The 72,089-nt window shown below is 39.8% G+C and overlaps 1 long non-coding RNA gene across 1 annotated transcript; it reads right to left on the bottom strand.

Annotated features, from left to right (window-relative positions):
* Nucleotides 1-36,117: 36,117 nt before the first annotated feature.
* On the bottom strand, nucleotides 36,118-61,828 carry LOC117355422. The gene is made up of 3 exons (XR_004538354.1): nucleotides 61,521-61,828; nucleotides 43,534-43,746; nucleotides 36,118-38,605 (listed from the first exon to the last, which is right to left on the bottom strand). It is a non-coding gene; the product is annotated as an uncharacterized LOC117355422 (long non-coding RNA).
* Between the last annotated feature and the right edge of the window lie 10,261 nt (nucleotides 61,829-72,089).

The following is a 72,089-nucleotide window of genomic DNA, read 5'->3' as shown; positions in this document are numbered from 1 at the left end:
AATGATTTTACATAACTGGAAATCGACCGATCTCCTCAATATTACCTTTTGGTGGACATGATTCTTTTAATACACCTATATGAATCCAATGTGGCTGCTTTCTCTAATAGGAAAATGACCATAGACAAAATTTGGGCCCTCATTTTTTAACTTTTTAGGTTAATCATTGACATTCCTGTGTTTCCTTTTCTTTTTCACTATGTTAAGTGTCTCCTAATGACATTTTTTCCACTCTTTTTTCTTTAATATGGGTTTTATCCTCTTGTTTGGATTTCTGTTGAGTGCACCATGGGTTATCCCCCCCCCCCTCCCTCATTTCAGGATCCTAGTTTTACTATGTGATACCTCTTACTGCTTCATACATCAACTCTCTCTCTCTCCAGGTTTCCTGTTTGCTATGCGGAGGATTGAACATGTATGTCTCCCTTGCTTCTTGTATCCTCATGATTGCTAACCTTTTTGTATGGTTACGATGTATATGTTGATATCCTCCATTTTCACTGGATATGTTCTATTTTCTTCTGTATTTCAAAATTCAATAAAAATTTTATGAACTAAAAAAGTCACTAATGTAATGTAATAATCTGTTTCTGTTAGACCCATTTCTTCTTTGACTCTTGGAATGTACAGTCTCAGCATTCACTGATTGTTATAAATTATTTCATGGACATGGAGGAGTTTTGTTGTTCATATATCTAGTTTTTTCAACGTGTTTATGAAGCCAATCTATAGTTCCAAACCTGCATGAGTGCTCAGGAGTTGCAAGCTGATTAATAGCTTGTATCTTATTCCATGCTGTTAAAGCACTTTTCAATATCAGTTTTAAATTCCTCGAATATCCCTTACTGATCTTTTCTCTCAGTAATTTATAGTGGATTGTGGCTCCTTCCCCTATGCCAAGATATTTATATGCACATTCTTGTTTGAGTTCCTTTATGTTGCAATCATCAATCAAAGAGATGTTTTCAGTTTTGCTCAATTTTTCTCTAAGTAAGGCTGCCTCAGCACATTAGCCCAGGCCAAAAGTCATCTTGATGTCATCTGAACAACTTTTTATATATAATGACCTATAGGAAACATTATATTTATAGATGACTTCTTGCTCTACAGTTCTAGTGAAATGTTGATCACTATAGAGCATGAAGTCATCTAAAAATGTAATGTTTGCTATAGGTCATTAACATCTTAAAAATATAAAGCTGAATCCATTGTCCAAGGTGTTGATAAGTGTACTCTGTGGATTAAGTGTTGTACGAAACAAAAGTGAGGACAGAGTCTTGTTGAAATATTTCTCAGTGAATTTTCATGTTAGGAATAACATACTATCCATCCTCCTATTTCACATGGTCCCTAGTTCTATATGTAGCACTCAAATTTCTGTGTACAGATTTGGGTGTATACACAAACTGTATGCACAATTTAATTGCTTAATAAAACAATTAGGATCAAATCCTATGAATGGCACTGGAAAATTGGATCCCTCAAAATGAGCACCAAGGCCTGAATTCTCTAAACAGTACCAGTATTGGCAGTCACCTAAAAAGTGGCTGCCAATTGTGTATCAATCACGTGATGGCACCGTATAGATAATCGTACCTCTGGAAAATATAGGCACCAGAAATGTAGGCCAGGGTTTTCCAGGCCTTTATTTGCAGCTCCTATCTTTGCTATGAATTGTGCTTACGGAGGTGTGATTCTGGTGCCAATTTTATAGGCGCTGATAGGTGTCTTGAAACTCAGTTAATAATGTCATTTAAATGACTTATTTCACTGAGCTTGGTTGCCAATTAGAGAATTTGGGTCTTAGTGTTATTCATTAAACAGCAATCTGAGTTAGTCACTATTGAGTTGGACACTTATGCCTAGATTCTGTAAAGTGCACCTAACTTTAGGCGTGTTATAGACATCCTTGTAGCACAAGTGGCAATCAGCATTATTTAGGCACTGTTTAGGCATCCTATAGACGTTTCTAATGCACTAAGCCAGGGGTAGGGAACTCCGGTCCTCGAAAGCCGTATTCCAGTGGGGTTTTCAGGATTTCCCCAAGGAATATGCATGAGATCTATTTGCTTGCACTGCTTTCAATGCATATTCCTTGGGGAAATCCCGAAAACCCCACTGGAATATGGCTCTCGAGGACCGGAGTTCCCTACCCCTGCACTAAGCATATCTTAGGCGTCTATTAGGCAAACATTCCCAAAAACCCCATATAGATGCCAGATAGAAGTATCTACAATGTTATATATAAAAAGGTGGTTTTTACTGATTTGTTATCATTATTTCAGGACTGTAAGCTTTAACATAATTAACCCAAAGTATACCATCATTAAAAGAATAATAAAAACACAATATACCATGTTTAAAATGATATTTATAATATATTAGTTTCGGTAGGAGTTGATCTGGGAACATCAGCATGGAAGGGGGGGGGGGGAAGCTTCACTCCTGTGCTACACAGAAACTTGTATAGCATTGGTATCATTAGCTCATATAAGAAATGTAAAGCATAGGACTTTGAGCTCCATAAATAACACTCTCTTTATCATGAAACATTGCTATAATCAGCTCATTCTTCTAAGCAAACAGAAAACCCATAACTTCAATTGGCCAAGCTTAAAAACAGAATAAAACACAGAACAGACCTGAATGTGGCTTCTAATTCAATGCAAATGGAGGTATGGAGCTGCACAATGATGACCTCATTGTGACGTCATCAAAGTGCACCTGCATAAGTAAAAGACAGGCCAGGAGTTGAACTCACAACTTCTGGAAGATCAGTACAGTCCTTTTACTCATTGAGCTACAGCACCTTCCACTCCAGTTTCTTTGACTCCTCTGTCATATCATAGTTTAGTGATCTGCTAAGGTATCATCTCACAGTTAGCTGAGATGAAAGACTGGTAGCTCGATGGTTTAAAGCGCTGCTTTCATTGTCCCAAAAGCCAGAATCTCAAGTTGGGTTCAATAAATGTGATGTGGATTCAAATACTGCTATTTTGTATCACATGCAAACTCAACTTTTGGAATAGATTGTTTCTAGTATTGCTAATGTGCTGTTTGAGATGAAAATTAGATGTGATTGATCTGTAGCTTGTAATTTTTATTACAATGAGTATTTTGTCAGCTGAAGGACATGAGGGAGTCAAACTCAGACCATGCTCATAGCCCAACCTTCATTCTAACCACTGTGCTAAAGAATCAGCCATAAAATCATAGCAATTCTAAATGGATTATACTGTACTGTTTAGGCATCCTTTTGGCACCCAAAGAATGCAGAATCGGCTGCAGTTCAGCATATCTCAAGCTGTCAAGGTAGGAAACTGACTGAAAGAAGCCACCAAGTTAAGGCACCTGGTTCATCATCTCCACCTCTCATCTAATCTCATGTTCTCAAATATTATGTTAGTTGCAAGCTGTGAAGCAGGAGACATGCCAGCTACCCTGTTTGCCACCACCACCCCTTTTGCAGCCTGGGCCACATGAAACACTAGATAAGACAATGTGACTAAGGAGCTGAAGTGGTGCTTATTAAGGAAACACTAATGCCTGGCTGCTACTCAATAGAAATAAGCACAAGGTGAAAAATGGTATAAGATTTTTATTGCACAGTCCAGGAAAGCAGCAACTGCAGTTCGATGAGATAGATGACAGGTATGTAGAGTAAGGCACTTGTAGGTCCAAGTTGTTACTGAGGTAGAATTGGTAAGGTCTCAGAATCTGCTCCTGATAGGCGAATGCAGGCTGAAGAAAAAGAAGGATGGATTGAGACAAATTAAGAGTTGATTGGTGAGTTTTAAGCTGTTTTTTTTACAAAGGTACACTGAATCCACACATGCACTAACTACTAATGTGTGCATTGGATAAAATGCATGCGTTAACCTTTACCACACACTAACGGCGCCTAAACCGTGCCTAAATGGTGCTACTTCAGCATGCGGTAAAATTTATTTTACCATGTGCTGAAGTGGCACAGTTTAGGTGTTGTTAGTGTGTGGTAAAGGTTAATGCGTGCATGTTATCCTAAGCACACGCTAGTAGTTATCGCATGCATGGATTTAGCGCACCTTTGTAAAACTCACCAATTGACTGTTTTCTCAGAAAATCTTCTATAACTACACCCTTCTAAAGGAAAAAAAAGTGTGAAACACGTTAGAATTGTGAAAATGTAGATAATTCATCACAAGGGCAAACAAAGGTTTCAGTACATCATTTTACCTGTTCTATCTGTTTCAGTATTTGAGCTTTGTCCAGGTGCTGAACCCAGTTTGAACAGACCTGGGAACTGGAAATCAGGAGAAAAGGGGGAAAGGTCAAGACATATATGGAAAAATAAAATGCAGCACAGTCTTAGAATAACAGCTAGAATGAACACTGTTCCTTTTTTTATAATAAGGATACTTAACAATTATGACTCTAAAAAGATTTACCTTTAGCTCTATGAGGAAAAGCACTGCTATAGGTTCCACATATTCATGTAACTTGAGCATCCATTTTGCTGGCACCAAAGTTTCAAACAGCATGGGGTTCTTTTCAGCCAAGATTCCTGGAATCAATTATTATCATCACTAATTCTCAGACTTGCTAATGACCCTGTGGAATGGAGAGAATTGTGGCAGATTTCAGGGGGAGAAAAAGTTAATGGAGAATCACCAAAAGAAGCCCAAAAGGAGTCCAAAAGATGAAATCAGTTCTGCCTGAGCTCTTATCTAATAAAGACAACTAAATAGCTAACAATATATCATTCTCACCTAGATTTGTTCCTGGAAAGATGAAAAAGGTTAGACAAACATCAAAATTGCAAATTATTATATCTGCTAATGGTCCTATGAAATGGAGAGTTGTGGCAGATATAGGAATTAAAAGGTTATAAAATAATCAAGAAAAGTAAAGTCTCAAAAATAAGCATTAACACAGAATATGTGTCCTAAAAGAGAAAACACTGCTCTGATGGACCTTCTTATACTAAGCATGCCTAAGTAGCATCTGATGTCATAGGCAGTTTGGACCTCCCATTAGAAAACTTTCAAATCTGATTGGGTATGGTTTGGGCAAACATACCTGTCCTGACTTTTAATCAATTCCTTCCCTTCTCAAAGCTTTTACTAGAAGCCATTTGTCATCTGCTTAGTCTGTAGAGGCACTGTTACCAAATTCTAAACAAAGTTCCCTCTATAACTCTATGCCTTAAGGGGCTACTTTTATCTTCCATAGGTCAGGTTTTCCAGTCTTGAGTGCGGTTAGCAAATATTTCATATTCATTTTTCTACCAGAAAACCTTCAAACTTTTTGGCCATTCCTTTGCTAAAACATATTTGAGTTGATCTTTAAAATGATCTGTAGCAATTCTCAGATGTCTAAAGCAGCCTGTTCTTTCTTCCTAAACCCCCATCCCCCACCCCAACACACACTCCTCAAGCATGAAAACACAAACAGCCAAGCTGAATATACCAACAGGAATGTCTTTAGGGTACATCTCAAAAACATGTACAGTGGTACCTCGGTTTACGAGTGCACCCGTTTGCGAGTGTTTTGCAAGATGAGCAAAACATTTGCAAACTTGGTGCCTTGTAAACCGAGCTTGCCTCGCTGTATGAGCGCCCCCCCCCCCCGTGATCCGGCTTCCCCCCAGTGATCTGGCATCCCCCCCCCCCCCCGCTCGTGTTTCTCCCCCTTCCACCGCAATCCTACTCCCCCCCCCCGAGCAGTCAATGACACTTCCTTTACCCGACTTGGCACCAGTGCCGGTGCCCGAAGATCCTCCCTCTTCTGGCGTGGCCTGGGCTGGGCGGTGCATCGGAGATCCTCCTTCTTCTGGGCTGGGCTGGGCTGGACTGGCTTTGAGCATTTGCGCATGCTAGTACTCGAGCATGGCTTGACCACTGAAAATTCAGGAATACAACCAGCAGTGGACATAAAACATTGACCGTCGCCAGCTGAATATTGACCAGATTATATTTTAAATTTCTCTGTTTTATATACACATTTGCAGTCAGCCACTGGTCCACCTTAAATTGTGCTTCCCAGTCTACCCAAAACAAGGATACATTAGTTTAAACAAACAAACAAAAAAAATCAAAGCAAAAACAAACAAACAAACCCCAAACAGAACAAATTTATGCATTTTGCACTGGTGCTGACCCTAGAAGTAGTTTGGATTCTATCTGATAGTAATCCCTACGTTTATAAAACCGTACAAGAGGTTTTTTCTAGTGCTGGCAGGCACGCTGAATGTTCTGTGCTGCTCCGATGCTCATAAGAACTCTATGACCATCAGAGCAGCATAGTTTTGTAAAAGGGGGTGAGGAATATTAATCAATATTTACATTTAACTTTCCATAATGTTTTGTTTTGTTTCATTTTTAAAACTTACAATAAGTGCGATATAAGATTAAAACCATTTTACACTTTAACATCACTTAATACATGTGTTTTTGTTTGGAAAGGACATTTAGCTATTGTGGTTAGTTTCAACTTGCATTAGACCATATATAAGAACATAAGAGTTGCCATACTAGGACAAACCAAAGTTCTTTCAAGCCCAGGATCCTGTTTCCAACAGTGGCCAACCCAGGTCACAAGTACCTGGCAAGATCACAAGGAGAAAATCAGATTTTATGCTGCTTATCCCAGAAATGAGCAGTGAATGTCCTCAAGTTCATCTCAATAATGGTATATGGACTTTCAGAAAATTATCCAAACCTTTTTTAACCTCCGCTAAACTAATTGCTTTCACCACATTCTCTGGCATTGAATTCCAGAGTTTAATTACATGTTGAATGAAGAAATATTTTCCCTGGTTTGTTTTAAATCTACTACTTAGTAGCTTCATTGCATGGTAACTAGTCCTAGAATTTTTGGGAAGAGTAAACAAGGACTCACATCTACCCATTCCACTCCACTCAGTATTTTATAGACCTGTATCATATCTCTCCTGAGCAAGGCTGATGACTCCTAGCCTCTTTAGCCTTTCTTCATAGGGAAATTGCCCCATCCCTTTTATCATTTTTTCACCCTTCTCTGTACCTTTTTAATTCCGATATATCTGTTTTTTCAGTTGCAGCAACCAGAATTGTACACAGTATTTGAGGCTTGCATGTTGATAATATATTCACTCTAGTTGGCCTTCAGAGTGACTCATTTATGCTGTAAATTAAGTATGCATTCTACAACATGTGCAGTAGAGGATTGGTAGTCTTTTTTTCCCTTACAAGTTAAGAATTCAAATCGACTTGTACTTGCATTTCAAAGCCAGGCTCTATGCAAAGTAAAAATGGTTAAAACAGACACTGTAATCAGGAATGCACTGTTCTGAAAATGTATCTAGTTTTTATGCTAATATCAGAACACTTTTTTATTTCAAAAGTAAATCAACGCCTTTTGTTCTGTAATATTTATCTTGTAAATTCCTGCCTTTATAAGCACTGTTTGAAATTCTCCTATTTGATTTAAATTATGTTCTTGAAATGCATTCCACAGTACTCAGACTTGAATTACATCCGATGGATTTCAGTAATGTTATTTGAGGTGATTTTTATTAGTTACTAAAACTCATGAAACCATTTCTGACAAAAGCAACTGATCTGTAGCTTACAGCTGCCGAATTTCATGGTATCTGTCTCCCACAATATATCCAGCATATGTGAGGGAAGCACCGAACTAAGCAAGATGTCACCACAGCAACATCTTATTGCAATTTATGGTTAACATTTAAAAAAATCATAAAATGTGCTATGTTATATTTGTAAAACAATCATTTTTATAGTTTCCTTTTTACAAAATATAAGTGTTGTAAAATAAACTTGACTAACCATATATGCACAAAAGTAATACAAATCTCTGAAATTGTGTTCACTGAAATACATCTAAAAAAAACTCCCAAAACACCCAATCTATCTTCTACAGTGAACTAACCAAAATGAGTTGTTATCCCATAATTATCCTCTGCCTACTGATGAGCACCAGATGAACCAAAGCCTACTCTACCCCTCCCAACAGTAAATCAGATAACCCCCAGTACACAATGTCCTATCACAGAGTCACCCTATGACAAACTGGGCCAAACACAATGGTAATCCCAATGCTAGTTGAACCTCCAGATGGTAATCCCAATGCTAGTTGAACCCCCAGATACTGAAAACCATGCCACAATTGCATCACTAAACCAAACCTGAACAACCTAATAAGAATCCCAACCACTTATACCTAATGAAGTCATACTTCAATCCCATGTGGATATGCGCAGCTAACCCAAGATCAGTGGTCAACAAGACTGAAATCATAAAAAAAATCTGAAATCTGCTTGATGAATTACAACTCTGCTTTCTATTCCTAATCGAAAAATGGATACCAGTGCACGATGACCCTAAATTACAACTACTCTGAATGGTAGATTATGAAATCACCCACCTATTGAGAACTGGTCGCAGGGGCGGTGGTCTGCCTATACTGCACAAATCATATTTTCACATCAAAATCATGGAATCTATAACTCTCACCTCACTAAATATAAACAGTGACTTTCCCAGCACTCCATCTTCCGCATACTATACTACTTCCCTCTTGAAAAGTGGCTAGAAGCTGAACCACAGTTCATTTTGACTCCACTTTCATCCTAGGAGACCTCGACCTCCATCTAAACTCAACCTCAAACCCTGAAATTCCTCAATCTCATATGTGAGTTAGACCACAAATCCTTGATTCAACAACCTACACAGGAAAAGGGCCATCAATTAAATCTACTCACCTCCTCCATTTCAGCAAAAAGCACAAGCTACCTAGAATTTAATTCTCTAGTACCTTGGTCAGTCTACCTACTCCTAGAATTTACCATATTCTAGATAGAGATATCAATAACTAAACTGAACTCCTCGAGTAGCCTCTTATTATAGAAATGAAGTATCCCCTGAATTGTACTGGAATGAAATAGATAACTCATTACTATCCCTTCCCCTTTCCTGACCAGCTTCTTGGACCATTAGAAAGCAATCAATGATCAAATCCTAAACAAACTAGCCCCACTCAAATGCAGCAAAATAATCCAAAGATCATAATAGAAGTGGATCTACTCAGCACTTACATCCCTATAAAGAGCTTACCGACAAGCCGGGTGCTACTGGCATTAACACTCCTTCCTAGATAACAAGACAAAATGGCACCAGAAAATCTTAGAATATAGAGCACTACTGCTGCAAAGGAAGAAAGAGTGCACTCTAAACAGATCAGTACAGAAGGTAATCTTAAAATCAATAAACTGTTCTCCGTCAAAAAATTACAAAGACTAGGGGACACTTGAAGTTACAGGAAAATACTTTTAAAACCTATAGGAGGAAATGTTTTTTTCACTCAGAGAATAGTTAAGCTCTGGAACGCATTGCCAGAGATTGTGGTAAGAATGGTTAATGTAGCTGGTTTTAAGAAAGGTTTGGACAATTTCCTGGAGAAAAAAAATCCATAGTCTGTTATTGAGAAAGACATGGGGGCAAGCCACTGCTTGCCCTGGATAGGTAGCATGGAATGTTGGTACTTTTGGGTTTTGGCCATGTACTAGTGACCTGGATTGGCCACCGTGAGGACATCACTTTGAGGACCGTAATTGGCTACTGAGCTTAATGGACCTTTGATCTGACCTAGAAAGGCTATTCTTATGTTCTTATGTAATATTAGAAAACCTAAGACAAACAAGATCACAAATGATGACAACCCTTCTATCCCAACAGCCTCAGAACTAGCTAACTATTGTAATACAAAGATCCAATCCACATGAGACCAGCTACCTCCATCACTCCAGCTAGACCCACTGTAACAAAACCACCTATGGAAATACCAGCAAACAAATATTGGAATGATTTTCAAGAGATTAAATTCAAACACACAAAATGGCATTTCATAAAATACTTCTAAGCATATTGCAGCCTCAACACCTGCCCACTTTACCTGTCCAAAGCAGCCATACTAACAACCATAGGAAAATAACTCAATGGCTCAACTATCACCTAAAAACCAGCATTTTTCTCAAATCAGGAGGAGGAATTGTCTTAATTCCTATTTCCAAGAACCCAAAACTCAGCCCTTCTGATTTAACTAATTATCTGCCAGCTCTTCTGAAGTGACCAATTACACTTCTCCCTCTGTATTCGCGGTGGTTAGGGACGGAACAGACCCACGAATATGGAAAAACCGCAAATAACTTTTTATATGTAATTTGTGGTTTTTTTGTAACAGCCACCATTAATAGTATTGAAATCGCAAATAACAAAAATACAGCTTCTTTCTTCCCGAAGACCAGAGGGTAGGGAGGCAATGGAGAAATCATCGTCTTCTCGCTAGTAAAGCACAAAGAAAAATCCGCTCAGAAGAGAAGCAGGGGGAAGCCCAGCGAAGGAAATTCCCGGGGCGGAGACTGTGTGTGTGTGCTCTTTCGCAATTCTAGGCAGCCCTAGCCTTCCTTCTTCAGAATTGGCATCATTATTACTATTACTGCATTCTATTTTCCTAACGGGACGTAATAGATGACCCTTTGCTCCTCCCGCTTTTTAAGTGCAGCACTGCTTCTGTCTGCGCACTTTATTTTCATTGAAAAGGGCCCGAGGCGGAAGAGCTCACAAGAGTTTGCCACACTTTTTATTTATTTAGTATTTTGGGATGTTTTTTTATTTTATTTGTGGTTTGGAGAGATCACCGCATACATTTGTTTAATCGCATCTGAAGCTGGGATGCAGCGTTTTTCTGTATGAAAGCTGGGAAGCGACAAAATTTTTATCGGTACTGTACTTTACTAAAGGATGATATAATTTGAGGGGAGGAGCCAACATGCCAAAAATCATGAATAAGTGAAACCCGCGAGTGCTTAAACCGCGAATACGGAGGGAGAAGTGTATAGGCCATCCCCCATTTATCAAAATGATGGAAGAATATGTCACAGAATAACATGAATGCTACTTACAATGCTTCAATATTCTCTACGCTTCACAATCGGGATTGAGAAAAATTACAGCAATCAAACAGTGGTCACAGCAATAGTCATATGCAGAAAAGAACTATTAAAAAAGGGTCACAGTACAATCATAAACCAATTCAACCTAAGTAGCACATTTGACCTAGTAATCTTTGATCAAATGTCTGAGATATTCAGTGATTTCAGATTTAGTAACACAGATCTCTCCTGGTTTCAAGGTTTCTTAACCACTAGGCACTATGCTGTATGTAAGGATGGTGAGCTTTCTGACAGTTGGCACCCTCCCAGTGGAGTCCCCCAAGGATCCCCACTTTCATCATCAGTGTAAAACCTTCTAATGTAGCAATCTTCATTGAAAGGCCCACAAGTCCTCTGGAGCAGCCAATGGAGCCTTTGTTAAATATCATCCCTCTCCATTGTCAGGTTTCAGTACTTTGTGGGGAAGAAAGTAGGGAAGGGAAAGGGAAAGGAAGGACAGCGATGCCAGATCACAAGAGGGAGAAGGGAAGGAGAGAGGCAGATCAGGAATGGAAGGGAAGGAGAGGGAAAAGATATGCCAGACTTCCAGGAGAGTAGAGAGATAGAAGACCACAGGGTGAAGGGGTGAAGAGGAGGGACATGGAGGGAAGGAAGGAAGGAGATAGATACTATGAAAGAGAAGGAGAGAAGAGATATGCCAGACCACAATAGGAGGGAAGAGGGAAGGATGAAAAAAAGATAACAGACTATAGTAGGGGGAGCAGCGAAGGGAAGAAGGGAATATACCAGACCATGAGAAAATGAGAAGGGAAGGGCAGAGAGAGGAATGAGATGGTACACATGGATGGAGAGGAGGGGAAGGGAAGAGAGAGGGAGGAGATGATGCAGATGAATGGAGAGGTGGGGGAAGGGAAGAGGGAGGAAATACAATACAATATAGTATCTGATATACCACTATTTTCTGCAAGGAACCTAGGTGGTTTACAGTAAGATTTAAATCAAGTTCTTGAGGTTATATTGTTAGGAGAGTGAAAGATAAGAACGAGGCTATAGAGAGAAGAGATATATTTTTAGCTTCTTCCAGAATTCAAGGTAGGTGGTGGGTTGTCTTAGGTATGTTGGCAGTTTGTTCCACATGAGAGGTTCTTGGTATTTAAATATCAAAGGTATTCAAAGGTAGCCTGAGATATCTTCCACTATACTTGTTGAGGTGATGGGAAGGATAGTTTGTAGCATTGAAATGTGTGTAGATTGAAGAAAGAATGTGGGACTTTAATATCAGAAGTTAGTCCCTCTGAGTTTTCTCCATAGATCATTTTCTGAATCATGTTGGCTATCTTAAACTGGATTCTCTTTTTCATCATCAGCAAGTTCAGTTGTTCTATCAGTGGACTTGCCCTCTCATATCAATTCCTTTTGAAGATAAAACTTGCAGCTGTGTTTTGTAGTAGTTGTAGTCTCTTGCATTCTTTTTCTGCAACGCCACAATATAGTATGTTGCAATAGTCCAGGCATAGTATTATGTGCTACTGTCCTGAAACTAGTCTCATTCAGGATTGGTCTAATTGTTCTCAATTGTTTCATCATAAAGAATAATTTTCTTGCTAGGGAGGTGATATATGGGTTGAAATTGTAATTTGAGACTGGTATAACTCCCAGTACTTTGGGGGAATTTTATATCTTTAGACTCTCACCAGTGGATAGTTCTAGTTCTGTGCTAGGTAGTGAGTTATAGTCTCCAAACCATAACATTTTTGTTTTAGATTTGTTTACTTTGAGGAAGCTTTTCTTCGTCCATGCACTTAGGTCGTCATTAGTGTTTCTTTGGCTATACAGAAAATGAATATATCGTCTTCATAAGAGAAGATGTGATCTCAGGTCAAGGACAGGTTGTTTCCCAGTGCTCTTAAATAGATGTTAAATAGTGCAGGTGATGGTGAGCCTTGTGGAATACCACAGTTGGTCTTCCATTGTTGTGATCTCTTGTCATCTTTCCAAACTTTATATGTTTTATTTGTTAAGAATTGTGAAAACCATTGTAGTACCACACCCTGTACTCCAAGTTCATTTAATTTGAGAAGTAAAAGAGAGTGGTCCACTGCATCAAATGCTGTAGAAATATCAAATTGTAGCAATATGGATTGTGTCTTTGCTGAGTTGATATCATATTTTAGATGTTAGTTCAAGTAACAAAGATTCAGTGCTGTACCTTGGTCTGAAGCCATGTTGCGATTTGTGGAGTCCATTTGTTTGGTCTACGAATTTAGCTAGTTTTGTATTTATTCAGAATTGTTTGTAGTTTGGCAGGTCATGGAATCCTTGCTACAGGCTTGTTTTCTACTTTGGTCAGGTCAAGGTTTTCAGCTTTAGGTATAGGTGCTCAACTTCAAGAGACGATGGGATAAACAGATGGGGTTGCTACAGAGTTATGCTAAAAAGATGGATTCTCAAGGGAGGGAGAGTTCTTGAGTGGGAAGACTTGTTAGGCTGCCGGCCCTTTTCTGCTGTCATACTCTGTGTTTCTATGTTAATGCTATAGCTGATATTATTTTGAGATAGAGTCCATTTTCTAAGCATCTGTTTACTAGGTTTGTCAGCCATAGTAGAAAGTTAAATATGTGTGTGTGGGGGGGGGGCCAGATGAGTTAACAGACTAGCTGAACAGTGTTTTTTGGATATTCTCTTCAACCAATTTAAGATCTCTTGTCTTTTCTTGTTGTTCTACTCCCTAAGTGCATCACTCTACATTTCTTTACATTGAATCTGAACTGCCAATCTAATTTTTGCAGATCACTTTTCATGTTGTCCATTCCCTCTGTAATGTGCACTCTGTTACCTCTGTCCATTCTGGAATTCAGAGTTTTGCCTCTGTCAAACCAATCATCTTTTGTTCTTGATATCTCAAAGTCAAGGCAGAATCAAGACACATGCCCAAAGATTTAATTTTATCATTAATTAGAATTTCAATACCATCAACACAAAAGACAATGGAACATAAGCAAATTAATATAATCAAGTACTTCCCTCACCTTCCAGTCAAAAGTTAATTAATATACCTTTGCTAACTATCTTTAGATTTGGAGAAGAGTGAGGGAATCCTTAAATCATGTTTCCAAATATTAATCAGATGGATTGAGACAGAGTTTAGTGTTGTTTACTCAGAGAATAGCTACATTGGTGGAGCTTGAACGAAGTTCCACTCTTAGGAAAACACTAGCATAAAGAAAGGTGTAAAGGAAGGCAAACACCTAGAAACCAATTTGTAGAGAAGAAGAAAGAAGAAAAGCAGAGGGAAAGCTTCAGTTCCAAGGACTTTTGAACCGCCACTTATTTCTTATATTTTGAATTGTTTTTTCTTGACGTAGAATAATATAGATACCTATTTTGGAGGAATTACCTAATAACTGTTTTACATAAAATTCCATTTAGCCTTTTTTTTTTCACTTATAATTTGATTCAGTTTATGCCTTGAATTTTCCCTACCACTATCCACCAGGACCCTTTATCTTGATTTTGGTGCAATGTGTTTTAGTCTCTTTACTATTTTCCCCCATTTAAAGTCACATGCACCCCTATAAATTACTTTTGTATAGAGCCATCAGGAATTCTTTCATCCCCAGGTGAATCACTGGCTAAATTTAGGATATGAAGAGTTTTTCACCCACACATCCAGGGAGGGTGGGAGCGGGAGGGGGATATATCTTTTGTTTTGGAATTATTCCTGATGGTAATGATGGATGGGGGAGGGAATTTTTATCTTTTGTATAGATAATTATTGATTATTAGTGCTTGGTTATTATATGATTGATTATTAGTGCTTGGTTGATTATCATTACTTGTATATAAATTCTGTTGCATTGCACTTTTTGTGGGCATTAAAAACTAAATAAAGTTAAAAAAAAAAGAGTGGTGTGCTGTTTCACTATCATATTTTCAATAGCAAGGGACAGGCAATCTTTGCAGGACTCCAGGGAACTTGCCTATCATAACTGAGTCTTATGCAAACTCCGCTGAAAGTAACATAGTAGATAACGGCAGAAGTAACATAGTAGATGGCGGCAGATAAAGACTCGAATTGTCCATTTAGTCTGCCCAACCTGATTCAATTTAATTTTAATTTCTGGGCAAGAATCCAAAGCTCTACCCGGTATTGTACTTAGGTTCCAACTACTGAAGTCTCTGTCAAAGCTCACTTTAGCCATTGAAGCCCTCCCCAGCCCATCCTCAACCAAATGGCCATATACAGACACAGACCGTGCAAGTCTGCCCAGTACTGGCCTTAGTTCTTCAATATTTACTATTATTTTCTGATTCTAGATCCTCTGTGTTCATCCCATGCTTTTTTGAACTCTGTCACCGTTTTCTTTTCCACCACCTCTCTCAGGAGCGCATTCCAGGCATCCAGTCCTCACAGTCATAACTTTTGTATTGTTGACACATGCTCCCTGGAGCACCTGAGTTTGACAAGTAACATTGTTCTACATGGGGTGGAGCAACAATAGGGTTGACCCCTGATGCAGGCTTTATGCCAAAATATGGCCAATGTCGGCTCTATGAATAAAGTTCCTCAAGCCCGTTATGTAGGCCTTTCATGCTTTTTCCTTGTTTTTATAACTCGATCTGCCCATGCCTCACCCAGATCCCACCTACTCCCTTGTTAAGCAGCTAACATTAGATTTTTTACAGAAACGGCTGTCTTTTAGCACAAGAAACAGTAGCATGGGCCTGCACTACTGTCTACCAGATGGTAAACCCCACATTAGCTTGTTGCACAGCTTAGTAAAAGGGACTTTTAGATAATGAAGGGCCCTTTAACTAAAAACTGACAGAGTCTTGGCAGCAGTTCAGCACCCTCTTGATCCCCCTGGCTCTTCCCCTCTTCTGATTCCCCCAGCACTCCCTCCAGTCTCCCTGATCGAGACTGCTGTCCCCCCCCCCCCCGACACTGCCCCCCGCCAATCCCTCTGAGTAGAACGCTTTCAGACTCCTCCAATAGCATATCCAAGCTCTTTCTCTACAGCCCCCCTCCTCCCTCCAGGACTCACCTGGGGGGGTCTCCCGGTAGTCTAGTGCAATGTTTCCCAAGTTGGTCCTGGAGTACCCCATTGCCATTCAGGTTTTCAGGATATCCACAATGAATATGAATACAATTGATTTGCATGACTGCCTCCGTTATATGCAAATCAATGTTGTGCATATTCATTCTGGATATCCTGAAACCTGACTGGCAAGGGGGGTAATCCAGGACCAACTTGGGAAACACTGGTCTAGTGGTTCCCATCTTTTCCCACCCTATCTGGCTTGAAGTTTTAGAATGGTGCTGATGAGTCCTAGCAATAGTCTCATAGTACTACCAGTAGGGCCATCCTTGCATATAAAACAGACCTATAAAACAAGTATGTGGTCCTCCCTTCATGCTTTTGGTGCACTTTAATGTTGGAATGGAGTTTCAACCAAGCATTGTGCCCAGTGGCGTAGTGAGGGTGAGAGGTGTCTGGGGCAGTTATGCCCCTCCCCAGCCCTCTTCTCTGCCCCCAAAACCTCCACATGCTCCTTCCTCGCTTCCTCTTGCCGCGCAGAGACTGCTTTCCTTCCCCATAGCTCTATAAAGCTCCTTGCCTAGGAAGTGATGTCAAAGGAAGAGCCAACGCTAGTGCAACAGCAGATCGGAGTTGTTGCTCGTGGCAGGAACATTACAGAGGTATGGGGAAAGGGAAGTGGCATGCACGAGCCGCAGCAGGGGGATCAGGAAAGGAGCGGGAGGGGCGGAAAGGAAGACAGGTGCCTACACCCTCACCAAGATGGCACCCAAGGCAGACTGCCCCCCCCCCACACACTATGCCTTTCATCAAGAAGTGCTAACTCAGGGGTGTCAAAGTCCCTCCTTGAGGGCCGCAATCCAGTCAGGTTTTCAGGATTTCCCCAATGAATATTCATGAGATCTATTAGCATACAATGAAAGCAGTGTATGCAAATAGATCTCATGCATATTCATTGGGGAAATCCTGAAAACCCGACTGGATTGCGGCCCTTGAGAAGGGACTTTGACACCCCTGTGCTAACTAGTCTGTCACTGCAACTGAATAACTCTCATACTTCATTGTGTGGACTGCTTATAAATCTAATTCAATTCAAAACTGACTAGCCCTAAGCTTCAGAATCACCTGCTTGTATGCCTAACTGGATCCTGCTTGTCAGGGAAAAAGCAATGCCATTTTTTTTTCTGTAACAGGTGTTTTCTGTAGATAGCGGAATTAATAAGGCACATAATCCTGCCCACTTCCCCGAGAGCTGTTTTTCCTCTATCTATCTATCTAGGTGTTTGAACTGAGGATCTGAGGAGGTTGCAGTGCACGAGAAGGGCTACACATGCGCAGAAGTCTAAAATGAGCTGTGAAAGAGCTGTTTCATCCAATACACATTTGTTTGTTGTATCAATCCTGCTGCCTATTGACAACGTATTACAGGTGAGCAGCACAGATACTAACACATGCATTCTTTGAAACATTAATCAGAGACATTCAGCATTATTTGAACTTTCAGGTCTAGTTTGCTCATTTGTGTTAATGCCTCATTACTCCTTTAATTCTGATGAGGGAAAAGGGAAGAGATGAGCCTCCAATGTAGCACTTTGCATTCAGAAAAAAAAGCATAATTTCCAAGACGAATAAGGAAAGAAACTATTACCAACTGATCTTGAAAGAGCTAGAACAGGATTTCCAAAAATTTGCCCAATATCTGCAGTGTGCTATGTTTGAAACAAACAGGCTCAAACTAAAAAAAACACATTACTAATTTGGTTATAATATAGCATTCGCCTTCTTGCCTTTTGCTTTCTTGTCTCCTCCTTTACAGATTTTTCAGCCTTTTTTACAATATTATTTTGTAAGACCAAAGATTCATGAACTGCCAAACTTTGATGATTATTTTTAAAGCTCCATTTGCATTTTGGACGTCCAAGAAAACAGCACTTAGACGTTTATCATATTGATTTTGTTGCTTGTGAAACCTGTCCATGAAGTCTTTTGCTGTGCTGGTTTTCTACAAATTCATAATGAATTATCTGTCTTCCTTTTTTTTTTTTTATAAATGCATTTCAGCAGCTCCTTAATTCTGAATTCAAATACTATTTCATGCATTAAGAACTACATGAAAAATTATGCTATTTATCAAGCAGCTGGCAGGTACATTTTTTTTTTTTCGAAGTAGTACAAATAAGGCATTACATGGAAAAAAATACAAACATCTCAAACTTCTTGTCTGGTTTTTTTTTCCTACCCTAATCCTATTGATAAGATAGTATAACAACCTCCGTAAGTCTGAATATGCTGAATTTTATTTTTAAAAAATCATGTTAAATTTACACATGTAAGTTACATGCATCACTTTTACACACAACCACCTGCAAAAAATGTTTCCAGACTGGAGGAAGGGGTTTTAAGTTGTGACCTTGTCCTAAGCTTTAAGTAGTTCTGAGGAGGGCCAGCTTGGTTTACCTGGACAGGTACGGGTGATAAAATGAGTAAACATGAAATAATAAAAAATTCAGTCATTACACTTTCTCACATTGCACCAGGATTTACTAGTTAGAAAAATCTGTTGATAGATAGGGCCTAATCCAAGAGCAGGTGAGAATGTGGTATTAGTAGCTAAATATATGAAAATTGGATAAGCTAGAATATAATAATCAGAAATACAAAAGTAAAAGACAGGAATTTAATCTAACATACTCATTTGACACGTCTCATGTGCTTGAGGGTACAGGAAGGCAGGCTAAGACATTCTGTAATTGATACCCACCATAGCAAATTTACCCCAGATGGCAAAGCTTAAGTTTTATAGGGCTTCTTTGTTCTGAAGAGTGACCAGCCTGAACTAGGCCAATCCTCAGGGAATTATAGGCAGACAGGAGTTGGCTTTTGACCTGGTATCCACATACCAGGGGGCCCTGAAGTTAACTCAATGACTTGGGTTTGCAATTGGAAAGACAGATCGAAACCATATGTGTATCATTGTATGGATAAATCCAAAATTAAGTTTTAGTAAGTCAGTAAGTCAATAAAATTGCATAATAGGAGTTTATATAGCTATAGGTAGCAAGTTAACAAGTATAGATTAGGAATATATTTTATTTTGATCTTCATATATCTGAAATCCTGAAGAGATCCTGAGCAGGCTGCTCTGGTGTTTGACCTCTGACCTTAAGCAACTTTTTTCTACTTTTTAGAATCTTGATGGGAGGGGGAGCTAACTGCTCCTTCCATCTTTTTTCTTTGTTCAATCTTAGTGAGACAGAGATGATATTCTCAGTATAGAGAGGACACGCTGATTTTTACAGGAAAGGATTTAAAAGCTGAATAGTTTTTGTGAGTATATTACAATATCTATCTATGTATTTCTTCTTTTTATAAAATATGTAAGCTTAATGTGAGAATGTAACTTTTTAGGTATAAGAATGTAATTTTAGGAATGTTTTGTGATACGCCTATATGAAGCTAACCTTATATGGAAACAAATATTGTGGACCAATTAGAATGCAGTTGGATAGTAGCGAAGTAATGTCGTCATTTAGGATATATATGGATGTGTAACTGATAAAACATTGGAATTTGTTATGAGCAAGGCCAGTTTTTGGCTTCTGTAATAATTCTCATGATGCAAATGATAACCAATTATTCTTATGATCTAATATTGATAAAAAATAATATTTTGGATTTTATTAAAATCATATTTTGCGTCATTATTTTTCATTATTCATTTTTACAACCCTAGAGTAGCTATAAGTACGCTTGTGTGCAATTATCCTGATCAGTTGGCAGGGTTTTTGAATCCCCACCTTCTTAGGTATTTATATTTTGCATTTGTGCAGAAAACTTTGGTGCCCACACACCAACTTTGGGCCTAGGACCACTGCTCCCTCGGGCCACTGCTCCCTCCCTCCACCCATTAGCTGTCTGATAAACCACTGAATACATTACAAAGATCTGTGATGCACATATCCCAAAGCTAACATAAACCAGTTAATACATTCAAAATAAAACACATTTTTCTACCTTTGTTGTCTGGACATTTTATTTTTCCATATTTTTTCTTCTGGTTTCCTGTGTTTGTAATCCATTTCTCCTGTCTCCTGTCTTCATTCCCTCACTAAACCTGTTTCTGGTATACTGATCTTTCAGTGTTTGCTCTTCCCTCTTTTTTATGTCTTTCCCTCCACTTAAATATCACCCTTCTCATTCTTTTTTTACTTTTCAGCTACCTACCAACTTTCCACCTCCCTTTCTCATGCTCCAGCTCTCCCATTTCCAATCTCACTCCTTTCTCAGCCTCCTATTCCCTTCCATCTTTCATCTACTCCTCACCACCACATTTCTACTTCTGTACTCATTATCCTCCTTTGTACTCCTCATTACTACATTTATCCTTCTGTACTTACTATTCTCCTCTCATTCATCTCTTTGCCTCCTCCTCCATGGTCTCTCCTCTATGAATTCACAATTTCCAGTATATCTTCTCCTTCTATTCTTGGAGTCCAAAATATCCTTTCCCTCTCCACGGCCTGACATCTCCCTAACCTTTTCCTTCTACCTTCATGTCCCATCTATTTTCCCTGCTGTCTCTCCCACTACAGTCCATCATCTCACCTCCTCTCTCCTCCCCCTCATGATCCAACATTACTCCCGTTCTCTTTCCTGTTGTTCTTCTCTCCTCTTACCCCATGATCCAACATCTTCCTGCCCTCCAGCTCATAGTTTCAACATTTTTTCCTTTTCTCCCTCCTTCTCATCCCCTGATCCAACATATTTCTAATTTTTCCAGATTTTCATTCCAGTAATCAACTTCCTCTCCTTAGGCCTGCCTTGCCTGGGTCCAACATCTTTGCCACACAGAATGATTCTGGTGCATGTCAAGTTTTCAAGTTTATTAGGATTTTATACACCACCTATCAAGGTTATCTAGGTGGTTTTTACAATCAGGTATTCGAGCATTTTCTCTATCTATCCTGGTGGGCTCACAATCTATCTAACGTACCTGGGGCTATGGAGGACTGAGTGACTTGCCCAGGGTCACACGGAGCAGTGCAGGGTTTGAACCCACGATCCCAGAGTGCTGAGGCTGTAGATCCAACCACTGCGCCTCATCTTTTTCATACCTTAAGAGGTGCTAAAGGGAAGAAAAACTCCATTGGAATATCTTACCTGCTAGCATTCAGACTTGGGAAAAGGTAAACTTGGGCTTCAGTGGGCTATTCCCTTATCTTATAAGATCAGATGAAGGCACAGATAGGAGTCGAGGAAAATCTCTGTTTAATGTTTAACATGTGTTTAAAGTACACATAGAAAATCTAACATAGAACATTTTTTTTTTTTTTTACAAAGATCTTTCAGTTAGGCAGTTAGAAACTGCTATTTTGCCTTTCAGTAGGTTAAAGGTTAAAAGGGCAGGATTAGTGGAGGGTAACTCATCCAGGAGGTATATCTGACATCACTTTTACTTTAGAAGCGCAACTAACAAAAAGGTAATCCAGACGTCAGCTGCTCCTTATCCTGAAGAGGTGCTGAGTGAGGATCCACTAATAGGGAAAAAACTCCATTGGAATATCTTTCCTACTGTTACTACTTATCACATATATAGTGTGAAAGGCATATGCAGTACTGTACAGTCCCTTCTTGGAAGAGCTTACAATCTAACTTGGACAGACAGACATGACTTACCTGCTAGCATTCAGACATGGGAACACCAAGAGGGGATACCATAGCAAATTCAAGGAAATTTGGGGCCCGTTAACAAAGTATTATAAGATATAAATGTGAATTATTAACATTATTTCCCTTTGATTCATGAAAGATTGTTATACACATCCAGGAGGGGTGGGAGGGGAGGGTTAGGATGGGGGGAGGGGGAGGGGGTAAACAGCTTTATATCAATTGTTGGAATAGAGTGCAATATGTTATATTACTTGATTGATAGGCATATTCATTAGGGCTAGCCTGAAAACCCGATTGGCCTGGTGGTCCTCCAGGACAGGATTGGGAACCACTGATCTAGATTTATCATTTTAACTTCTATGAAAAAGATTTCTTTCTATATCAATACCATTAAATTATTTAAATGTCCATATCATATCTCCCCTTTCCTTCCTCTCCTCTCGAGTATACATATTCAGGTCTGTTGGAAGTCGCTTAGGATATTTTATTGCAGGAAGTGCCCAAAACTGCCGTGTTTCACCCAATAGAGCAGCTTCAGAGGCAATATTTGTACTAACAGACATAAAAATATAAATTAGCAAAAACAAAATAAAAAAACATAATGCATAAGAACATCAATTTACCTTAAAATCATTAAGAAAATAATAAATAAATAATAAATAATAGCTCAGCGTGTCTCTGTTGGGGTTTTTTTTCCCCAGCATGCACGTAGGGGAGTGGCCTAAGGAAGATGGCCACTGGAGTCTGGAGCTAGACGCCACGGATGTTACCTGACTGCTCTTTTTTTTTGCTAAAGTGGAGAAATGGTGAAACGAAAATCCAAGCTTCGGATTTTCCCCGACGAATCCTTACCAGCAGCAACGGGCCCGATGGACGCCTTCCTTCAGCGAGGGACGCCAACACAGCCGGAGGCTTTCTCGGCTGGGAGAGACACGCTGGCTGAAGCGTCGCAGCTCTCCCTCGAGGCAACATCTCTGACCCCGGAAGAGCGGAGTCCTCCGAGTCGCCCGGGGGCGTTTGTCCGATCGATGGAAGATCAAAGTCCTCCAAGTCCTCCGAGTTGCTCGGGGGCGTTTGGCCAGTTGACGGTGGAGGGAATGCACCAGGGTGTTTGCTCTCCAGATATGCTGAGTTCGGAAGTCGGCTCAGTAGGAGGAGGAGTGAAGCCAAAACTACTATCTGTGCATTCGGAGGAGCTGGGACAGAAACTTCCTCAGAATTTCCTGACACTAACTTCATCGCCTGCTGACGTTCCAGGTACTTTTTTACCAGAGGTTCTGGGTGCTGAACTGACACCAATGCAGAGGCCCAAGGTTTTCAATTTGGAGACAATTTGGGAAGCAATATCTAGTTTGCAAATCTCTTTGGGAACTCAAATGCAGCAACTTACCACACGTTATACCTCTGTTGTGTCTGAAAATTTGGAAATGAAAAATAGGATATCCAGCGTTGAAAATAAAGTGGATGGACATGAAACTAGATTAAAAACAGTGGAGTCCCAGGCTTCGGTCTAGGTAAAAGACAGTGGAAACCTTAATTTTAAGGTGGAAATGTTGGAAAATATGACTAGAAGAAGTAATCTTCGGATTATTAACTTCCCAAAATTACCACTTATTTCAGCGCAGGATACATTTAAAAATATTTGAAAGAAGTTTTGAAAGTTTCCGAAACCTCCTATCCGCCTCTCACAAAAATTTATTATTTACCAACCAGAGCATCTGTTCAAAAACCAAACCAGCAGAATTTATCTGCTGATAGTTTGGATTTGACAAATTTCCTGGAGAGGTCAGGTGAAGAGATACCGGCAACTGCTACGCTACTTGTACAATTTGCTATAGATGCTGACAGGGAATGGATGCTTAAATTGTTTTTCAAGTTTAAAGATGTTCCATTTATGACTAAAATAGTGAGAATGTATCCAGACGTGTCACGAATGACCCAAAAGAGAAGAAAACAATTTCTTATTTTGAGACCAAGGGTTCTGCAGTTAGGTGCGACGTTTGTACTCAGATTCCCCTCTAAATGTGTAATGACCTATCAAGGGAACAGATATATTTTCTTTGAACCTCAGCAGTTGACAAAATATATTTCTGCTAAAGAGCAAACTTAAATTCTTGAGAGAAGTTCAGTCTCAACCTGCTCAAGTATAAGGTTTTTGGTTATGTTCTCTCCCGCTACCATTTTTATTTTTCTTTGTATTATTTGATTAAGATTAAGATTTCAGCATTTTTAAAGCTTTCTCCCCCATGGATTGAGGTCTAACGATACAAACCAGTAAAAATTTATTTTGTGTTTAATGTTATGCCTTATGAGAAAGGAGGAAAAATTTTGCCTTGATTCCTTTATTTCAATTGTAAGTGTTTATTATTACCTATTGTCTCATTTTAATCTTTGAACTGACTTGTATTATTTTCTTGTTTTGACTAATATTGTGTCAATACTATAAAATGAAAATAAAGATTAAAAAAAAAAAAAAATAATAATAAATAATAAATAAATAAATAAAGGAAATATCTATATACTGTATATAATATTAATAGGTAAGAGCTACACAAATAATAAATACATAGATACATTAAAAGATGCATGGGAGCCAGTCACAGTATTATTACATACCCTCAAGGTGTATTCTTTCGACTTTCCTCAGGGAAAAAGCCTGAGGTGTACAGTAATTATACCATGAAGAACTGAAACACCTTCCAAAACTGAACACATGTGGCGCCTTACCAGTGACTTTTACAGGGGCATCAACACCCCCTATCTTCTGCTGGTTATGATCCCTCTCTGTACAGCCTAGCATCCTTCCGGCTACAGCCACTGCCTTGTAGTAAGCATAAATTAAATAATAAAATAAAACACCTCTACATATATTAATGGTAAGTCCTTGTTTGGCGTACTGACTTTGGCGTTTTATCACCAAATGGATACAGAGTTGAAGCAGTCCAGATAAGTGCTATTAATATCATGCAATTTACACCATACTCTGTAAAATGATACTTTTGCATTTAAACATATAAATCATTGAATATGGAAGCGAGAGAGAGGGTATACTGTATAAGAGAGACACACATGCCTCAAAGGTATAATTCATCAATATTAGGCAAACATATTTTTCAGTGGAAATTAACTCCCTCTTTTACTAAGGTGTGCTAACCAATTAGTGCGCGCTAAAACGAATTAGCACACGCTAAACGCTAATGCATCCATAGACTAACATGCATGCGTTAGCATTTAGCGTGTGCTAATTGGTTAGCGTACCTTAGTAAAAGAGGTCCTAAGTTTTCTAGGACTAGGTGTCATTCTTTGAATATGCAAGTGACCAATTCAGGAACAATATAAAAACATATTTTGTGCAAGACGAAATGTCCGATACATGGCTAAAACACAGAACTATGAAATCTACGCATACAGTTCTAATTCCTGCACTCAGCTTTAATTCACATGTCTGTTATTCACAATATAAATCATAAGATCCTTGAACAAGCAAGAGGTTACAGTTGGTAACAAATTTGCTATTTGTGTGGTTTAAAATGCCTAATAATTAAGATCTAATTTGAAAGGATATACATTCCATTTAACCACTTCAAGTATTCCTGTGCGGGAGTGGAAGCATAAAAAGCTTCATCATACTTTATCAGCTCCATACTATGCTGGATTTAGAATCAGCCACTCGCTTAGCACACACACACTGAGTGTTCTTTCTTGGGTGAAAGAGAAATGTGTCATATTTTTCCTGGGAACTGACATCCCACTCTTCGAATATAATACAGTGGAACCATGATTTCATCCAAAATTGTGGGTTTTTTAAAATCCATCTGCACAATAATTACCTTCTTGATATTCAGCTCACCACTTATCTTGTATATTTTCTTTATCAAGTTGCTTTCAGAAACTAAAACTTCTCTGTATTTATCTTTGAAGGAGAAGATTAAGAATTTTAAAACCTTCATTATATTAATGCACACTTGATATTTGAATAAGAAGTTAAATTATTTTTATATTAACTAAAGTTACCTTTGGGTTTAGACTTGTTTGAAGTCTTATATGTGTAACTTACAACATGCTGCTCGTGCCAGCATCAGCTTTTCCTCTGATGTTACTTCCTAGGTGCAGGTCCAGGAAGTGACATCAGAGGAAGAGCCGACGCTGGCACAAATAGCAGGATGGGGTTGCTGCTCACATCGTAAACATTAAAGAGGTGTGAGAGGAGAGAAGGGAAGGGAAGGGGCGCATGAATGCGGTAGTGGGTGGTAGGAAAGGAGCAGGAGGGTGGAGAGGAGGAGAGGTGCCAGTGCCCAGGGTAGACCACCCCTTGCCCTCCCCTTAATACACCACTGCTTGTTCCAAATTGGGTGCAGAGACAGACATATGACTAGTGAAACCTGGTGTAAATGCTGGTTTGCAACCAATGGTAGCTGGGCATATAAATATTCTACAGCACAGCCTAAATTTTGGAAATGCCCCTTGACCTACCTCTGACCCTCTTCTGGTCATGTCCCCTTTTGAATTATATACAAGACAATTTGGGTGAACACTGTTGTAGAATAGCTTAGGCAGATCTACAGAGCAGTAATTGATTAACTAATTAGTTTGGGCAACCTTTATAGAATTCAGGGGATATATCCTAGGCTCATTTGATGCAGTTGTACTAATGCCTCCTATTGAGAAGGTATTAAGTGATGGTATGCTAACTGCACACCTGAAAGTTAGAGAGTACGATGGCCCAGATTCACTAAAAAGACAGTGATTCAATCGCTGTTGTCGGATTCCTGGCTAATTTAAAACAGCGATTGATTCACTATCTTGTTTCCATGCAAATGATTTGCATGGAGGTATCATTTGCATGCAAACTCCCCGACTCAATCGCTCAGTTAGTGATTGAGTTGGGGAAAGCTCTGACAGTAGTGACAGGTGAAGCAGCCTCCTGTCACTGCTGTCAGGGAATCTGTCAACCTCTCGCAACTTATGGCAGGAGGGTTGTCCAGTCCCTCTTGCCATTGGCCTCCTCCACAGCCACCGAACACCCACTACTTTCCTCCCCCCAACAAACAAATGGCAGGAGGTATGCCCACTCTCTCCTGTCACTGGACCCATACGATGACCCCCTCCCCTCCCGTACCTTTCAAAAGTTGGGATCAGGAGGGGGGATCAGTCCCTCCTGTTCAGTAGGGCTCCTCCATGTGAATGCAGGTCTTAGACCCCGCCCCGGTGCATCATGTGAAGCACGGGGTAAAGCCTTAGGCCCTGATTGGTTCAGGTCCCTCAGCCCCCTCCCATGGGGGAAGATCCCAAGGCTCCTGAGCCAATCAGGGCCTTAGGCCCCACACCGTGCATCACATGATGCACCAAGGCAGGGCTTAACATCCGAATCACTCACAGGAGCTCTACAGAGCAGGAGGGACTGAGCACCGTGGCAGAGCTGGGCCCATGTCCACCCCGGCCAACCCCCACTCCCACTCCCCTCCTCCCAAATTTTTGAGGTGAGGGGAGGATGGGAGTGGGGGTTGGCCGGGGTGGACCTGGGCCCAGCTCTGCCGTGGGTCCGGCCGATGGCAGTGTGGGTTTGCTATGGTAGGAGGGAGTTGGCATCCCTTCTGTCATATTCATGTGGGATGGGGGGATGATGGGGGCAGCATTGGGAATGTTTTTTTAAGCGCCAATGGCAGGAAGTAGTTGGCATCCCTTCTGCTTTTTCCTTTGAGGGGGGTGCTCATTTTCTTTTGGGGAGGGGCGTGTATGTGTGTGGGGGGGCACATTTTTTGACAGGCCTGCCTTTCTTTTATTAATTTTTTTTTATGAGGCAGATATTTTTCATGTGTAACACGCAAAATATCAGTGCCATTAAAAATAATAATAATAATAAAAAAGACAGGCATGCCTGTCAAGAAACCAGCAGACTTGTCGGTAACACAGTTACCGACAAGTCTGCAGCAGTCAGGTTTGTCAATAGTAGAACCCGCTTCAAAATAGCCAAGCAATTGTTAGTGAATCAATCGCTTGGCTATTTTGAAGCGGGCTTTACTAATTTGCAAGGGAGGATCGGATTGGAGCTGTAAATGATTGGGACAGAGGTTAGTGAATCAAGTCAGAGGGAAATCGGGTCACAAAGGGGTCACACACCGATCGGTACATGATTGGTTTGCTTAGTGAATCTAGCCCTAAGTACTGTGGCACTATGGTGGTCTAGGAGCACTAGGATTCCAAGTTATAATTTTACTGTCCTTTTAAAATATGAACTTCTTTTCTTTCTTTTATGTTTTTATTGTAACCTATTGTATGATTTTTTTTTTCTCCCTTAAGCGGATAAGCAAATGTAATAAACCTGAACCTGAATATGTGTGCTCTCCATATTATGCAATGCATATCCATTCTCTGCCCACAACCCTCCATGTTCTTGTGCCATAACACAATATGCAGTTAATGCACAAATTAGCATGCACAAACTGTCAAGACACTGTGACACTGTGATCTATTGATGGGAAGGGTTTGTTAGTACTATCTTTGAATACTGTGAAGTTATCAGTTGGTCATAAAACAATGTTTTCAGTGCAAACACCAGTGTGTTTGAATGTCCTATCTTTGGGGTTAAGACAGGCCTCCACTTTATTGCAGATTAGGAAGAGTTTGAAAACTGCCTTATTTGAACGTTGTTTTGTCAAGTAGCGTGAGTTGTGAGTTGCTAGAGTACAGGTTTCTATTGAGCTGTTAGTTTTAAGATAATATGTTTATTTGTCATAGTTTGTTATGTTATGAGGATGGTTTATTTATTTATTTTTTACTGAAGAGAGTATGTGAATTTTTTGTATATTTCAATGTTTTTATTATGTATGTAACAATATTGTTACCCAATTAGAATTGTAGATTTGTGGGTTATAAATATTTTAAATAAATAAATAAAATTAAGTCATACACCTTAATTCACATGTAAATAGCTTAATAAACTTTAATAAAAGGGCCTTGAGAGAAGTCTATAGGATGCTATCATTCCCCCTGCTGGATACTCCTTCACAGTGTTAGAGCCACCTTAACATATTTAGCTCTTCCCTAGGGGGAAGTAATACATAGGATTACCAGATTTTCCCAAAGGAAAATCCAGACCCATGGTCACGCTCCCAGGCTCACCCAGTTCCGCCCTGTTCTGCCTGTGTCATGCCCTATTCTGCCCCCAGCCCCGCCCCAGACATCATCCACGCATGCGCAAATACGATGCAATGATGTCACCGCATTGTGTCCACGCATGCACAGATGTCCCTTCCTGACGTGATTTTGATGGGAAGCTTTTCAAAACCCAAACAAAGTGCCGGGTTTTGAAAAGTAGGGAGAGAGGAGACATGATTGAGACGTTTAAGTATATTACCGGCTGTATCGAGATGGAAGAAGAGATTCTCTTTCTCAAAGGACCCTCAGCCACAAGAGGGCATCCGCTCAAACTCAGGGGCGGGAAATTTCATGGCGACACCAGGAAATATTTCTTCACCGAGAGAGTGGTTGATCCTTGGAACGAGCTCCCGGTGCAGGTGATCGAGGCAAACAGCGTGCAAGAATTTAAGAGCAAATGGGATGCCCATGTGGGATCCCTTAGAGGGTTAAGCCAAGGAAACCTGTCACCGGGAGTGGGATCCCTAGGATAGTAGACTTGGGGATGGGTCAGTAGAGTGGGCAGATCTGATGGGCTATGGCCCTTATCTGCCGTCATCTTCTATATTTCTATGTTTCTATGTCCTCAAAAAGGAGGAAATATGTAGGGAAATCCAGATGTCTGGTAACAAGTGACACGGGAAAGGATGGAGTCAGGGAAGCAGCTGCCAGGAAGTATATGGCAGGGCCAGAGATGGGTTAAGGAGGCCCAGGGAGTGAAAGGAAGGAGTATCCCCCAGTATGCACATGCAGAAATTACTGAGCCTGAGCGCACCCCTAAGTAGTGCATTTTAACACAACTACAACAACTAGATTCTGATTGGCTGGGCTAAGCCAATTTCTGAATGCTGGATATATACGAACTTTGCTCTGAGGTCTGGGCACAGACCATGGTACCTGATTAGAGAATGACTGTTGCAACCTGTGTTTTGGACATGGCAACCACTGGCCACAGATGGTGTTTTGAGCCCTGTAGACCCAGGCCATCTCAAGGCTTTGAATTAAAATACTAGTTTCCTTTCCCTGACTCTGTGAAGTAACAGGACTCAGATTTCTTATGTAATAGAGTTTACCGAGTAAACAACTTTACCGAGTTGTTTGTATAGGACGGCTAACGTAAGCGCATGGAGGAAAGTTCACAAACTTAATTGTCAGACCTCCTAGAAACCATTATTGAAATGGATTGGGGAAATCCACGTCTTATTCCTAGGATAAGCAGCATGAAATCTGTTTTACTCTTTTGGGGATCTTGCCAGGTACTCGTGACCTGGTTTGGCCACTGTTGGAAACAGGCTGCTGGGCTTGATGGACCTTCATTCTGTCCCAGTATGGCAATCATGTTAGCATTGGTGCAGCAATGCTGTCTGTGGCAGGTGCTAAGCTTTGGAATGCGTCAACTGGAATTTTGCGATATTCTGCTAGGAGGATGAATTTTAAGAAAATGCTGAAAAATCAATTGTTTGTTAGCGCTTTCCTGTGTTAGTTTTTTTTCTGTTTTTTTTTTATGAGAGCTGTTCTGCAATTGTGTCTGTATGTAGTTTTTAACTTGTTATGATTGGAACTTGTTATGATTGGAATCTTTGTAAACTGTATAAATATACAGCATATATATTTTTAAATAAATAAACTTTTATATTCTTATGGGGATACCTTATGCCATATCAGTGTTCAAAAAATTCAAGGAAGGAGCTGAACTTATCTTAAGCTGAAAAACAGGCTGCAGCTTGACATTCTCCATTTTGAATGTTGTCTTTTTTTTCTGGAGCAGTCCCCAACAATCTGATTTTCAATGTGTCCTGCATATATCTGTCCATAAACATGCCTTCTTATTCATCCCACATAGACAATATACGAGAAATTTACAGAGTCTAAAAATGTGTATTTTCTATCCATTCAAAATACTCATTTTTTTACCCTGCTGTTATAAAATTATTATTTTTGTTTTCTTACTAATCCTCTCTCAATCTATCTTATCATGTTTCATATACCTTGGAGAGGGGGTGGTTGACTCGTATATAAGATTAAGAATGGTATTAGTATATGGGATTCATTTTTAGCATATCTTCAACAGGGCAAGTGACAGACATCCATCCTTTATAATTTTGGTCTGAATTAATTTTGACAGCTCAGGCAGGAATCTGTACTTTAATGAAACATGGTGAGTAGACATATGGCTTGGATGATGGTTACAGCTGGGGCTTAGAGAAAATCACCTTTTAAAACATAATCCATCATAATGTTTGTACAAACCTTTTGGAACCAAAAAAAAAAGGCTAACAAGAGTACAAATTCAAAAGGAAGCGTCTGAAGAGGCTCTCCCTGCCGCACAGGATACAAATGAACCCACAACAAGCAGAGAGTTAAATAAATAACACAGATATTACAGTATACTGTACTGTACACTAAATGAGTTAGAGGATATGTAAAATTGTGTTTTGATTTTATACATAAAAATATCATGTGTCTGTCAAATTGGGTACAATAGATACATAATGGTGAATATTTTACCATTATTGGTACGGGGTAGGGGGAGTACATCTAAGAACAGGGTCAAGAGACAGGATGTTCATTACATTAGTGTTTTCTATCCCGCCAATACTTTTCAGTTCTAGGTGGTATACAAAAAAAGCTGGCCTAGACATTCCCGAGAGCTTACAGAGTTGATAGATAGAGTGAGCTTACACAAACTGAATAATAGCATGAGCGATGGGTTTGGGGGAGAGGGTTTATAAGGTTTTTTTATTAGCTCATTTCACAATTTTTTTAAATTAAATATTTTATTGAGTTTCCAAAATTTTTAACAGTGCAATGTACAGATTTAGAAGCATACAATATAACAGGAAAAGCACATACACCAATACCTATAAACCATTATTTTACCCCACCCACCCTTCCAGTGAATAATCTATGGGCTTCTTTTACTAAGGCGCGCTAGGGCCTTAATGCGTGCAATGGCGCATGTTAAATTCCCAAGCGCGCTAGCCACTACCGCGGTAATTTTGTGCGTGTGCTAAAAATCCTAGTGCACCTTCGTATAAGGAGCCCTATAAGACACAAATAAATATATACTTTCAAAATCCTTCCCTTATTTACATAATAAAGTAATCCCTCCCTCCTCCCACCCACCCTTGATGTGAATAGAATTAAACCAAATTAAAGAGAAAAATCAATTATAATGCAGTCATAAAAGATGTCAACGGGCCCCAAACCAATTTAAATAACTTACTATGCCCCATCAAATCTACATTCATTTTTCATTCCTTTAAGTGGATCATAAATTAGCCCACCAAAAAGGAAAATTTAGACAATCATAATTTTTTCAATTACGTGTTATCATCTGTATAGCTATCCCTGTCATAATTTAAAAAGATAACATTTACAATGATCCATGGGGGGGGGGGGGTCTAATATGTAATAACGTTCTGCATATGACTAACTCATATATTAGTGGAAATGATGACTCAAGTATTGCATTAATCTGTCCCCATATTGACTTCCAATAATTGAGTATTAAAGGACAATAGAACAACAAAATGATCCGGCGTCCCTATATCTAGATGACAGTGCCAGCATCTGTATGATTTAGAACTATCTAACTTTTGTAACTTAACAGGAGTCCAAAAAGATCTATGTAATAAGAAAAACCATGTTTGTCTCATAGATGCTGACGCTGTACATCTCATCCTCCAAGTCAAATTTGTGACCATCGAGACGCAGAAATATACTGCTTGATCTCAATGCTGCAAACGTCTCTAAGACTAGATTTTGGCTTATTATTCAAGAATTAAGATATTAATTTATACCACCTGGAAACCTGATGCCCTAGAAAATCTGTCTGGAAGCAAATGATCTGGAAGCTATAATGACTTTTTAAATTCCGCCATTAAGGGAATCCCTTCTGAATGGCTTGCTTCAACTGCAACCACCTATAATTTTGAGATTTTTAAATACCAAATGCCTGTTGCAGTCTTGAAAAATCAAACATTTTCCCATTTAATAAAACATCATCTAATGTACGTATACCTGCCTTCATCCATTCCTTCCAAAAGATTACAGACTGTCCAATTTGAATCTTGGAGTTCAACCATAAGGACTGATATGTGGATTTCTCTATTGGAATATCTGTTAAATTATTAATGAATTTCAAAGTTTTCCATGTGTCAAATATAATATTACCGTATTATCCTTAGCATATCTAGGTAATTTGATACTCAATACATGAAACAATCGTAATGGGGACATGATTTGCCATTCTAAATATAACCAATTTGGGAAATGTTCCTTGAGCTCTAGAAGGATCCAATACATACCCTGATGCAGAATATAGGCTTGTTGATACCTATAAAAATTTGGAAAATTTACCCCACCCTCCGATTTGACAAATTTTTAAAAAAGTAGTTTTCAGTTCTTTCCTGAATGTTTTTTTTTTTTATTCTTTATTGATTTTTAATCAAAAACAGTGTCATACAAATGAAAGAACAAAAGATATTCCACATATTCCACTATTATCTATGTTTTATAGTTGGTCATCTTGGTCAGTAGCTTGGAGAGGTGGCAGTCTATTTTTGCTGCTCTGGTGACATTACTTTTGAGTATTTTAGATTGTTGTAATATTATTTACTTGACAAGTACTAAGAAAAATTTGACTAGACTGGCCTTGGTCCAAAATACAGCTATAAGTATGATTTATGGCCTGAGGAAGTACGATCATGTCACTCATTATCATGAGTTGCATTGGCTCCCAGTGGAGGCCCAGGTGATTTTCAAGTCGGGATGCTTATATTACGAAGTAGCTCTTGGTGCTGCTCCTTTATATCTTGTTGATAGATTTGTTATTATGATACATGAGAGGAGTAGAAAATCTCATGGCCTATTTATGTTCCCTTCAGCAAAGGGCTGCAAAAGTAAGAAACACCATAGGCAGTGTCTTTCTTATCAGGTTGCTTCTTATGACAAAGATATCGAGTTTCTTTATTTTTGATATACCATTTATCATACAGGTATCCAAATGGTTTATAGTAAAATATAATTTAAAATTTTAAAAAGAAATAAAAACCTATCTAAACTAAAAAAAAAAAAAAGGAGGAAACATTTACGCAAGGACATACACGAAACATTAGGAAAGGATAGGAAGGATAGATTATAAATACATCAAGATAAAAATAAGAGAGGAAAATGGGAAAGGGAGGTACAATTAGGCTGGGGAGGTCGCTTCTAAAAAAAAGCTTTTTGATGTCTTAAAATTTCTGCAGAGAATAATCGGATTTCAAAGGGAATAGAGTTTACAAAGTAAAGACATCTTTAAAGAGGAATGTTTTAAGTTTGGATTTGAATTTGTCTAAAGAGTTTTCTAGATGAAGGTCAGCGGGAAGAGCATTCCACAGTGTGGGAGCTGTGACAGAGAAGATGGATTTGTGTGTAGTATCTTAAAAGAGTTCTCTTATTGGAGGAATGATGAGCAGGTTTTGATTACTAGATCGGAGAGTTCTGCAAGATGCATATGGAGTTAAAAGTTTATCAATGAAAGCTGGTTGATGCGTGTTTTTTGTTTTGAATGCAAGAAGTAGTATTTTATAGGTAAAATGGTGAGTGATGGGCAGCCAATGAGCTTTACGGAGAAGAGCGGTAACGTGATCATATTTTTTTGTGTGATAGAGAAGTACGCCTGAAGAAATCGGACGGTAACTTTGCGGAATCAGATTCTGAGAAGGCAGAACTACTAAACCAATACTTCTGTTCAGTGTTCACCCGCGAAATGCCGGGAGCTGGTCCACAGCTGCAGAAAGGAGATAACCAGAAAGACCCGTTTCAAGATTTCGAATTTACGCCCAGTAGCGTCTACGATGAACTATCAAAACTCAAAGTAAACAAAGCCATGGGACCGGATAACCTACATCCCAGAATGCTCAGAGAGTTAAGGGAAGTCCTGGCTGAACCATTATCTGTTCTTTTCAATCTTTCCCTAAGCACAGGAAGAGTCCCCTTGGACTGGAAAACCGCTAATGTAATCCCACTCCACAAGAAGGGCTGCAGGACAGAGACAGCAAACTACAGACCAGTGAGTCTCACGTCTATAGTGTGTAAACTCATGGAAACACTGATCAAACAGAATATTGACACAATCCTAGACGAAAAAAAACTGCGTGATCCACACCAACACGGGTTCACCCAGGGAAGATCTTGCCAATCTAATCTGATTAGCTTTTTTGATTGGGTTACTAGACAACTGGACGCCGGAGAGTCACTGGACGTGGTATATTTGGACTTCAGTAAAGCATTTGATAGCGTCCCTCATCGAAGATTACTGAACAAGCTGAAATCGATAGGATTAGGAGACACTCTAACTACATGGGTTGGGGATTGGCTAAGCAGTAGACTTCAGAAGGTGGTGGTGAACGGTACCCCATCCGAAGCATCAGAAGTGATCAGTGGAGTGCCGCAGGGCTCGGTCCTGGGCCCAATTCTATTCAACTTATTCATAAGAGATATGACGCGGGGACTTAGAGGAAGGGTATCACTGTTCGCCGACGACGCCAAACTTTGCAACATAGTAGGCAGAAGCTTGTTACCTGATGATATGACACACGACCTACTGCTTCTGGAACAATGGTCGACTACTTGGCAGCTAGGCTTCAATGCTAAAAAATGCAAGATAATGCACCTGGGTAAGAGAAACCCGTGCAGAACTTATGTACTAAATGGTGAGACCTTGGTTAGGACCACGGCGGAACGCGATCTAGGAGTGATCATTAGTGAGGACATGAAGGTTGCCAATCAAGTGGAGAAGGCTACCTCCAGGGCAAGACAAATGATGGGATGTATCCGCAGAGGTTTTGTCAGCAGGAGACCTGAAGTTATGATGCCGTTGTACAGAGCCATGGTGAGGCCTCACTTGGAGTACTGTGTTCAGTTTTGGAGACCACACTACCGAAAGGACGTGCTGAGGATCGAGTCGGTGCAGCGAACGGTCACCAGGATGGTCTTGGGACTCAGGGATCTCACGTATGAAGAAAGACTAAAGAAATTGCGGCTGTACTCACTTGAGGAAAGAAGAGAACGGGGAGATATGATTGAAACGTATAAGTACATCACGGGACGCATCGAGACAGAAGAGGATATCTTCTGGCTCCTGGGACCCTCGACCACCAGAGGGCATCCACTGAAAGTCAGGGGAGGGAAGTTTCATGGCGACTCCAGGAAATACTTCTTCACCGAAAGAGTGGTGGATCATTGGAACAGACTCCCACTCCAGGTGATAGAGGCCAGCAGCGTGACGGATTTTAAGAGAAAATGGGATACTCATGTGGGATCGTTAAGGGAGTAAACTCAGGGGGGAGGGATACTTGGAATGGGCAGACTTGGTGGGCTATAGCCCTTTTCTGCCGCTTTTTTCTATGTTTCTATGTTTCTATGTTTCTATGTTTTGTATTAGTTGGAGGCGAGGGGTTTCCTTCTGGGTTATTCCTTGTTAGAGGGCATTGGTTTCTTCCTGGGCTATTCCTTGGAGAGGGCATTACAATAGTCTAGGGTTGAGATGACAATGTTGATTGAAGGGGGATCGAGAATAGAGGATATAGAATGAATTAGTTGTAATTTATGAAAGCATTTTTGTGTTACAGCACTGATCTGTTGGTGGAATGTAAGATCTTTATCCAGGATAATGCCAAGAAGTTTAACTTTACTGGCCATTTGGATGGGAGAGGAGGCAATACTAATGAGTGTACAGAGATGTTCATCTGTAAAGGTTTGAAAGAGAATGCCTGTAGTTTTTGGAAATGTTAAGTGCAAGTTTGTTTTGTTGAAGCCAAGAGCTGATTTGATCGAGTTTCAGATTTATATCACAAATTTCTTTGGGGGATGTGGAGTTTAGGGAATGAAGTAATTGAATGTCATTGGCATAAGTGAAAACTGTAAAGCCTTTAGATTGAGCTAAAGTAAGTAGAGGTGTTAGGAAAATATTAAAGAGTAAGGGAAAGAGTATCAAGCCCTGGGGAACCCCATAGGTTTGGGCAATTGAGGAGGAAATAGAGTTGTTGAAACTAATACTGTAGTGTCGATCATTCAGATAGGAGCGGAACCATTGTAGAGCAGTACATGATATTCCAAGGGCTTCTAGTCGATTGAGAAGAAGAGAATGATCAATAGTATCAAAAGTGATTTAAGATCTAAAGAAATCAAAATTGAGGATTTACAGTGATCTTTGAAATAGAGAATTGAGCCGATTGAGTAGAATGGTTTTTTCGAAATCCTTTTTGATAGGGATGAGGAGCATTGTTTTTTTCAGTAAAATTAGATAGCTGGTTAAAAAATTAATTTCTCAGTTATTTTTACCAAGGGGGCAGGTTGGCAATAGGGCGATAATTAGTAATTTGATTTTCTGGGATGTTTAGTTTGAGTTTTGGATAGACAAGAGTGGATTTCCGTGGACAGGGTACTAGGCCTGAGGATAGACTGTTCATGATCATGTCTAATAAGAATGGCCCAAAGATTGAAAAGTGTTTTTTAAGGACAGTGAGAGGTAAGCTTTTGAGAGAGTTGTTTGGCATATTAAGACTTTGTGCTACTTTTTTCAATTTGTCAATGGTGGGCGGTTGAAAGTCTGTTAAAGAGAGAGAAAAGTCAGTGGTGTGTGAAATGATAGTTGGGGATGAAGGAGGGGGGGAGTAACTGAATTTTGTATGAACAGATTTAAGTTTGTCTTCAAAGTGTTCAAAGAGCTTGAGTCGAGGGACGATCTTGCTTGATAGAGTATCTTTTGGCATAAGAGGAAAAGGAACGAAAAATGGAGTATAAAGCAGATGAATTCTTGGTAAGTGCAATACGTTTGGTATAATATTCTTTCTTTACTGTCTGTAAAGATTTTTTATAGAAAGTGACTAGTTCTTTATATTTTCTTAGTTTGGAGGATGATCTTTTCTTTCTCCATAGACGTTCTGTTGAGAGTAGTTGAAGACAAATTAAAGATAAGTCATGAATGTACCATTGTTGATTAGATCTATATCTTATAAACATTATAGAAAGTTTTTTAAGACTTTTCTTTTCTCCAAATTCTTGGCCAGCTAAATTTATTTGCATTACATTATTTCTGTATTTTTCCATAGCATAATCTTTTGTTAGCCGCATTGAACCAATGGTTATGTGGTCTAGAAATCTGCTATTATGTTATGTTATGATGTCCATGCCCATATTTTGACAAATTAAGTTGATCAGGTCGAAGAATTTTTCTTACTGGTGAGAGTAATTACTTCCAAACCCTGTACATGTGCTCAACTCTTTATGTGTAATTATGAACAACACAGCTGCACTTTTACAAACATTGTAGCTACCATCTTCATGCAGGATTTAATCTTTAGAAGCCTCAGTGATGACTAGTTTCACATGAGCCACTCTTCCTGTGATTCACCTAGCTCTTCATAGGCTTCAAATATTGTTTAGTTAAATACTCATGAAACACACATTTTTGAAAAAATCTTTCACAATAATCCATATCCCAAAACGTACTTAGCTTGAGAAAGCGTTACTATTATTAGAAACTTGGACCAGGTAGCCCGACATGGGTCACGTTTTGCTCACTCTGTGTAAACAGGTGGTCCCAACATTTTGAAAGACACTTTAAATCTCTCATCTGTATGTTGTATGATAAAGGTCACCCTAATGTTTTTGTTTTGTTTTCATTTACAATGTGTTCAGTAATTACTGTTTGTTCATTTTCAGTATTCTTACAGCAGTATTAATAAAGATCCCAATAGCTGAACCACGACTCGGCTGCTGAAATCTCTTCTTCACAACTCTTGTGTTTGGCTGTTCATTTTCAGTGCCATGATATCTAGAAACATAGAAACATGATAACAGTTAAAGGCAAAATGACCCATCCGGTCTGCCCATCCACAGCATCCACTATCTCCTCTTCTCCCTAAGAGATTACATTACATTAGTGACTTGTATTCTGCCATTACCTTGCAGTTCAAGGCGGATTACATAAGAGGTTATCTCATATTTTCTTGAATTTAGACACAATTTTTGTTTCCACCACCTTTACTGGAAGACTATTCCACTTGTCTACTACCTTTTCTGTAAAAAAAAAAAAAAAACAAAACACCCATTTCCTTAAATTACTACTGAGCTTATCACCTTTTAACTGCAACCTATGCCTTCTCATTCTGGAGCTTCCTTTGAAATGAAATAGACTTGCTTCATGCGCATTTAGGCTACATATCTCCCCTCTCCCACATTTCCTCCAAAGTATACATATTGTAATCTTTAACTCTGTCTCCATAAGCCTTATGACGAAGACCACTGATTATTTGAGTAGCCTTCCTCTGGACCGACTCCATCCTGTTTATATCTTTTTTTGAAGGTGTGGTCTCCAGAATTGTACACAGTATTCTAAATGAGGTCTCTCCAGAATCTTATACAGGGGAATCATTATCTCCTTTTTCCTACTGTCCATATCTATCCTTATGCATCCTAGCACCCTTCTAACTTTCACCACCTTTTTGAACCTGTTTGGCCACCTTAAGATCATCACATATTATCCTCTTAGTTATCCATGGGACTATGCCACACCAGGTCCACCCCGGGTATTGCATAGCCCAGATGATATGTGAGAGTATCTGGCAGGTGAGGCTGAAATGATGGTTCCATCCCCCTGATACAAGCAGGGAGGCAAAGGGTTTTGGTTCGACTAAATGCCCACAACTCCACTACATGGGAGTGATGAAGGGCAGCTGAGAGAATCTTAGCCTGCTGACAGCGAAATGACAGGGGATGGTCAGGAATAGATTCTAAAAGCATTATCTCCTGTAACCAACCCCATTCTGGAAGGGCTACCCCGTCTAGAGGAAGAAAAGGAGCCCAATCTTAAGGAAGAGCTTGATGGGTTAAAGGAAGAAATAAGAACCCTTATGGAGGCTAGGAAAATCATGGATAGAGAAGTAAAACAGGAAATCCTGAGCCAAGCCCAGCAAGATGCCGAAACCTTTAGGAAGGCTCTGGCAGAAGTGTTCAGCCAGTTCTCGTAGATTGGAGAGCAGGTCATTGAAAATAAAGAGCAGCAAAAAGAGCTAAAAAAAGACCATGGAAACCCTGGCAGAGAAATAGAAGGTAAAGGAGGGTGAGACAGGCAAATTGGTAAAGCAAAATCAAGCCCTCGGCACCCAAGTGGAACAATATAAGTCCCAGCAAAGAAAAGTTGAAATTTCCTTGAAGGAGATAGGGAATAATATGAAGGATTTACAGGCCCAATTGGACATATGACATATCTGAGGCCATGGTGGCCCTAGCCCAAAGGATGAAAATCTTGGAGGGAGTAGATTATGTGGAAGATCTAGGAGAGGAAGCGACAAGTAAAGTCCTTGTGTTGCAGTAGCCTGATTACTTCTGGGATCCTAATCCCAGCTCGTATCCTCCTGATAGGAGGAACAGGAATCGGAGGCATCACTGAACATACTGTCTAGAATCAAGTTTCAAGTTTATTAATTCTTTTGATTAATTACTTAATCATAGTTCTAAGCGATGAACAATTTAAAATACATTCAAAGGGGAACAATACAATACAATACAGTACAAACTTAAAACAATACAATAGGTTAAAAATTAACTCATCATATTCATAACGTAAGGTAAAAAAGGGATAATGAAATACAATTTAATATAGGAAAGCAGAACAAAAAAGGAAAGGTACATGAGGGAACAAAAAATAAAAGCATATTAATAGAATAAAATCAATGACCTGGGTATTAAGAAATTAAATATCAAAGGCATCTTTAAAAAGAAAAGTTTTTAAATTACTTTTGAATCTTCCCAGGTCCTGCTCCTTTCGTAAATAAATTGGAAGAGCATTCCAGGTCTGTGGCGCGGTTACTGAAAAAATAAATTGGCGTCTTGTATTTATAATCTTAAGTGAAGGGATAGTTAATAAATTTTGTTCATTTGATCTTAAAGCTCTGACAGGATTATATGGAATTAGGCATTTATATATGAAAGCTGGTGTTTTATTGAGAAGGGATTTGAAGGTAAGCAAACAAAGTTTATATGTTATCCTTTGGATAACCGGAAGCCAATGTGCATTTTTTAAAAGGGGTGTAACATGATCAAACTTTCGAGAATTGGTAATAAATTTAATGGAAATATTCTGAATAATCTGAAGGCGTTTAATTTCATTTAATGATATTCCCTTAAAGAGAGCGTTACAGTAGTCTATTTTAGAGATCACCAAAGAGTGAATTAGAATATTTAATGACGTTGGACATAAGAATTTGGAGATTGAATGAATTTTACGTAATCTATAGAATGTTGTTTTAACGATATTGCTGATGTGATTGTGAAAATTTAGTTTGTTATCGAAAATCACCCCTAAAATTTTTATATTATTGACTGATTGTAGGGGGGTGTTTTTTATAGAAATTGAAGCGGGAAGAACGGAACTTTCTTTCCATGGAAATAACATAATATTTGTTTTTTTAATATTAAGTGCCAATTTATTCGTGTTCAGCCAGTGATAAACTAGATCCAGTTTCTCATTAATATCTTGGATATCAGATGTTTTATTAGTATCTATTGGATGCAGGAGCTGGATATAGTCTGCATATGCATAAATCTGAAATCCCACGGATTGACATAAAGTGATTAAAGGAGCCAGGAAAATATTAAATAGTAAAGGAGAGAGAATAGACCCTTGAGGCACCCCGTGAGTGGAAAATGAAGATTTTGATGTTGCATCTTTGAAGAAAACAGTAGATGTACGGTCTGTTAGATACGATTCGAACCAAGAAAGAACTTGGTCTGTGATACCAATGGATTTAAGTCTGTTAAGAAGAAGTTGATGGTCAATTGTGTCAAAAGCCGCAGAAAGATCAATAGAGATTAGCAAAGTTGATTGGTGATGATCTAGAAAGTATTGAATGGAGGTAGTCATTCCAATTAATGAAAGTTCGGTGCTATGATGATGTCTAAAACCAGTTTGGTTAGGATGCAATACATTAGTCTTTTCCACAAAATCAGAAATTTGATTGCAAACTACCTTTTCTGTCAGTTTTGCCAAAAAGGGAATATTAGCAATTGGTCTATAATTGGAAAGGTCATCGGAACTAACGTTTTTATCCTTAATGATAGGACGAATAATGGATTTTTTTCCACAGCAATGGTACTGTATTTTGAATCAGACTTTCAGTAACTAACGTATGGATGAATGGTCCAAAAATATCAAAATAATGTTTTAGAATGAATGGTGGAATTAAATCAGCTTTAGATCCTTTAATATTAATAGATTTAATAATAGACTCAATTTCTTTTAGGCTAGGTAATTTAAATTTAGAGCATCTAGAAGTTAACGATTCAGTAACAGATTGTTTGTGATCATTTACTAAAGATTGGTTTATTGTAAATGTTTTCCTAATTTTATCAATTTTTTCAATAAAATGATTGGCAAGTTCCTGAGCAGTGAGAATAGTGTCAACCACTTCAGGTTGTTGTTGGGAATGCGAGGTTGTTATTGTGTTTAGTATAGTGTATAGAACCGACGGGTTATTGGCTTTAAATATTTTATCTGAGTAGTATTTCTCTTTTGCTTGATTTATTTTTGTTTTGTAAAGTTTAGATAGTTCATTGAACATTTGTAAATTATTTTGGGTTTTATTTTTTCTCCATTTGCGTTCTAAAGATCTTACTTGTTTTTTGATAAGGAAAAGTTCAGCTGTAAACCAAGGATTCTGAATTTTACGGGCGGGGATAATCTTAGTTTGTACAGGTGCAAATTTATCCAAAAGTGATTTTATGGCTATATTCCAAAGGTTGAGTAGCTCATCTAGAGAATTAGTATTAGAGTTAGTGAAGTCCAGATTAAATGAAGAATGAATTAAATCTAAAGAAAGATGATTATAATTTCTAAAGTTGATTGTTTGTTGTTTTATATGATTTGGGTTATGAAAAGTAGTATATGTTAATGAAATTAAAAAATGATCAGACCAGGGGACAGGTAAACAATCGTTTAATAGCAAATTTTTCCTTGCAACTGTTGATGTTAAAGCCATATCAATTGTATGGCCAGCCTGGTGAGTTGGAAGAGTTATTAATGGGTATAGATCTAATTGGTTTATATATGAGAATCCCTGAAAACAAGGGGGGGTTTCCAAGGCACACAGAATAGTCAGCTCTTAAGTGTGTGTGTGTGGGGGGGGGGGGGGGAGATTGTGACAAACCCATCGCTAAACCTGATTTTGACCCAAAGTTAGGAAAAACACCAGGTACCTGATCAGAAGAGCTGACCAGAGTAGTGCCAAAGACCCAGACACAGCTGCATACATCTCAGATAGGGTTTTTTTTAGCAAGGTACGCTAGCAGATTTAGTGCATGCTAATATTTAGCATGCACTCAATCGGCTAGTGCACCTTAGTAAAAGACCCCCCCTAGTGAGATGGAGCAGGATAGGGACTGGCACAGTAGTAACAGCTATGAACCTATTTCTCAGAATAAAGCTGCTGTAAAGCCCAGCATATTTTCTGTTTGTAAAAGGAATCCTGTCCCTTTAAGGCAACCTCAGTGCAGGGAGTATAGAAGCCACTCACTACTCCCCAGAGAACTCAGTCCCATCCCCAACTTGGAGTTCAGGTGAGCTCACAACCACCTGCAGTGCAGATTGCACTTGAAACGTGCTCAAATCAGGAAGAGTTTTGTCTTTACGGGTTTATTTTATTAATAGTTTTTGTTCATGGACTAAATGACACATGAGACTGAGCCCCGGTGAAGAGGACTTACCTTATTGAGCCTCTTCAGCAGGAAACCTTGCCCTCCTCTTCCCCGGAGCCAGCCTGCTTCTCTTCAGCCCTTTAAAGGGTTCTGGCTTCCAATGGTTGACTCAGATCTTCAGCACAGTAAGGGGAAGGGAGGACAGTCGTCCCCCTAACTGCACCGAGTCTACACCCCTGCAAACTTTTCTCTTTGGAGGAAGCTCCACCTCCTTCTGCTGGCCTGTTAAACGCATATGAGATTAGGGTCCTGAAAGTTAATTCACTCAACATAATCATTACTATCTGGAATTGGCTACATTTTAAGAATTGAATAATCTGATTAGTGTTAATTAACTAACCCAGAAATTGTGAGTGATAGGGAAACCAATATAGCTATTGCGACAGGAAGGAGACATAATCTGCAAACATTAATTTCCTATTGATTTTATTTATTTATTTAATAAGCGGTAGTATTAAGGATGTCAATTCACTCTATCCATAATTACACTCAGTCCATTATCCCGATCTATCTATTAGGCACATAATTAACCATCAGGAAGATAGAGTAAATCATATTAATGTAATCTCAAGTAATGGAAGACATCAACATACCCTTAAAAAAGGATAAGGGAAGTAAAACCTATCAGAACCACTACAATTACCAAACCAACCACATCCACTTCTATTTCCTGTGCTTATCTTAATACTAGATTTGTTAGGAATAAAGCTTTCTTAATTAAATATTGGATCATCAGCAAGCAAATAGCCTCTCTTTTTCTAACAGAAACATGGCTATTGTCTGAAGAAGATCCAATAATAAATGATCTTCTACCAGATAACTTTAAATTCATATGTTAAATCATGATGGAAGAAAAAGGAGAGGGTTAGCAATTGTTTTGAAGGAAGGATTTGAACTTGAACTATTGAATTCCAAAATGACCAATCAGTTAGAAATATTAGCCTGTAAAATTAGCAATAAAGAACTAGAAGAATCCTTTCTTGCATATTATTTTATGTCCCGCTGAAAAGTTGGCCAAAAGCTAGAGAGGACTTTTGCGAATTTGTTCTACATAATTCAATTACTCCTTCATATAATATTATTGCAGGAGACATAAACTTACATTTAGATGAAGAGGACAATCCAGATGCGAAAGACTTTAAAAACATTATATCTTTGCTTAAATATAATCTCCCTTCACCCTCACAAACACATGAAAAAGACCATCATTTAGATGTGGTAGCTATGTCCACAAAGGAGATTTCAGATCCTTCCATCTCTCTACCTGATGGTACTTGGTGTCACAATATCTGGTCTGATCACTTTACTTATTATTTCAATTTAATCTGGATTTATTTAATCTGAAGCACATCCAAGGATTAAAAGAGAACATCTCACAAGGGGTCATATTAATCCAGAGGAATATTGGTCACAATATAAACTACTAGCGGAGATAGGAGAAGGGATTGATTTCTGGGACCACTGGTTGAAAACTAGCACATCCATTTTAGATAAAATTGTCCCTAAACGAAATAGTAAAAGCTGTTCAAATAAATACAACAAATGGTTTGACACCGAACTTCTAAAAATGAAACAATTAGTAAGACGATTGGAAAGAATTTGGAAAAAAAACAGGAAAACTGTCAGACCGGAACAACTGGAGATCCAACATAAAAATCTACAAACAACTGATTAAAGAAAAATGTAAAGTATTTTACTCATCCAAAATCTAATACTAGCTCAAAAGGAATTAATACAAAAGAGCTGTTCAACTTGGTTAAGAATTTATTTGACACCACACACTACACTCAACACACGCATAGTATTAAGCTACCTTCAATAAATGAATTAGCACAGCATTTCGACTCTAAAATTACAAAAATAAGAAATAATTGTCTGACAAATGACATACATGAATATCAAATAGCTAACATACAAGGAACTTAAATATCAGCGGACATGATTTGGAGTTCCTTTCAAGATTTAAAATGGAATAATTATATCAAATTATATAACAAGTACTCTAAATCATACTGTGTTTTGGACTCATGAAAGCAGCTCCATTAGACTTTAAACTATCTTTGCTGATTTAACCGATAACTTAAAAAATGGAAAACTTCTCACTAATAATGGACATATTATAATAACCCCAATTCCAAAAAATCATAAAGAATCAGCAGCATTAGTAACCAACTATAGACCAGTAGCATCCATTCTATTTATTGTAAAAATCATGGAAGGATTGGTACATACCCAATTGATGGAATATCTTGATCAGTTCTTTCTTTTACATGAAACTCAATCTGGCTTTAGACCTTTTCTAGCACTGAGAAAGTAATTGCAGCTATCTTGGATAATTTGCGTTTCTTGTTTAGTAAGGGCCTTAATGCCCTGGTCATGCAATTTGATATGAGCTCTGCTTTTGACTTAGTGGACCATGGGAAACTGTTACAATGCTTAGATGCAATTGGTATCAGAGGAGAGGTGTTAGACTGGTTTTGAGATTTCCTGATGTCCTGCACCTATCAAGTACGTTTTAATTAAGATCTCTCTAATACCTGGAGCAATCCATCTGGCGTGCCACAGGGGTCACCATTATGCCCGTTGCTTTTCAATGTTTACATGTCTTCTTTAGGTGCGCAATTGACCCAGCTAGGGATAAAGTTATTTAGCTACACAGATGACTTTACGATCATTATCCCATTCGCTACCTCCCTATTGGAAGTTACTCCTAAGGCAACAGAAATATTAAATTTGATGGAGCAATGAATGACTAAATTCAGACTAAAGCTTAATTCTGAAAAAACAAATTCTTTATAGCTTTGCCACACCCGCTTGACACAAAAACATCATTGTACTTCAATAAACTTAGTTATCCTATTCAACCTACTATGAAGGTATTGGCTGTTACATTGGACCAGAGCCTAACCATGAAAGACCAGATGGACTCCTTGGTTAGAAAGGGCTTTTTTACTCTATGGAAGCTTCGGTCCATTAGAGCATATTTTGATGTTTCATCATTTAGAATTCTGGTACAATCCCTTATACTGAGTCAACATGATTACTGTAATATCGCCTAATTGGCAATTTCCCAGAAGAATATGCGGCAATTACAACAGGTGCAAAATGCGGCAGTCAAGCTAATTTTGGGGTTGAAGAAGTTTGATCATATAACACCTTCCTACTGACTTCTGCATTGGCTGCCGATGGTGGCACGGGTGAAGTTTAAGTTTGGATAATTTTGCTTTAAGGTACTATTCGGTTTAGCCCCTAAATATATAATGGAACTTTTCTCTCTCTCAACCAACAGACATAAGAGAAGCTCACACTTGAATTTTGTTTCTCCACCGGTTAAAGGATATAAATTTAAAAGACATCATCATCTTTTCTCACATCAGGAAGCACTATGGGATAAAGATCTGGAACAATTGCTTATGCCTACTACTTACGGGGAATTTAGGAAGCACCTAAAGACATAACTGTTCCTGAAGTATTTAGGCAACTGACATGGACAATCTTACTTCCCAATAACTGATCTCTTGAGCTGTTAATCACTAGCTTTTAACTTTGTTAATTTTACTCAATTTGTAGCATCTTTTAATCTTTGTAAACCGCATAGAACATAACAGTCCTGCGGTATATAAACTGTTATTATTATTAAAAGTCCAGGCACTGTTAAAAACAGATGATATTGTTTCCTTTTGTTGGGAACAAACAGGAGGAAACATAATATAACATTGTATTTCTATACCGCATAAGCATAAGTTCAATGCGGTTTACAAAAATTACATAATTTACAAAAAAAACAAAAAAGCCATAGATAACTACTCAGACAAGAATGTCAGCCTAGCATTGCTAGCAGTCAGCATTTTCGGTTGGCCTAACCAATGTTAGCAAAGGCCTATGGGGCATTATATCAAATCTGACTCTGGAATGTTGATGCAGATAGACCCTAAAGGCTCCTGCACAGAATTCACATACATTAAGCATCCAGCCAGACTGGATTGTTTATCAAGAAGATAGGCTACTTGAATGGGACAAAGAAGCCAGAGACTAATCCCATCTACCATGCCTGCAAGTATCACACCTTCCTTATCAATTAAACTAACCATTGTTTAAAACAGTTTACAAATTATAAACAGAAAGTTACTGGGAAATACAATAGTTTCTATATTTAGAATAAGATTCCAAGCTATAAAAGCCTCCTCTCTGCAACACCCCTCTCTCTATCTCTGGAACCCGAAGCTTAGACCATCACCCCCACCCCCACTCCCCTTTCTCTCTCTCTCTCTCTCTCTCTGGCTCTCCTTGGAACATCACACTTCTCTGTCTCTCTTTTCCTCTGGACTCTGTAAGGCAGGGAAACTGCTTTGCTCTCTCCTTAATTATAATGCTTAATTGTAATCTTTATGAATATTGCTTTTCTGTAATATTCAGCTTATTTCTATAATATATTCTTTATGCAAGCACTCTTAGTGGTCTTTGCCATTTGATTTTACTTCCTAATGAATCTTCTGTGAGGATCTTGAACTCAGGACCTGGTAGACTGTAAGGCTGCCTCACATTGCCTCTCCAAACCTGACCTTTTGGTGGGTTAAACCTTACAAAGTACTTAGGGAAAAGATAAGACTTCAATCCTTTCCTAAAGTGTAAGTAACAATGAATGAAAGTCTTTCAGCCTCTTTTACAAAGCCGCATGGCAACAGCCCCAAAGTCCTTTAAATCTCTGTTGGCTTTGGGGCCATTAGCGCAGCGCAGCCGCTAGCGCAGTTTTTTAAAAGAGGCCGTTTGTCATGAAAAGCTGCTTGAAATGAAAGCAGATGATCATGGTATTTCTTACCTTTGCAGCCTTTAACAGAGGGAAATACAAACAGAGCATGTGATTTTTTAATATTTTTATGGGATGCAATTGAAAATCTGTCAGCTAAATAAAGTGGGGCTTGACCACAGATGATTTTGTAACATCTGCATCCCAGTTTAAAGATAATGTGTGCCTCCATGGGGAAAGGTTGTTTTTTTTTTAAATGAAGATTGGTTATCCTGAACTCTGACTAATTGAAGGTTGAAATAAAAACTATTAACTGTGATTTGAATGTCATTTTCCCCCTTGGGGTCGTTTGTATGCACCACATTGCTTTCCACAGTAGCACTAGGCAGTTGCCTGGCTTGTACCCACCTGAAGGGTTTCCTCAGTTTCAGGGAACACACCCAGACCTAAGAAAAGTTACAACTAGTGCCACCTGCTGACCTAAACAGGGACGTAGCTCATGACATGAGGTCTGATTTTTTTCAGCTCTAAATCCACTTAGCTTGCTTCTTAGTATTGAAATGAAAGGAACTTTGAGTGTTGGGGGAGAACCAGACAGAGAAGCAGAGAGCAGCCGGTTTTGAAATTATATACAATCAAACGTCAACGTTACAGAAATTTCCAGTTTACCATTTAAATACATTTTAAACAGTCTGTCAACTCTTTAAAGTAGTAAATAGCTTTTTGCATAAATTTTACTGTAATATTTCTGGTTGTGTGTGTACATTCTTTGGTTTTAATATGTTCTTAGTATCTGTCACTGCACCGAAAATGTGACAAATGCTGAAAGTAATTTTATAACAAGGCACCGAGGCATAAAGAGTACATATGCATATACTGTACATTGCACCTAGTTTATGAAAACAACTTATGCATCCTACATATTATGCCTTTAAAATTGCCTACTCAAAAGCTCTCATACAAATTGTGCCTGTACATAGGCAGGAGTAACTGTTCGCCTGATTTCAGCCTGTGTCAGGAAGTAGCATCTAAGCCACTCACAGCCATGGGCTGAACTGACCCTGAGGCCCTGATTCTCCAAAGTGCATCCCGATTTTAGGCGTCCTACAGCTGTCTAATCAGCCAATCGGGATGCACGTTTTTAAAAAAAAAATGCTCCCCAGGCAAGCCTGAAGGCACCTCCGGGAGCCTAGGGAGACCCGCAAGATGCCTAAGCTCGTCTAAGGGCCTTAGGCGGGCCTTAGGCTGAACCTAGGTGGCCCTACGCGTCTCCCTAGTAGAGGAGAAGCTTAAAATGTAGGCCAGCAAAATGCTGGCCTACATTGTAAGTAGACGCGGCCGCTATACTTATCGCGGCAATGGATCTCTCTGCCGCTATAAGTATAGCGGGCCGCGGCCCCCTGACCAGGAGGGTGCCCAAACCCTCTGCCCGAAGACGCACCCCCCCGACACTAACGACCGCCCCCCCGACACTACTGACCGTCCCCCCCGACATTACCGATCCCCCCCCCGACAATATTGATAGCTGGCAGGAGGGTGCCCAATCCCTCCTGCCCGATGACGCACCCCCCCGGCGCTAACCCCCCCAAACCTCCACTCCACCAAACCTGTTCTTAGATGGGTCTTGCACGTCTTGAGCCGGCAGGCACGCCTCGTCAAAATGAAGCAGGCCCGCCCCTTCCCGGCCCATCCCGCCGAAGCCTAAGGCCTGATTGGCCCAGGCTCTAGAAGCCTGGACCAATCAGGCCTTAGGCATAGCGGGTCCGCCCATCCCCACTTAATCTAAGGCCTGGGCCAATCAGGCCTTAGGCTTCGGCGGGATGGGCCGGGAAGGGGCGGGCCCGCTTCATTTCGACGAGGCATGCCTGCCGGCTCAAGACGTGCAAGACCCATCTAAAAACAGATTTGGTGGAGTGGAGGTTTGGGGGGGTTAGCACCGGGGGGGGTGCGTCTTCGGGCAGGAGGGATTGGGTACCCTCCTGCCAGCTATCGATATTGTCGGGGGGGGATCGGTAATGTCGGGGGGGGCGGTCAGTAGTGTCGGGGGGGCGGTCATTAGTGTCGGGGGGGTGCGTCTTCGGGCAGAGGGTTTGGGAACCCTCCTGGTCAGGGGGCTGCGGCCCACTATACTTATAGCGGTAGAGAGATCCCTTGCCGCGATAAGTGTAGCGGGCCATGTCTAATCTAACCCGTTTCTCTAACCCGCGTCTGTAACATGGACGCCGGTTACAGAATCGGGGTTTAGTTTAGGCCGATTCTGAATAGGACGCCTCTCCCGGGTGTCCTATTCAGAATCAGGGCCTAGGTGTCTTGTGGGCCTTGCCTTCAATATAGGCGGCCTGGGGAGCATTTTTTTAAAAAAACGTGCATCCTGATTGGCTGATTAGACAGCTGTAGGACGCCTACAGCTGCCTAAAATCGGGACGCACTTTTAGAGAATCAGGCCCTGAATGTCCAAAGCAAGTAGAAATAACAAAGAAGCACAACCAGTCACAACAGGGTCCAAAGCAAGTGGCATGTACAGCTCCTGGAATTGAATATCTGGATCTCAGTGGACACCCAAAAGTTAATTGGGTGCCAACCAATACTGACACTCAGTTAACTTCATCATTAAAGTTAGGACAGCATTTTTCCTTACCTAACTTTATATGATTACTTAGCCTTGATTTTCAACTTGCTAACCAGCTAACTGTCTATATCTGTCCTCGGTTCATCCCTAACCTAGCTGGTTAGGGGATGGCCAGTTAGTGGGGATATTCGGTAGCGCTTCCTGGTGAAGTGCCACCATCCCTGGATAGTCTCAGGTATACCATATAAATGGCCAAGAGCCTCTCCTAGCTGCTTAAATCTCTTTGAATATTGGGCCCTGTCCACCCCCCCTTATATTCAGCGATACTTACACCCCTCTTTTACAAAAGTGTGAAAGAGGTTTTTAGTGTCAGCCGGTGCGCTGAATGCTCTGTGCTGCTCTGATGCTCACATGAACTCTATGACCATCGGATTAGCGCAGAGCATTCAGCACACCAACTGGAACTATAAACCTCTTCCACGTGGGGGGGCGGGGAGGATAGTCAGCCAGGAATACGTCCCAACCATAGCTGGTCACTGCCAGTATTCAGCAGCTAGCCAGCTAAGGCTAGTTACTAGGTAGACCCGCCTAAAAGCAGGTCTTAGACAAGTCTACCTTTTGCCAGCCTGCCACTGAATAAAATTCTGGCCAGCTAAGTCCAATGAAGTGCTGGTGGCTACATAGGGCCCTGGCATTGAATATCCGGGATCACCGCCAATTGCGGTAGGTAGTTGGGCTGCCTCCTGAGGTCTATCAGAGCCTATGTGTACATGTATGCTGTCATGTATCTGCTGATTCCCCCCCCCCCCCCTTCCTGTGAATGTCAATGTGTACATCACAAAAAACTAAGTGCTATGGTTTCATGGCATCTTCAGACTTTTATGCATTATACACCTGGACAATTTTCTCTGCACTACTTGAGTATGTAAAACACTGTTTTATATGCTCAAGCCGCTTATAAAATTACTCTCATTATGGGTGGTTTAGCACTGAACTTAAAGAAAAGTTTCCTTTACAGCTGGAATGATTCATGTAATCGCACTCAAGAATGAATCTAAGCATCAATTCAAATGGAAAATATCAGTTTTCTCTGATGTTTTTTTTAAAAAAAAAAAAGCTACAAAGGACTTCAGAAAAAAACGGAATGAGTGGGCAATAAATATGCAAATGAGCTTCAGTGTACTATATATTCACATTCCTCCTTTCAATGGGGCATAAAAATGTGTTGACACACAAGCTCAGGGGTGATATGATAGAAGTCTATAAAATACTGAGTGGAGTGGAAAGGGTAGATGTGAATCATTTGCGTACTCTTTCCAAAAAATACTAGGACTACAGGGCATGCAATCAAGCTACTAAGTAGTAGATTTAAAAGAAACCAGAGAAAATATTTCTTCACACAACATGAAATCCTTTGCTAGAGAATGTGGTGAAATCAGTTAGTTTAGCGGGGTTTAAAAAAGGTTTGGATAATTTCCTAAAAGAGAAGTTCATAGGCCATTATTGAGATGGCTTTGGGAAATCCGCTGCTTATTCCTAGGATTAGCAGCATAAAATCTGTTTTACTATATTGGATCTTGCTAGGTACTTGGGATCTGGGCTAGCCACTGTTGGAAACAGGATGCTGGGCTTGATGGACCTTCGGTCTGTTCCAATATGGCAATTCTTATGTTCACCTGAATTTATGGCAAATTTATGCCAAAATACCACATCAATTTGTTTGAAACATATTAAATATCTGATATCCAGATTTGACTGGCACACTGCTTCACTCTGCTTGTGTTGGACTTTATAGATCTCATATCCAACAGGGCAAATAACTTGTATGCAAAAGGCACCTTCAAAGGTCCAAGTTCTGGTCCACAATTAAATCCATAAGTAACAACATTTTATTGTGTACTGATCATGAATCTGTAAAAGCAATTCTAATAAACAAGCATTGGAAGCTATTTCATCAAAGAAATTCTGCATTAAAGGAATTAAATATAATGCTAGCAGACCTGGAAATAGGATAAATATTGTTAGGGTTAACTCGCCTTTTGGATGTCATGTTGATCCTGTATTAAATTGAAAAGGTTTTGGCTCAAAGGTAAGAAAACTATGACTGGTTTGAGAACATATAAAAACATAAGAATTTCCATACTTGGACCGACCGAAGGTCCAACAAGCCCAGTTTTCTGTTTCCAACAATGGCCAACCCAAGTCCCAAGTACCTGGCAGAAACCCAAAGAGTAGCAACATTCCAGAGCTGAGATTGTGATGTCATAATGCCTCATCCAGCAATGCCTAAGAGCCAACTCATCAGTGATGCCACAGTCAATTGATTGACCTATGCTTGGCTCACATAAGAATTGCCATACTGGAACAGACTGAAGGTCCATCAAAGCCCAGTATCCTGTTTCCAATAGTGGTCAACCCAGGTCCCAAGTACCTGGCAAGATCCCAAGTAGCAAAACAGATTGTATGCTGGTTATCTTACGAATACTATAATACTACTACTTTTTAGTATGTATAAAACGCTACTAGATGCATGCAGTGCTATACAATAAACATGCAAGAGATGGTTCCTGCTCAAAGAGCTTACAATCTACCCTTTCCACTCCACTCAGTATTTTATAGATCTCTATCATATCACCCCTGAGCCATCTCTTCTCCAGGATGAAGAGCCCTAGCCACTTTAGCTTTTCCTAATATGGAAGTCACCCCATCCATTTTGTCATTTTTGTTGCCCTTCTCTGTACCTTTTCAAATTCAGCTATATCTTTTTCAAGATACGGCAACCAGAATTGATCACAGTATTCAAGGTGCAGTCATGCAATAGAGTGATACAAAGGTATTATAACATTTTCATCTTTGTTTTCCATTACTTTTCTAATTTCTAACAATCTATTTGTTTTCTTAGCTACCCCACACACACTCAGTCGAGGGCTTTAGAGTATCCTCAATGATTACACCTATATCCTTTCCCTGGGTGATAACTCCTAATGGGGAACCTTGCATCATGTAGCTATAATTTAGGCTCCTCTTTACTATGTGCATCACTTTGCACGTGCTCACATTAAACGTCATCTGCCATTTTGATGCCCAATCTCACAGGATCCTCTTGCAATGTTTCACAACCCTCTTGCAACTTAACTTTGTGTCATCAGCAAATTTAATTATCTCACTAGATCATTGAAAAATATGTTAGAATACAGTGAACCCAGCACAAACCCTTGAGGAACCCTGCTGTTTACCCTTCTCCATGAGAATATTGACCATTTAAACCTACTTTCTGGGTTGGTTTGTTTTTTTAAAAAAATTTCAAACAGTTTTTAATCCATAATAGGACATGTCCTCCTAACCCATGACTTTCTAATTTCCTTAGAAGTCTTTCATGAGGTACATTATCAAATACCTTTTCAAAATCCAAATACATAATACTGACTGGCTCACCTTTATTCACATGTTTATTCACCCCCTCAAAAAATGTAGTAGATTGTTGAGGCAAGATTTCCCTTGACTAAAATCCATGTTGGCTTTCTCTCATTAATTCATGCTTATGTATATGTTCAGTCATTTTGTTCTTTATAATCTCTACCATTTTGCCTGACACCAAAATCAGACTCACCGGTCTATAATTTCCTGGACCACCTCTGGAACACTTTTTAAATATCAGTGTCTTGTTGGCCACCCTCCAGTCTTCTAGTACTATGCTGAATTTTAAAGAAATTTATATGTTACTAACAATAGCTCTGCAGGTTCATTTTTCAGTTCTAACAGCACTCAGGGATATATACCATCTGGCCAAGGTGATTTGCTACTGTTAAATTTGTCAAATTGCACCATTACATCTTCCAGTGTTAGAGAGATTTGTTTCAGTTTTTCTGGCTCATCAGCAATGAATACCATTTTTTTGTACCCTCTCTGGGTTCAAAACTAATCTGGATAAAATAGAAGTTTTGAATATAAATATTACAGGAGAGGAGTTAAGGTGCACACAATATAAATTTAAAATCAAATGGGCTATATCCTCTTTAAAATTACTCTAGATCTCACTCAATTATTTGTTTCAAATTATATTCCTCTGATTTAAAAAATGAAAGAAAATCTTAGGGAATTAGGCTTGGGAGCTTTTTCTTGACTGGTTACAATATCCATTATTAAAATTAAAGTCTTGCATAAATTATTGTACCTTTCCAAGCACTTCAGTGTATATCAGTAAAACCCTGTTGAAAATATGGCAGAAGATAGTACTCAACTTTATAGGAGGAGGTAAAAAGTTTCAATTGGCTCACTCAATACATAGAAACATGAAGGTAGATAAAATGACCCATCAATCTACCCATCTACAACATCCACTATCTCCTCCTCCCCCTAAGAGATCCCAAGTGGCTATCCCATGCTTTCTTGAATTAAGACACAGTCTTTGTTTCTACCATCTTTACAGGGAGACTATTCCACACATCTCTTACCATCCTATCTGTAAAAAAGTATTTTCTTAGATTACTCTTGAGCCTATTACATCTTATCTTCATCCTACGTACTTTCATTTTTGAGCTTCCTTTCAAATGAAAGAGTTTTACCTCATGCACATTATGCCATTAAGGTATTTAAACGTCTCTATCATATCTTAAACTATTGTTAAACACTAAACAGAGACCTTCCTCAACTACTCTTTGTGCCTTAATCTGGTATTATCTTATGTTTTGAAATACAACCTAAATACCAATCTAGCCTAAGGCTACACTATTGCCTAAATTGACTTTGCTGAAAAATCAGAGTATTAAACTAAAAAAGGAGAACAATGAAATAATCTATTTAGACACAAAGAATTAGGGGATCTTGGTGTTCCTGATCATTCGAGCTAATATTTAGCTGCTCAGCTCAGACTGGGATTGGAAAGAAGAGGTATGGGAAAATCCATATGCCCAAATAAAGCAATTTTACATATAGAGAGCTCACTTATATGAGCTTATTTGGGGCAATTCTAATCTTTCAGGGCAAGCTAATTCACTAATCCATTTGGTACATTTCATATTTTAAAATCATGGAAAGATTTTCTTAAATTTTATCGGGGACCAAAATGTTTTTCATTTGCTTTCTACCTTAGTAACACTATTCCTGAGTAGCTTTTCTCAAGTGGAGGGGACAATAATTGACTGGAGAGATCATGGTATTATCTGGATACTACATCTCCATCATGAAGAGTCTATCAAACCCTCTGATCTTCTGAACAAAGATTATTTGTTACCCATTTGAGATTTTTTGTTTTATTTGCAGTGTAGGCATAGTTTAAACTGTAAACCTTACCCTATGGCACAGAAACAGTCCCTGTCTGACCTTTGAAATGTTGTAGTTGCAACATATGGGGCAAGAGGGTCGATACAAAGTGATTTGCAGGTCTAGGTTTGAAAAGTATATGGTACAATGGGAAAAAGATCTGCAATTGCAGTTGGATGACAGTCATTGGAATGAAATAATACTGATGGCGTCTATCTCAGCATAGATTGGGGAATGTAATTTTAAAGCCCTCATGAGTTGGTATTTGACTCCTGAGTGGTTGTATAAAGTCAATTCAGTTATCTGGAGTTTATTTGAATTATTGTATAATGTTAAGTATGTATCAATTTTATGAATGTTATTTTAGAAACCGCTGGGACTCCAGGAGGTATATACATTTAATAAATAAATAAATTGCTGGAGAGGATACAAATCAGTGGGATCCTATTTACACATGTGGGGGGATTGTCCTAAGATCCATGCCTTCAGGAGAAATATTCTGCGAATTATTATGCCATTGACGGGAACTCTGGTAGTCCTTTCCCCGGGTCTCTGACTCATTGGCATGGATTTGATGGAATTCCTGGACCATCTTCAGAAAGTGGTAGCAAACAATTTTATAGCAGCATGTAAGATCATAGCTGAAGAATGGAAATCTTCAACACTACCTAGTTTGGAGCTGTAGCATAAGAAACTCAAGATATGTATCCTTGATGTAAAAATGAACAGCCATTTGATATGGTAATGAACAGAAATACTTGAAAAGTTGTGGGGTTTTACAAAGGTATTTGGACTCAGTTTGAAAGGAGTTCTATGGTTACACACTCACTCATAACCTCACCCTCTAAATCAGTGGTCTCAAACTCGAACCCTTTGCAGGGCCACATTTTGGATTTTGAGGTACTTGGAGGGCCTCAGAAAAAAATAGTTAATGTCTTATTAAAGAAATGACAATTTTGCATGAGATAAAACGATTTATAGTTTCTAAATCTTTCCTTTTGGCTAAGGGCTCCTTTTACGAAGCCGCGTTAATGGTTTAATGCACATAATAGCGCGTGCTAAACTGCCAACCACACTAGATGCTAATGCCAGCATTGAGCTGGCATTGGTTCTAGCCGCGTAGTGCAGGTTTAGCACACGCTACAAAGCTGCGTGCGCTATAACTGCTTATGCGGCTTCGTAAAAGGAGCCCTAAGTCTTAATAATAATATTGTAATTTATAGCTAAAGAGACATATGGTCAAGAAACTGTTTTATTTTACTTTTGTGATTATGAGAAACATACTGAGGGCCTCAAAATAGTACCTGTCGGGCCGCATGTTGCCCCCAGGCTGCGAGTTTGAGACCACTGCTCCAAATGCTACATGAGAATATGTTGACCTTTCTTGAAGAAAGAAGCTGGTGGCTAGGATTTATTAATAAAAGAGATGGTTAACAAGACTAGGAATTATTTTAAAAGGGATGGTTAACAAGCCTAAAGATATTATAATGCCTCTCTATGGTGCAACTCACCTGGAGTATTGCATTCAATTCTGGTCTCCTTATTTCAAGAAAGATATAGCGGCACTAGAAAAGGTTCAAAGAAGAGTGACCAAGATGATAAAGGGGATGAAACTCCTCTCGTATGAGGAAAGAATAGGGCTCTTCAGCTTAGAAAAGAGACTGCTTAGGGCAGGGCTGCCCAACGCGTCGATCGCGATCGACCGGTAGCTCAGGAAGCAACGTGAGTCGATCACAGAGCCCATCCCGGGCTCTGTGATAGACTTGTGTTGCCGTCCCGATCTACCGGGCCTATCAGCCTTCCTCTCCCCGACGTCAAAGACGTCAGCCGACGCCGGGCATTAGGCTGTTTTTGTCATTTCGGGGGGGAGGAGGCGTGGTGGCGGCAGCCTGAAAAAGAAATCATCCTGGCCCGGGTCGGTGTCATACTCCTGAACTTCTACCTCTTCCAGCAGCCCTCTCCCTTCTACCTGCTTCCAGCCACACCCCCTGCTCCTCGGCTCTCTTTGGCAACTCAGCAGCAGCGATCGACACAAGCTTCTGACGTCGGGGCCTACTCTCTGCGAGTCCCGCTTGTTTCAACTTCCTTTTTCCACAAAGGCGGGACTCGTAGAGGGAAGGCCTCGATTTTGGCAGCTTGTCTTGATCACCGCTGCTGACGAGTTGCTTAAGAGAGCCGCGGAGCAGGGGGGTTTTGCCAGGTGCAGGTAGAAGGGAGAGGGCCAGATGCAGGACTCGTGGGTGAGGGAGCAGAAGAGAGAGAGAAAGAGAGAGGGGAGGGAAACAAAAGGAAATATTTCATACTGGGCTGGGCCGTAGTGGAGGGAGGGTGGAAAGATTCTGGTTACAGGGTGCATTAACAAAGGAAAAGGGGGGAAAGCTGAAAATGGAGATAGTGACACAAAGAAGAGAAAGAGTAAGCAGGACCTACTGAATAAGGATAGAGATACAGAGGGGACATGAAGAGGAGGTGAAATAGAGACATAGAAGTAATGCTGAAAAAGTGTGTGGGGGGAGATAAAGATATTGAAAGGGCAAATGGTGAACATGGGGTAAAGACAAGGACAGAGACAAATGAAGATTCTGAAAAAGTGGTGAGATAGGGATATAGGTGAGATGGGCACAAAGAAGGGTGATGCTGGAAAATAGGTGGAATGGTAATACTGACAGACACAGAAGGGAAATGCTGGATCAAGGAGAGATGGGGCTCAGGCTGGATGGAATGAGGAGAAATGCCTTGTTGGTCCGGAACTTCCTCTCTTACGTCAGAATTGACATCAGGGAGCGGAATGCTGGTCAGCGCGACGCTTCTGCAGGGAAAGCTTGGGACGGCGGTGGCTTGGGGGCTGTTCCCCGATGGCGGTGGCAGCAAACCGAGTGGCTTGGGGGAGGGCACGGAGAAAGAAAGAAAGGGGGCAGACAGGGAGACAGAAAGAAAAAGTTGGGGGAGAGAATGAGGTCTGGAGGAGAGGAAACATACAGGAGGCTGAAAGAAAGGAAGAAAGATTGGATGCACAGTCAGAAGAAGAAAGTGCAACCAGAGACTCATGAAATCACCAAACAGCAAAGGTAGGAAAAATGATTTTATTTTCAATTTAGTGATCAAAATGTGTCGGTTTTGAGAATTTATATCTGCTGTCTATATTTTGCACTATGGCTCCCTTTTACTAAACCGCAATAGCGTTTTTTAGCGCAGGGAGCCTATGAGCATTGAGAGCAGCACGAGGCATTCAGCGTAACTCCCTGTGCTTAAACCTACTATTGTGGTTTAGTAAAAAGGGAGGGGGTGTATTTGTCTATTTTTGTATTTTGTTACTGAGGTGACATTGCATAGAGTCATCTGCCGTGACCTCTTTGAAAAAACCCGGAATATGAATAATTAACATTTTCTCTGCCTTTCAGTGTGCTTTGTGTTTTTTTTTTTATTTTATTGTTGGTAGATCATTTTGACTTAGTCATTATAAAAGTAGCTCGCAAGCCCATAAAATGTGGGCACCCCTGGCTTAGGGGAAATATGATTGTAGAATGGGTACAAGTGGATCGATTTTTTTGACTCTATCAAAAATTACAAAGACTAAGGGACAATCGATGAAGTTACAGGGAAATACTTTTAAAACCAATAGGAAGAAATATTTTTTCACTCAGAGAATAGTTAAGCTCTGGAATACATTGTCAGAGGTTGTGGTAAGAGCAGATTGCATAGCTGATTTTAAGAAAAGTTTGGACAATTTCCTAGAGGAAAAGTCCATAGTCTGTTATTGAGAAAGACATGGGGCTTGGAACTTGGAGGCGAGGAGGAGGGCAGTTTGAGTGCAGAGCTCCTCTCCCTGGACATTCTCACTAAAGATTTTATAACTATTTAATCCCTTCAGTTTAACTAAAGTGATTTCAGATGGCTTCAAGAAAACAACTTACATTGGATACTGTATTTGCTACATATGGGAAAAGTAAAAGACCAAAACCAAACCCTCTAACACCATCTAACACCATTCCAGCAGGGGAGAGCCAACAGAGAGGAGGGCTGCAGTCCGGCCATCGGACCAACGATCGGCTCGGGGAACCGTTCCAGCGGGGCACCCGACACTGTCTTCGCTCCTCCCCCATTCCAGCAGGGGAGAGCCGACGGAGGAGGGCTGCAGTCCGGCCATCGGACCAATGGTCGGCTCGGGGGCCCGTTCCAGCGGGGCACCCGACACTGTCTTCGCTCCTCCCCCATGCCAGCAGGAGAGAGCCGACGGAGGAGGGCTGCAGTCCGGCCATCGGACCAACGGTCGGCTTGGGGGCCCGTTCCAGAGGGGCACCCGACACTGTCTTCACTCCTCCCCATTCCAGCAGGGGAGAGCCGACGGAGGAGGGCTGCAGTCCGGCCATTGGACCAACGGTTGGCTCGGGGGCCCGTTCAAGCTGGACTTCAGTTTTGACTGTTTTGATTTTATTTTCAATTCTTTTTAGTTTATGATATATTTTTTAATCTCACTTATTGTTTTACCACTTATTTTGTTTTATTTCATCATTCAAATTTCATTTAAATTTCCCCAGAATTCTATTGCTTCAACGGTTCTCCCTCTGCATCTATTCTTATCTCCCCTCTTTTTTCAACCTTTCAAAGTCCTTTAGATCATTGTAGTCTTATTAGAATGTTTATTTTCTTATTTTTCTCATCTATTCTCTATTTTATTTCTTCATTACTCTACTAATTGTCATTTTTCCAGGTACTTTAGTTAGATTGTGAGCCTTCGGGACAGTAAGGGAATTTCTAAGTACCTATTTTACTTATAATTTTAATGCACCCTATTGTCTATTTTTCTGTAAACCGCTTAGAATCCTAACGGAGTTTAGCGGTATATAAGAAATAAATTACATTACATTACATTACATGGGGGAAGCCACTACTTGCCCTGGATCAGTAGCATGGAATGTTGCTACTCTTTGGTTTTTGGCCAGGTACAAGGGACCTGGACTGGCCACCGTGAGAATGGGCTACTGGGCTTGATGGACCTTTGGTCTGACCCAGTAAGACCATTCTTATGTTCTTATAGGATAGACCCACCTGAAGTATAAATGCCCCCACTACCTTTTTGATTACGGAGTAGGGGCTGGGAACCATCCACCCTTTGTTTAATGGTCTAAAGTCCCTACCCAAAGTTCCCACTATCAGGGCTGTGCAATGTCAGGTCACTGAATCCACTCCGGGCTTTACTTCTCCCTTCAAGGTTAATTAGCATTACCCATCCCCCACTCACTATGCTTGGCTTGCATACAGGGATTCTGGTTTATTTTCTGCTACTAACCAACCCTCACATTCACCCCTCCAACACTCATTCATTATACAATCCTTCCTAAGGTCAGAACTGTTTCTTTTAAATACATTAGACCATTGTTACAGCACAAACTTTCATTCCCCTTCCCCACACAGTACCTTACAGACTCATGCTGCAATCAGACACATATTCCAAGGCTTCAGGGCTGCAGTCCATCTCATTTCCCTCAGAGATCTCTCCTTCTATCTCCATCAGGGATTCCCTGCTCTCTGAAGCTGGGTACAGATTCTCCTCTGAGGCAGCCTTTGGCAAGCCCTGCTCCTGGAGCTTTTCTCTTCCCCTTAGCCTCTGCTTGGGAAGCAAAGTTTTGCTAGTCTGCCAGTGCTGTGCGTTAGGGAGTTTCCTAGCAGAGGACTGTAAGACTGAGCTGCTAGCTTTTCCTTCCCTCCAAGTTCCTGATTGCCTGTGGGGGTTCTCAGCTGGCCTTGATTTGTTCAGCTGGGTAACTTTCACTCCTGTTCTGCCTGTCAGCTCCACCCCTTTCCTTAATCCTTACTGGGTCAGATTTCCTGACCAGAGGTTTAGCTGCAGAATTAACAGATGACTTATAAAAGGGAATATAGTGACTTGGAACAGGTATTCTGTTCTCCTCTGCCATTCCATCTCTGTTCTGCCCTGCCTGTCTGCTCTTAGTACTGGGAACAGAGTTAATGGGCAGCTTCCTGGGCTTAGGAATAGGCACATTTGTTTGAGTGGCAGGATTTAAAGCAGGTTTTAAACCAGTGACAGGAGCTTCCCTGTCACAGTATGCAGGAAAAACTCACATAAGGGCACACTTACCCCACTGTTTTACTAAGGTGCGCTATGCTTTATAGCACAAGCTAAATATATGCGCACCCTAACATGTCCATAGACTAACATGCACACGTTAACGTTTAGCGCGTGGTTAGCGCATGCTAATATTTAGTGCGTGCTAAAACACTTAGCGTACCTTTGTAAAAGGAGCCTTAAGTCTTTAATGTAGCTTAGTCAAAGGACCCCTTTATTTATAAATATGTTCCAAAATACATTTTTGCCAGTGAAATCTTGCTTTGAAAGAGAAGGAAGATAGTCGGCAATGAAGCAAATATAAATATTATAAACACCTCCAAATTTAAAAACAAACATTCTATAATGAAATCAATTTGCTAAAGGCAGAATTTTATTGAGAAGCCTTTAATTTTTAATTTTCCAGAAATGAGAGCCTCATGAATTTTATGTTTCTGTGCCTTCACGAAATAAACATAACATTCCCTTGCTGTGCAAATACATCAGCTGAAATGCTGATCGTCCGTCCTTTTATGACCAGATTAATTTCCATGTTGTTTGCATAGTCTGTGATGTTGCAGGTATATGAAGCATGGTTTAATGAAATGAGCTTGAACTTAAAGCTTTGTTTTCTGAAATTCAATTTCAATCTTTCATCTCAGTAAAGTGGAGAAGTTATGAACATGAAATCATTGCTGTTTATATATTGGCATTTCACACTTAAAGTTTGTGAGCTAGACATTAAAACTAAACTTACTGCTTATTTTATGATTTTCTAAGCCTAATAATTCTTTAATTAATGCATAATGTTTCACAGTTTGGTCAATTATATAAATATAAATTGAAACAAGGAATGCTTTGAGGCATTGATTTCTGAAGAGCAAAGAACTGTCTCAGTCTGCAGTATTACTAAGAGGGTCAGTTATTAATGTGCAGTAAAGCTGGACTTTTATTGGACCTTAGTTTACCATGGGAGTCGCTATTCCATAATATCTCAGTATGCCATCAAATTCTATTACACTCCAGTACTGAGATATACACTTACAAATTAATTATTTAATTAAAAGACAGATCAATGATGAGTAAATGAACTGGATCCTGTTGCTATAGAGATGACTGAGACAGATATTGGAGGCAGGATTGTGAAGAGACTGATGATGGGGCTTTCAGAAGTGAGTGACACTAGCAGATGCTTGGTGGGTAAGCTAGGAGAAGGGGGAAGGTAGGAAAAAAAGAGAGTTGATGCTGACAGATGCTAGGGTAGGACAGGGAGAAGGGAGCTGGTGCTAGATACATGGAGGGAAGAAAATGGAAAGAACAGCAGATATAGTGGGGAAGGGAAAAGAAGCAAGAGTATATTCATAGGAAGATAGAGAAGGAGAATGAAGGATGGTTGCTGGAATAAGGAGGAGGAAAGGTGGGGAATGTGAATATTGGACAAAAGGTGGAGAGCTGAATGCTGGGGAAGGAAAGAACAATATGAGGATTAAGACTGGGGATTGAATGCTGGAGAATGCTGGAGAAGGGAAAATGTTGCTAGTATGGAGGACAGCCCCACTCACAGGAAGACTCAAGGACTAGGTGTGATACCAGAAAAAAAAATCCTTCAAAGATTTTCTGGTTATGATTAGAGCAGGGGTAGGAAACTCCAGTCCTCGAGAGCCATATTCCAGCCGGGTTTTCAGGATTTCCCCAATGAATATGCATGAGATCTATTTGCATGCACTGCTTTCAATGCATATTCATTGGGGAAATCTTGAAAACCCGACTGTAATACGGCTCTCGATGACCAGAGTTCCCGAACCCTGAATTAGAGAATGACACAAGGAAAAAATTTGTCCCTGTCACTGTCCCTTCCCCATGACTACCATCCCTGTCACTGCCCCATCCCCATGACCACTGTCCCTGCCCCATCCCTGTTCCTGAAACCACTGTCCCCACCCTGTCCCCACGGCCACTGTCCCCACCCTGGACCCGCTACTATCCCCGCAGCATCCATACAAGCCTCAGTACTGCAATATTTAGCTTATTCTTTCCTTATAAATCATCATTCTGGCTGCTAAACTAGAGAAAAAAATGTTCAACTGGCAGGGCTTTGTTTATAAATAAACTAATAAACTACTTTATCCTAAAGCAAAAAAATAAAAAATAAAATAAAATAAATAGAAAATTTTTTTTTCTACCTTTGTTGTCTAATTTCTGCTTCCCTCATCTTCTCATTCAGTTCCTTCCATGCACTGTGTCTTCTCTCTGCGTCTTCCATTTACTCTGTTACTGTGCCTCAGTATCTTCTCCCCCATTTCCCTTCCGCATCTTCTCCCCACTCTATCTTCTCCATTTTCCTTCAGCATCTTCTCCCCACTCTGTCTTCCCCATTTCCCTTCAGTGTCTTCTTCTCACTATCTGTTCCCCATTTCTTTTCAGCATTTTCTCGCCACTCTGTCTTCCCCATTTCCTTTCAGCGTCTTCTCCCCACTCTGTCTTCCCCATTTCCCTTCAGCGTCTTCTCCCCACTATCTGTTCCCCATTTCTTTTCAGCGTCTGTTCCTCTCCACCACCCTTCAGCGTCTGCTCCTTTCCTCCACTACCCTTCCCTCTCGCCACCTCATCGACCTTCGGCACCCTTCGCGTTGCCTCCTCCCTCCTTCCTACCTACCCAAATCTATCTATCTCCCTCCCCCTTACCTTCACGGCTCGTTTTGAGTAACCTTCACAAAGCCATCGGAGCCTGCAAGCAGTAGTGTGCATATGTGGGCGGAAGCTTCTCTTCTGATGCAACCGGCTGCAGAAAACTCTGTGCAACACACCTGCTAGAGCTCCTATCCTGCCAACTGCAGTCAAGTAACGAAGGCAATAGACAGGACACGATTTTGGAGCCCACAACTTCCTTGCACCCTGAGGGGCACTATGGCCCTGAGTAAACGAGACAAATAGGACAGTTTAAAAAGCATTCCTAACTTTGCCCAGTCTAACCTATCCAGGAAAGGAGCCTGTCTTGTGAACTGCCTTAAATTAGCTTATGTAACATGTTCTCCAACCTCTTCCTGATATTTCAAGACCCCTCTCCTGACAGATAATTCCCAACCACCCAACTTCAACATTAAGACACCCAGTGTAGATGTGGAACTACTGTAATTGGCATGTCTCTATGGCAGGGTGGTTGATGTTTATTTTCTCCCTCTCTGCTTCTGTAAAATGTGTGCTTCCACCAGATGTCCCACTGCTTGGATGCTCAAGCAGACATGTATTATAAAAGGGGATCTACATCAGCAGACTCTTTTCTAAAATACTTGCCATAGTGTAGACATCCTGACTTGGACATCTCTAAACAGGCTTGTACGTCCTTTCTAAAATGCCACTCCATGTGTTTAGATGTATAACTTCTGAAGCAGAGAATCATTAACCAGGAGATTTATCTGATGCAGGGTTGTATGAACCAACTGCCCTTTATAGATTGAAATAATAATAATAATAAATATCACTTGTATTAGCATAAAAGCTGCTGAAAGGTTATTATCAAGTGCAAACAATATAAACCTTTTTTTTCGGAACCCCTTAGTGAGTGTTGTACAAAAACTGAAATAAAATAATTCTGTAATAGACACTGTGCTGCGTACTTGATTTTTTTTTTCTAGAGAGATTTTAGTAAGTAATGAAGAGGCATAGAAACTTGTTTGTGTGTAATGATTTTGCTTCTTATCAAGCATATATAATTGGTCTAGGCCTGGGCTAATCTTGGGCTGATTTCAACCACATAAAATTTGCTTTATTAGACTGAGATCATAAAACTAGACCTCCAGTAGGGAGATGGTTTATTCTTGCAATAAGAAAAGATTAATTTAATTCCCCATGCATATTTGATGTTTGTAAAAGGGATGCTTTTCTTTTGAAGAGATTGTATGATAAACAGGAAATTATAGTGTACCTACATAAAGATGATACCTGCATGCATAAGTTTTGGGTGGGTTTTGGAAGCCTCACCATAAATTATAAGCAGGTTATGGTGACATGTACCTGGGACTGTTTAATGTGATGTCTACTGCAGTACTCTCTAGAGTGCCCATCTGTTTTGCTGAGCTGTGTCTGTGACCAATGCACTTGCTAAGAATGCTGGCTGCTTCTAGTTCGCAATGGCTTGATTTTGTGTAGTTTTCTTTTGAACTTTTTTTTTTAAGTGGTCAAAAAAGATAGACACACTTAAGGGCAAACATGACTAGAAATGGTCATTTTTGTAAATAAAAGATAGACATTTTGCTGTTTTGAAAATCGTCATTTTCTCTACAGGATTTTTGGACATGTTTCCCAAAACATCCAAAATTGGACTTAGATATCCTATTGAAAATACCCATCTATATCCTTTTTTGAGAAATGGTGACCAAACTGAGCACAATACTAGTGACCAAACTGAGCGCAATACGAGTGACCTGGATTGGCCAACTTGAGAACGGGCTACTGGGCTTGATGGTCCATTGGTCTGACTAGGTAAGGCTATTCTTATATTCTTATACTCAAGGTGAGGACGCACCATGGAGTGATATAGAAGCAGTATAATATTTTTGGTCTTATTTACCATCCCTTTTTAACCCCTTCCCCCACCCCCTTTTTATGAAGCTGTGTTAGGCTTTTTTATTTCTGACAGTGGTGGTAAAAGCTCCGCTGCTCATGGAATTCCTATGAGCTTCATAAAAAGGAGATTCATTGCTCATAGCATTCTGTTTGCTTTCTTTTTTTTCTGCAACCACACACTGGGCAAAAGATTTCAGCATAGTGCCATTGAAAACGACTGGATAGCTACAAACGAGCTAAATTGTCAGTGGCTGTCCTCAACTGGATAACTACCTTTGAATATTGGCTGGAGAGTCTATAAAAAGCATTAATCTGAGTGTTACTTGCACATTCCAGGCAAATGGATTTATACCTGCTGAAGAGCAGCAATAAGAGTAATAATGTTCACCATTAAAAACCTGATATGGCCATGTTTTGCCCACAATATATTCTATCTTTATTCTTTTCAAAAACAAAAGCTACCAGTAATGTAGCTCTATTAGTCTCTTCATCCTCTGATTGTTCTAACATGTCTGATATATTGCAACTATCACAAAAAATATTAGTTGTCTCTATATCCCTTTTTCCAGATCTCCTGGACAAGAAATAGCATTAAGCTAAAGGAGGATGAGCCTCCATAGGAATCTTCAGTATTTCCAAAAAGTACCTTTTTTTTAAGTGCCACTCGATAGCTCAAAAACTACTTTTGGAAAGTTCACAAATCTTAAGTCCAAAGATCTCAATTTGTTCTCAGTCACTTCCATCCTACGATGAACGATCAGTCTATCTTGTGCAAATGCATTAAATAGCACAACTTGTTCCTGCAACTGTTCCATCGTCTCAATCCTTTCCATTGCTAAGGCCAACTTCTCCTATTGAGCTATTTTACATTTCAGCTTATTAGTTCAGCAAGTTTGTCCAAAGTCTTCGTTACTAAAGATTCCAGCATGACTAGGGCTGACCAAATGCAACACAGGACAATGAACTCAAAATAGTGAAATGCCTTCCAGGATCCTCAGCCAGAATGCCAGACTAATACTGATTGTAATTAGGGAGGAAGCAAAGATTTTGAACCCTGATATCCACCTCAGAATAAATGACCTAGCCAACAATAACTGACTTGCAGTGCAGATAGCTTTTTCGGGAACAGGGGGAGGGGATAAAACCTTTTGTAAAGACTGTAGCTTTTTCAGAAGTACTGCCTACTTATGGAAATGGGAGGAAAAATACTGAGAACTTCAAAAGGTGGCTCAAAGCCTGGTGTTATCAAGAAGGCTTTAGGTACACAGGACGATGGGCAATGCATGGAAAAATAAGAGACTGTATTGTAATAATGAGCTGTACCTTATCATAGCAGAAAAAAGAATACTGGCTGAGAAATTCAGGTAATATGTTTCTAGGCATGGTGGGGGTGGCGTATGTATGGAAATTACTTCTGGTGGCCATTCCCAACAAATACAAGATATGATGATAATAAAGAAAGCAAAGAAAACAACAATATTAGCAATTCACTTCAACTAGTGATCCAACAAGAAATAAACTGAAATTAAAAACTATACAAAAAATAAGATCGTTGAGCAATAGTAGCTAGAAAGCAATGACCACACATGCCCATAGTCTAAGCAACAAAAATCAGGATTTGCAAGCCCTTATATTAGAGGCAGACTTGGATATTGTTGCTATCACAGAGACATGGTTCAGTGATTCCCACGGATGGGACGCCAACATACTGGGCTATAATCTTTTTAGGAAAGAGAGAGATGGTAAAAAAGGTAGAGGAGTAGTGACTGAAATGCAGGGAGCCTGGGGAAAGGATGAAGCAATATGAACTGTTTTGAAAAGAGAAGATGTGACTTCTATCCACTGCAGACCTCCAACTCAATCACAGCAAATTGAATAAGATTTGATTATGGATATACAAAAGTTGGGAAAGAAAGGGGAGGTTCTGGTGCTGGGTGATGTCATCCTGCCTGATATGGACTGGAAAGGTCCGTCTGTGGAATCGGAAACAAGTAGGGAGATTGTGGATGCCTTTCAAGGAGCTCTGCTCAGGCAAATGATGATAGAACCCACAAAGGAAAAAGTGATACTGGATCTGGTGCTCACAAATGGAGAAAATGTCTTTAATGTCTGAGTGGGGGCCCAACTGGGAAGTAGCGATCATCATACGGTTTGGTTTGATATAGCAGCCAAAGTAGAGGATGGACAAACAAAATTCAAAGTCCTGGATTTCAAACGTATGGATTTTATTAGCACAGGAGAGTACCTGAAGAAAGAGCTGATTGGATGGGAAGACATAAGAGAAGTGGAAAAACAGTGGTCCAAGTTGAAAGGTGCAATAAAAAGAACTTTTGACCTTTATATGAAGAAAATAAATAAAAATAAGAGAAAAATGAGTACAGAAAGGAATATCAAATGAAACTGAAAGAAGTCAAGAGAGAGATATGTCTGGCAAAAGCACAAGCGAAAGAGCAAATGGCTATAAATATTAAAAAAAGAGAGCCAAAACATTTTCTGGTATATTAGTAAAAGGAGAAAGACAGACAAAAAAAATGGAATTATGAGACTGAAAGAAAGTATGAACTACTATGTGGAGAATGATGAGAACAAAGCAAACATGCTAAACAAATACTTCTGTTTAGTATTCACAGAAGAAAAACATGGAGAACTGCGATGGGTTAGCAAAGTTATACCTGAGAATGGAGTGGATACTGCACCATTCATGGAATAGTGCTTATGAACAACTTGAAAAACTGAAGGTGGACAAAGCTATGGGACCAGACGGGTTTCCATCCCAGGATATTTAGGGAGCAATGAGAGGTTCTGGTGGGTCCTCTTAAAGATTTGTTCAATAAATCTTTAGAGATAAGGGAGGTTCTGTGGGATTGGAGACGAGCACATGTGGTCCCTGTACACAAAAGTGGTTGTAGTGATGAAGTGGGAAACTACAGACCAGTAAACCTCACTTCAGTTATTGGAAAAATAATGGAAACCTTGCTGAAGGAGAGGATGGTGATGTCAACACGTTTACATGCACTGTTTGCAGTATGTTATAAGTTCACTATTGTCCCCTGAGGAAGGAGTCGCTGAAACTTGGATCCTAGTCGGGACTTTGTTTGTTTTAGCATTTTGAGGATTTCATCATTTTATGGTTCAAGCCATTAATAAAAGACATTGTGACCTCAATTTGGATTTGACATCTCCAGTGCCTATTTTTGCTGTTTGTTTTACTAAAGGTAAATCATGCCAAATGAATCTGATTGAATTCTTTGACTGGGTGACCAGAGAATTGGATCAAGGACGTGCACTAGATGTAATTTAGTTAATTTCAGTAAATCCTTTGACATGGTTCCTCATAGGAGGCTCTTAAACAAACTCCATGGGCTGAAGTTAGGGCCCAAAGTGGTGAACTGAATTAGAAACTGGTTGATGGACAGATGCCAGAGAGAGGTGATTAATGGAATTTGCTTGGAGGAGGGAAAGGTGAGTAGTGGAGTGCCTCAGAGATCTGTGCTGGGACCGATTCTATTCAATATGTTTGTGAGCAACATTGCTGAAGGGTTAGAAGGTAAGGTTAGTCTTTTTGTGGATGATAACAAGATTTGTAACAGAGCGGACACCCTGGAGGGAGTGGAAAACATGAAAAAGGATCTGCAAAAGTTAGAAGAATGGTCTAATGTCTGGCAACTAAAATTCAAGGCCAAGAAGTGCAGAATGAAGCACTTGGGAGGCAGAAATCTGAGGGACCCATATATGCTGGGAGATGTGAGTCTGATAAGCATTGACAGAGAGAGGGACCTTGGAGTGATTGTGTCTGAGGATCTAAAGGCATCTAAACAGTATGATAAGGTGATGGCTATAGCCATAAAGATGCTATGCTGTATAGAAAGAGGAATAACCAGTAGAAGGGAGATATTGATGCCCCTATATAGGCCATTCATGAGGCCACACTTGGGGCTCTTTTTACAAAGGTGTGCTAGTGTTTTTAGTACACACACTGGATTAGTGCACACTAACCAAAAAGTTACCGCCTGCTTAAAAGGAGGCGGTAGCACCTAGCGCGTGCGGCATTTTAGTGCATGCTAAGCACATGCTAAAATCTCTAGTGTGCCTTGGAGTATTGTGTTCAGTTTTGGAGGCCTTATCTGGTGAAGGATATAAAAAGACTTGAATCAGTCCAGATGAAGGCAACAAAAATGGTAAGGGGTTTGAACCAAAAGAAGAATGAGAAGAGACTGGAACACCTAAATATGTATACTCTGGAGGAGAGGATAGACAGAGGAGTGGTGAAGTGGTGAAGAGGAAAACAGTGATGGAATTTAAAAAAGCATGGGCTAAACATAGAGGGTCTCTAATTAGAAAATGAAAGATGTAAATTAAAAAACTAAGGCCGATTTGTATGGTCTGTGTCCCGTATGGAAAGATTTGTATGGTTATTCTCTTTTGTTATTCTCTGGGATTCTGGAATCTTGCTATTCTTTGGGATTCTGCCTGGAATCTTGATACTCTTTGGGGTTCTAAAATCTTTTGTTACTCTTTAGGATTCTGGAATCTTGCTACTCCTTGGATTTTGGCTAGGTACTAGGGACTTGGATTGGCCACCATGAGAATGGGCTATTGGGCTTGATGGACCACTTGTCTGACCTTATGCTCTTTTATTTTATTTTTTTTTTGGTAGGGGAGGTTTTGGAATTAAATTATTGGTGTCTTGTTCTCCTCCCTCCCTCACCTAGCCTCATATGTGGTAATTTAGTGTAGGATGGGCTGGGAAGGGCATCAATGGGAACTCCACTAACTTGGTCATGTTACTGGACAGACTTTATGGTAGATATCCTGCAAACAGGATGGTTGGATAGGCTAGAATGAGCTTGGATGGCAACTTCATCATTTGGAACCTAGGACAATACCAGGTGGACTTTACAGTCTATGACCCAGCAATACCAAAGAAGAGACAAGTTAATTTAATCATGTATTTTAATGGTTATAAATAATTGGCAGACTGGATGGACCATTCAGGTCTTTATCTGCCATCATTTACTATGTTACTATGTATCAAGAATAACAAATAATCAAACTTGCAGAGGCCGGTCTCCTCACTTCAGGTTCCCCCAAATCATGGCCTGGAAACCAACTCTGAAATCACAAGAGCTGACTTTACTTTCAGGAAATTGCTTGAAGATAAAAGCTTTAGAATTGGCCCTGTGCAGGCACACATATCCAGCAGACAGACACCATCTTGGTTCATGATATGCGATTTTATGTGGCAAGTGCAAATGTATTAATAGTGGTGGGTTGGGATTTTTTTTTTTTCAAGACTTGGTGCTTGGCTTATTTTTGTGTTCAAGGATAAAGTTGTTTATGCCATTACTAAGCCC

The sequence above is a fragment of the Geotrypetes seraphini genome, chromosome 2 (genome assembly GCF_902459505.1).
Source record: "Geotrypetes seraphini chromosome 2, aGeoSer1.1, whole genome shotgun sequence".
Taxonomy (NCBI): Eukaryota; Metazoa; Chordata; class Amphibia; order Gymnophiona; family Dermophiidae; genus Geotrypetes; species Geotrypetes seraphini.
The sequence above is the reverse complement of the archived record's forward strand: the minus strand, read 5'-3'. Positions and strand labels throughout refer to the sequence as shown.